Genomic DNA, 72,089 nt, shown 5'->3' with positions numbered 1-72,089 from the left:
TAATCTAGCCGACATTAGCAGTGTTTGGCATATTTCGTAGGATCTCTGGCTTGTCCCCTATGTTATCTCCAGTTTGTCCTGCCATTTGACAATGAATGTATTCATGTCATCCGGGAGTGCGGTGTTCAAGCTGTCGTAAATTTCCCCAATCTTAACCATCTTGTTTTTGTTGAATAATTCGATGGTCTGGATTCTCTGAAATTTAGATCGTCCGCCACCTTTTTTCATTAAGAATTCTCTGACTTGTAGGTATTTAAAGAAATCTCGGTGGTCTAACGTATATTCACTTTTTAAATCTTCAAATAATTTAAACCCTGTTGGAGAGTAGAAGCATCCACACCGGGTAATCCCTGCCCTTAGCCACTTATTTATGCATGTATCATTTAAAATCTCTGGGAGATTATTATTTCTAGATAGGACAGTATAGGAGGAAAACCTCCTGATACCCAGGAGTTTGCGCAAATGATTCCAGGCTATATGGATGCCTGCAAGCATTTTAAAGCACACTCTTTTAAAGTAGCAGTTGTATGTGAGTCGACTTAGAGGCTCGCTAGCCTCGTTACCCAAGATGAGTTCTTGTAGTGTTGGAACCTCTCCGTCTTTTCTATTACTCTCATTTGAGGAAAATAGTACAGTGCCATATTTCAATATCATAGCCCACCAATAGACTTTAAGATTAGGCTGGGCAAGACCGCCTCTATCTTTTGGGAGTGAGATGTATCTGAGTGCCCTAAGCGGTCTTCTGTATCCCCAGATGAATCGAGAAATTATATTATCTATATCTTTAAAAATCTGCAGGGTGAACTCTAAGCATATGGCCGTAAAAAAAGAAGAAAAATAGGGAAAAATATCACTTTTATTGCGTTGCATCTACCCACTATAGTTAGATGCAGATTGTGTAGTCTATTGAGGTCCTTTTCAGTTTGTTCCATGAGTGGTTCCAGGTTGACCTTGACCAGTTTGTCTGAATTGGCAGTTATGTTGACCCCAAGATATGTAGTGCTTTCCACTATCCGATCATTCCTGTAGGTAATTTTGTTGTTGATATCTATCTGTGTTTTATCATGATTCAGCTTATAACCAGAGATCTCCCCAAAGTTTTTAGCCTCCTCTTCCATTACTTTTACTGCTTCTCCGGGATCACTTGTGACCAGCGCAATGTCATCCGCATAGGCTAAAGTCTTGGTGTCGCCATTTTGAGTTTTAATTGGTGGGATAGCTCGATTGGTTTCTAATCTGAGGATAAAAGGGTAGATAAAAATTGCAAATATTAGGGGAGAGCAAGTGTTGTCCCTCTAGTTACGTTGACTTTCCCTGACATTGCCCCGTTAATCATTACAACTGCTTCGGGATTTGTGTATAGCTTACAAATGGCATTAATGAACTGTTCCCCAATTCCACTCTTTGACATCGCCGTCCGTAGGTACTGCCAGGAGACCCTGTCCAAGGCTTTCTCTGCGTCTAATAATATGAGTGCCATAGGGTCTCCCGCTACCTCTGGTATGTCAAAGAGTGTGATCACCCTCTGCACATGGTCAGTGGTGGATCTTCCCGGGATAAAACCATGCTGGCGAGGTGACACAATTTTATGTGTGATTGGTGCAAGTCAGATAGCTAATAGTTCCGAGTAAATTTTAGAGTCACAATTTATTAATGTGATGGGACGATAGGATCCCAATTCTATTGGATCTTTGTTTTTCTTTGGAAACACTACGAGTTTTGCCCAAGCCCACGATCCAGGCGGGTGCCCTCCTTGAAAGATATGTGTAATTAGATTGCTTAAGATTCCTTTTAGTGGTTTATCAAATTTGGCGTGGTATTCTGTCCAGCCCGGCTGCCTTCCCAGTGGTTAAGCTATTTATTAAAAGTAATATTTCTTCCCACTGAGGTGTTTCATCTAGACTATCTTGGTCTTCCTGTGGCAGCTGGGCTGTTATAGTCTGATCGAGGTATTTCAAAAATCTTGTCTTGTCTTTTATTGGTTTCTTTATATAGTTCTTGATAGTAGTTTTGGAATGCCACTCTTATCACTTTCTGGTCTTGTTTAAGGCTGCTTTTCAGGATCTTTAATCTCCTTAATCATGTTTGCTGTGCTTTACTGTCTTGTGCAAACTACCAGTTGATGCCCCACTTGCTCGCTCTCTTCATACGTGTTCTCCTTATTCATTGTGGCCTTGCACACTGCATTTTCTGTGCAGATGTCAGTAATTCTGTTTCTTGCAACAGCCACCCCGCCTAGCGCCTCTTCAATGTCCTGTCCATCTGATACTGCCCTTATGAGTCCCTCCTCTGCTCCCGCCAATTTCTCCTGCAGGATTTCTATTTTTAGTTTAGCTTCTCCATTGGATTTTTGCGAGAATCGTAAAGTTGCTCCCCTTATTCCTGCCTTAAGAGTATCCCATACTATTTCTATCGGTGCACTACCCACATTATCCTCCAGGAACTCAGGTATCCATTTATTTAAAAGTTGGCAATATTCTTCCTTTAGGAGTAAGGCCCTCGAAAATGTCCATATGTTTTGGTCGTGTCGTATCCTTTCACTGTCGATAGTCATATTTAGAGGGTTATGATCCGATAGGACCCGAGGTAGTCTATCAATTAGGCATTTTGAAATCATGGTGCTAGAAAAAAACACATAATCTAGCGTAGCGACTTTGGCATGCGGGTTAGGAAAAAACTTAAATACAGGGTTATTAGGGTGTTTTGACTGTCAGCAGTCCCATAACTCATGAGTGCTGCATTGTTCTTTGAGTATATACTTGGCAACAATGGTCCTGTACGTAAATAATTACGATTAAATTAATATAGACACAATGGAGCTATATTAATTAACGTGATTTGTCCAGCCGGACAGTGATCACCAAGAATTTTTACTATTTGAAAAGTTAACATAGATTGTCTTACATTCACAAAGAGTGAGACACAAGCCTGTGCCTTCACGCTTACAAATTGGCAAAGTAGAATGATAGAGAAAGGTAGAGAGAGAGATAGGTTGAGGCAGAAAGTGAGCGATTTCTGAGAGATGAGAGATAACAGAAATTCAGTTACACCATTAATCACAGTTTAAATATACATTTGCATATATGGTGTAAGAAGTCGATGACGTTTCGATTCCATAAACAAAATACAAGGAATCATCATCAGGACAACAAATTTTGTGCCTAAAATTTGCAAAACACAATAGCCAGCACTGTTACTGGGGGCCAGGACTAACTTGTTAAGTAGTCCATACGATTAATGATAATGTCGAGATGGAGCCGGTGCTTTGGAATGGCCTGATAAAGGAGCCGGAAGCCTGTGCGGGTGGACACTAAGTTTGGGATGATCGCTATAATGCTGCGGAGGGCGGGGAGGGGTAGCTCAGGCGTCAGGGTATAGGCGCAGGTGGATGAGCCCTCGCTTCACGGGAACTAGTACCCTTTAGAGACAGGGGCCAGCAAAGCTATTTACCGCAGTGGGTCAAGATGCACACGCCGGCAATAAGGCGTGAGGAGGCAAGCCTGTGGCTTCGTGAAAATGGAAATCCGTGATGTGGCAATCAGCAATGTATATATGTAAAACCAGACCCCAATGACCAGTCAGACGGTAAGTTCAGATTAATATCACCACAAACGATCAAGGGGAGTGACCAGTGAGCTAATTCATTCGTAATAAATCCTAATATGTCTGGATTATCGGTGACGCTCCCGTATATGGAGCATATAGTTTGTTTTTTTCTATTACTATACTGGCACTCCGTGATTGCCCACCGCCCAAATTTGTCAGCTGCTGATCTGGTGAATTGCAACCCTCCTACTATTTCCAGAATGGCCACCCCCGTGTCTTAGTTGCCTGTGTTGTGTCTACAATCAATCTATACCCAAGGGTTTTCAAAAGTTGCCGTTGGGACCCCTCCACATGCGTCTCTTGGAGACATATAATGTTAGCCCCTGTTGAACTTAATCCCACTGCTACTCTCTGTCTTTTTTTTGGGTCATTGAGGCCACAGATGGTAATAGATAAAACTCTTAGCCTAGCCATTAAAGATTTTGGGTATGCCCCCTCCTTAGTTTTACCATTTTTTCATGCTGTTTGTTCTCCCCTAGATAAGTGAGCCACTGGATGTGCCGTCTTTTATTAGACCTAACTGTGTACTCTTTACCGACAATATGCCTGTGTTCTTACTCCACTCCCCTTCACCCCTTCTTAAGGCAGTCATGTTCAATCCTGAGCATGTGTGATAGCTTCTGGATTGTCCCTGCTCACTCCCCCTCTCCCCCTCTGTGACCCGTCCTACCACCCTGTGCTCACCACTCTAACTGTATAAACCAAAAAGAGAAAAAAAATAGTAAAAAGAAGCAAGGCTAGCATCCTAATACACATAGAAAATGTTCATCCTCTTGCTACCTATAAACACATATGCGTTAATCATTTTACATTCACTTCTATCACCCCTTTAGGTCAGCCAGAGAGAACAGAGATAGAAAATATTCACAGTACCGTTTACTGCCACCAGATTTATAATCTCTTGGTCACTTGGCTTAGCTAACCTCGACAGGTCTCTTCCCCCAGCTATGATCCCATCTAGGTGTTTCTGGGCTTGTATTTTGGAAGTAAAATAAGAGTTCCGCCCTTGGTGGATAATTTTCAAGTCAAGTCAAGTCAAGTCAAATGATCTTTATTCGGATTGTGAAACATCCATAAAAGTACACATAAAATCCAGCAGAAGTAAAAACACAAAACACATCCCACTTAATTACAGATTCATAGCGATATACAACTTTATCATGTGCAAAAATGCAATCATTAGTGCAAAATATACAATGTGCAATAAGCAATGTGCAAATTGTGCATAGTGCAAGTATTTGAGTCGATTAACAGAGAAGCACGAGACCGTATAGTCACTCCCCCTCTCCCCCTCTGTGACCCGTCCTACCACCCTGTGCTCACCACTCTAACTGTATAAACCAAAAAGAGAAAAAAAATAGTAAAAAGAAGCAAGGCTAGCATCCTAATACACATAGAAAATGTTCATCCTCTTGCTACCTATAAACACATATGCGTTAATCATTTTACATTCACTTCTATCACCCCTTTAGGTCAGCCAGAGAGAACAGAGATAGAAAATATTCACAGTACCGTTTACTGCCACCAGATTTATAATCTCTTGGTCACTTGGCTTAGCTAACCTCGACAGGTCTCTTCCCCCAGCTATGATCCCATCTAGGTGTTTCTGGGCTTGTATTTCGGAAGTAAAATAAGAGTTCCGCCCTTGGTGGATAATTTTCAAGTCAAGTCAAGTCAAGTCAAATGATCTTTATTCGGATTGTGAAACATCCATAAAAGTACACATAAAATCCAGCAGAAGTAAAAACACAAAACACATCCCACTTAATTACAGATTCATAGCGATATACAACTTTATCATGTGCAAAAATGCAATCATTAGTGCAAAATATACAATGTGCAATAAGCAATGTGCAAATTGTGCATAGTGCAAGTATTTGAGTCGATTAACAGAGAAGCACGAGACCGTACAGCTGCTTTAAGAAAGCAGCTCACTCTGAAGATGGCCTCATCAATAACAAGTCTTTAAAAGCTAATTTAAAATCAATCAGAGCGTTTTTTCTACAGTACGGCATTAGAAAGTGCAAAGTGTGCATTCTATAAAAACCACAAAAGAAAATAAAATGAAGCAGACTTTGTTTACCGCCTAGGTTACAGGGACAGCTTAGATTTTCCACATGTTTGTTGAAGCCTAACGGGAAGCAGTGTACATTTATAATGCTTCCGTCCCTGAACCGAAATAGCAAACTCCTATTCCAACTGCCTAGCTTTAAGCGGAGATAGCCCTGGGGCAGGGCAAATGGTTTATCACTCGGCTCCATGAGGGAGATGTATCTAATTGTAGTAGGCTTTACAGAGTCACGCCTTAGCATCTCCTTACGGTATGAATCGTAGAGGGCCTTTTTTGTTAGGTTCTTGTGCGTGTGGTCAATCAGTTGAGGGGATGTAAAAAGATGACCCAGCCCCACACTCGATAAACTATTTTCCACAGCCTTAAACCAAGGAGTAAAGATCTTATGCACCAGGTTTCCTGCAGCATTAAAACATCAAAGCTGGTTACCAAGACTTTATATTCATTTTAGCATTGAGGCCAGCAATATTTCAACTCAGGATGGATAATTCATCGGAAGCTGTGGTAGAAGTATGGCCCTGGGCACCTTTTGTGGGGTCAGATGACAACCTGCACCTGCCAGGAGAGTTCAGCATTGTTATGCTAGGACAGATAGGTGAATTGCCTACGAGGACTTCCTTATTAGTATGACCGCTAGCTGAGGTGTCTAATGGTCAGTCCAAACTACATGCATCCGCTAATGCAGTATATCTATTAAAAAGTGGAAAAGGCGGTGGTGCTGGAAAAAGTGGGAAGGACGGTGGAGCTGAAAAAAGTGGAAAGGACGGTGGGGCTGAGAAGAGTTGCCTGGGTGGTGGCCTATAAAAGTAGCCCAAGGGCAAGGGAGTGACAACAGTAGATGGTCCCGGGTGGGTACTGTTATGATTAAGTATGTATTTAACAGTACCAGGGTACCTGAAATTCAGAATGATACAGTCCCCATTAAGGTCTTTACGTAGGGGGCCGACCCAACTCACACGACGGGCAGACAGAATTTCATTTGAGATGTCATGACCTACCCCCTTGTGCTTGGTCAGCCAATCAATATCCTTATTATTCAGCTGAACCCAGGATTCACCTTGTCCTTCCTTGAGGGGTGGGACGCCTGCCAATACTAGAACATAAGGGCAGGCATCTGGTTGTAAGTGGAGGGCAGGTTCTTGAGATTTTCTGGGTCTGCTGACTGCTGATTGTTCATTCCTAGCGTTATTACTGCTTTGGGCCACAGGTTTTACAGTGGTTGTGTTATGGCCCTCCTGTCGTGTGCCGTTGGATGTAATGGTAGTGTTGGAAGAACCGGCAACTACGAGAGGAGTGGGCTTGGCTTCAGTGGCAGGTTTAGTTTGCCATGTGTTAATATGCTTAGGTATATTAATGGCTGTTGGGGTACTGTTGGCAAGTTTAGGAACGCCCTTCGTGCTGCTGCTAGTAATGGGCGCACCACACACAATAGCCTTACTAGCAGACTCCAAGTCTTTCAGAAGGCGATCACCCCTGAGCTGATCAAGGCTGATCCCCCCTTTCCTTGTTACCTCTTCCTTTTTGACTAAATTTTCTAATATATCTAACCTTTTAAAAACAATATTAAATTGCTTGATCGTTTGACATTCCAGTTGTTTAAAAATAGTGTCTACAATTGTCTCAATGAAATTCCCATTGGGCTTGGGTTGAATGATACTTTCAGTCAAAAACTCAGTCTGTGTGCCCAAGGAATTGTGATCATTAATGGAGAGGAGGCCAGTTCAGCAGTTTGCGGCATTTCAATATTAACAGTTTTACCTTCAATTTGTTGCTGTTTCCCTCTGGTCCACATGCTCTGCGGAGTTGGTTGGTTCTTGTTGCGGGCAGGTTGCTTCCTTTTGTTGACAGTAGATTTCAGGGGACCCCTTTTCCTTTTGCCCTCACCGGTTTTATTGTTTGTAGACAGGGATGAGGTAACAGACTGTACAGCACAGTCAGGCTGAGAGGCAATGGTTATGACCGGACTGCTGTCCCCAGGCAGCGTTTCCAACGATGTTACCATGGTAGAGGGTTTCAGGATGGTGATTACAGGAGATAGCGGGAGATCGTTAGGAGGACTTGCTTGGGGTGATTGCAGGTCAATGGTACTGCAACCAAGTGACATCCTCCTTTCAGTGTTAGCTATTTCCTACTGAACCATTATTAGGGCATTTTCCAGTAAGCATTCGAAAGAGGGGGGTGGGGTGGGGGGACTGACGGGAGCAGGCATTGCAGGCATGTTGTTACGCTTCCCCATGATGAATTATCCCCAGCTCACCTCTTGTTGCAGATGTTGGGGCTATGGACCAGCCCAGCCTCTTCTGGCCTCTGAGGGCCTCAGAGGGCCCGCCCTATGCCCGGGATTTGCCCGGCGCGTCCCGCGCGCGTCCTTGCGGGATGAGGACGCACTTGTTGACTTATGCGCCTCCTAGTGCTGGCTGATGACGGGGGGCGGCGTCCCAGGTCCAAGGCTGCTAGGGGTTGAAGTCCTGACCGGCGGAGCCAAGCCCGGCCAGTCAGGAAGTGGATTGATGTCCTCCTCGCCGCTCGGCAGAGCAAAGCCCAGCTGCCACCCACAGACAATGGATTGCCGGTACGCCTCAGTGGAGCTCAGGTCAGGTCAGCTCAGCCGGCGTAGATTACTCTTGAAGTGAGCTATGGGGTCCTCGGGTGCACTCATTGATTTATGCGCCTCCTAGCGCTGGCTGATGACGGGGGGCGGCGTCCCAGGTCCAAGGCTGCTGGGGGTTGAAGTCCTGACTGGCAGAGCCAAACCCGGCCAGTCAGGAAGTAGATTGATGTCCTCCTCGCCGCTCGGCGGAGCAAAGCCCAGCCGCCACCCACAGACAATGGATTGCCGGTACGCCTCAGCGGAGCTCAGGTCAGGTCAGCTCGGCCAGCGTAGATTTGCTGGATTTTGTAGGAAAGCCTATGCCCCGGCTTTTTTAAAAGGGGTTACAAGCTGCCGGAGTGTCCATTTTCTCTATATGGTGGCGTGTGCGAAGTCTGGTTTTGCAAAGTATATAAAGTTTTCCCCTTTCCTTTTCATATTTGGTCTGGCCAGATCGTACACTGCCTGCTGGAGTAAGAAGTTCCTGAAATATATTAGGATCACCCACGGGGACCCTTGTGCACTCGCTGGTTGTTTGGGTATTGACAGGGGGAATCTATGAACGCGCTGGACCTCTTTTTCCCAGTTCCAATGTGCCAGCTCCGGTAGAGAGTTTTTCAACAGATTTATGGTTAATTCCCTTATATCTTTTCCTTCGACGTTTTCTGGGATTCCCAGCAGTCTTAGGTTGTTCCGGCATTGCCAATTTTCGGCCTTCTCGAGTTTCCTTTAGCATGCAATCTTGGGAGGATGCCTGTTCTTTTAGTGTATCCACTGTATTTTCTAGGTCCTCCATGCGTTTCTCCACCAGGCCCAGTCTGTCTGCTATTACTGTACATGTTTTCTCAATTTTGCGCATAGTGCCTTGGAGCTTTTTTGATGCAAGTCGTGCCTGCCGGTTCTCATTTTTTATTTCATCCTGGAAGGATCTTAGGGATTGAAAATCATTGACAGGGATGGCTCTGGGGTTTCATCATGAGGATTTGACTCTCCCTGGCCGGATTGTTGTCCTTAGGCATTCTTCCTGCCTCATTCGGGTTGCTAGGACCTATTAGTTGTGTAGCCGAGAAAAACCCATCTGAGCTCGTCTTCCTCGTCCACGTTTTTCTTGGATTTATTTTTCTTCTTCTCTGACCCCCGTTTCAATCTTTTCTGGGTTCTCTTTTTGTCTTGTTGGCTGCAGTTGTTTGTGGAGGTGTTTTCTCCCTCCATCTCTTCGCTGCTGCTAGAAAGCCCGGATAATGATTCGGACGATTTCTCATTCAGTGAGTAAAAATTTTCCATGGAGTCTGGGTGAGAGATACCCTGTATCGTGGGTCCTTTTTGGGATGGCTCCTTCATTTTTGGCTCCTTCATTTGGCTGCACAGTTACAGCCCTCTCTTTACCAGATGTTTCCGAAGTTGTAGGGGTACTCTCTTCTAGCCTGTTGTCCACGTCAGCATATCCCTTGTCTTCGGGGTCATCGTGTGATACGTCTAAGCTCCCGAGAATGGTATTCTCAGCACAAGATCCCCAGGAGGGCCTCCCTTCCACTGTGTGTTCAAAGGAATTAGCCAGGGAAGATCTCTGGGGGCTCTCTGTGGGTGCAGTTTCTTGGTTGGCCCCTAAATCTTCCATCTGCAATGGCCCCAGTACCCCCGGTTCTTTGTTGCCCTCCATAGGGGAAAACATGCTTGTGATCGCCATCTGCTTTTTCTTCTCCCCCTGTCCGCCCGGCAACATACCTTTTAATTCAGTTTTCTTGTTGCTTTTGGGAGCCTCCACTTTCTCCTTCCTCTTCTCTGATTTGGCCCCTTTGCTGTCGCGGTTGTCAGTTTTCTTGGTTTCAGCCTTGGTGTCTGCTTTGGTCTCTGACTCTGTTTTTGGGTCACTCTCCTTACGAGACCCGCAGAGTGTGGTTAGGCGCGTGCTGCCATGGCCTCCGTGTGCTTTGCTCTGAAGCTTCTCTCGCTCTCAGCGTTGCTAGGCAACCACTGCCTGCAGCCCAAGCAAATCCTTCTCCCAGCGGCTGCTAGGAGAAGAACAGTAATGGATTTCCAGCGCATGGGGCATGCTGCGCTGTGTCAATCCTAGCGGGGATCGGTCACTCTGTAGAGCCACCAGACCCAGGAGAGGGCTGCCGGCCCTCGCATCTCCCTTGGTGAGTTCTTGATGCAATCCTGGTTTCTTCCCAGTTTTTTATGTGCTTCGGACTGTCCACCTCGCAGAAATTTTCATGATACTGCAGAGAATGTCGCTACTCATCCGCGGATCTCCTCACCTCGGCAGCGTTTCTGTTTCAGGGTGGGTGAGTGCGGTGAGACGCGGAGCGGTGCGGAGGTGAGTGAATGTGACTCTAACTCATCCGCCATCTTGCCGATATCTAGGCCCTTCATTTAGAAAAGGATTTTAATTCTCTGAATTGCCATTACATGTTAAAGGTTCACAAAAATGTGACTTTGGAAGGATGTTGGTGCAAAAGATAAAATTGTTGTATATGAAGTCATCAGCAAAGGTGTGGACGAGCATCAACACTCTGTCTCATACTGCATGGGTATGGTATGGAACAGATTTGTCTTTCCCCTTACCCGCCACCCCTCATTGTTTGCCCTGGCATTGGAGTCATTTGCAATCAGATTGTGCCAGGAAGCTTGGAGGATCATGAGTGGGACATCACTTTGACAGATGGGATCCACTTAGCGTCATTTTATGCAGATGACATGTTGCTATTTGTAAATATGTGAGAGAAAGTTGGAGCTTAATTGCCGAAGCCCTAAAAGTATTTAATGAAGTGACCATATCAGAGATAAATAGGACAACATCTTGCTTGTTTCCCACAAAGCCTAATATGCTACTACATAGAGTAGACATGTGCATCGTGGGATTTCAGTGCGAACAAGCATCCTTCTGCTTCTTGGGGGTTAAGGTATATCATTTGGAATCAGATTTGCTAGAAGGAAACCTCAGCAAAGCTCTGGCGCTCTCAGGTCACAGTTGATATTCTGGAAAACATTCTCCTTTACAGAAATAGGTAGCATCTCATTTGCTAAAATGGTGATGCTACCTAACTTTCTCTACTAGTCTGCAAACCTTCAGCTGCTACTGCCCAAAACATTTTTCAAAGTACTAAACATGCTACTAGGCTACCTAGTTTGGAACTCTTGTAGGTGTGGGGAAGCATGGTGAAGCGAAATTCTTGAGAGTATTGGGTGGAATAGAAGCACTTGCTTTTTAGCTTGACTACTTGGTTGCTCATTACAATGGGCACTCTTGTGGTTCTATGAGCATCATCTCAAGGAAATGGTAAAGCAGCCATCACAAATTCAGTAGGGATTACAGAACAATATTTTCCATTCCCTTAATCAGGCTCTACCAGGACTTACTGTCCTGGTTTAAATAGCATTTGGCTGTTTTAGGAAGGATTCACAAATATCATAACATATCATGCCTTATGCTCCAGGACACTACTAGCCTATGACCCCAAACAAGGAGGGTGCTTTACAACAAGATAATTAACTCTTTGAGAGAGGGCAAGAATCTTAGCCCGAGGAATTTGTTCAGTAAGAGTATCTTTCGGAACATTGTTAGATAAAAGTGGATATCGAGAGAGGAATATCTAAAACAAGGATGTTGGCAAAGGCTATGCATAACAATGGGATATTACAGGCAGTGAGGCATAAACTTGTGCATGCCTGAACACTTTAAACACCGTAGGTGTTTGTCGTACCAGGCTGACACAGGAATAGTATGCTCGTTATTTATTCGTTACATGGATAGCAGAGCCAGAAGGACCAGCTCTGCCAACAGCTCCAATAGGAATGTCTTGGCTCAATACAGTTGCTAAGACACCAAACATTCCAGAGTCCAAACATCATTACAATATTAAAGGAGAACACACATAAGATACAGTACAACAGTGATTGTAGGAGACTGTTAGCTGGCTTGGAAAATGATGACTGAGGTGGAGAGTAAAAACAGAAGTGATGATAGGAATCATGCTCTGATCTACAAACAAAAAGTGTCCTGGAACATCACATTTTTAAATATTCACTTTAACTTCTAGATAGGTCATAGCTAACCCAAGGACACCTAATAAAATATACCCAGGGACATAATCTGAGTGTCCTACATGTAATGAATAAAAAGCTGGATGTATACACATGATGTGAGAGTGTCTGGAAATAGTAAGATACTAGTGGGATGTCAAGGATATATTATTCAATATAACAAAAAGCACAGCTTTATATGAGGGGGAGGGATGCAGTTTGGGACTCTTGTGATGTCCAACAGTGTGAATCAGAATAAAAATTCTTAGATCTAGCCTTTCACATATAATAACACTTTGGAAGGTTCCCTTATCTCTGTCTCTTGCTGTATGGTGGAAAACAGTAGAACACTGGGCTGAGGCAGAAAGCTCTACACTGAAGAAACATCATATTGTCCGGCAATAGGACATGTTTATATTATTCCTTTTAGGTTCAGTTTATCAAGCTATTAATGGTACACATGCTCTTGATTATATAATTTTTATGACATACTACATCCATATTCCACCGGATGCGCTCAGATACCATCATGCATAATAGGTGAGTATCCCAGTAACAGTTAACTGTATGTAAGCTAATGGGATTTCCTTCCACTACATACCCTGGCAAATTGGATACGATACGCTACATTGATGAGATACTTTCCCCAACATCTAATCAAACTACCTCATGTGCAATGTTTAATTAAATTATCTACAACTGTTAATGTCTAAGTTTAAATATTTGTTACATTACTGTACAACATGGAGACTCATTAGGTTAACTCCAAACAAATCAATGTTGTGGATGGATTTTAATGATTTTTTTAAACATAATGACTAGGAAATTCAATAAAAACTATTTAACAAATATGTATTTCCTGTAAAACCTCATGCATGTACACACTAAGGTGCATGTATGTTGCTCGCAATCCATGATCATTTGGTCAAATTCCAGGACTACATTTTACTTTGCAGGTTCAACCATTACTGCCTGGTTGTTATATGTTTTAGCCTTTGAGTATGCAACCACACCAATGCCTTTTAAAGTAAATCATCAGCTATGATGACAGTATGTGCTTCTGTCTGTGTTGTGTCTTTCAGTAAAAGCATGGCCCATGGTGGTCCCATCATTTTAACATGTCAAGAGTTTTTATGTGGTCAGCATCCTTTCGCTGGTTGACCCTCATCAGACATGCAAACCACAACTCGAAGACCAATGGTGATATAAACTTTATGACCAAGTGTGGCATTTAATTTTGGCTCCCATGAGAAGCCATAAAATTGCTGTATTTGTGAATAATGTATTTTTGACCTTCACTAATGTCCTTATTCTACACCAATTCCTTCCACTTCACTCCCTCCCTTTCCCCATCTTCCTTCCCTTTTGGGCACGAAATGAAAAAATGTAGCAATGAATAGTTTATATACAAATGTAGTACTGAATGGAAGGTGAAGTACTCTGTGATTAAACAACATTGTAATCTAAATGGTATTGATTTTCTTGTTGACTTTTTTGAACTTCTCTTTTATCTACTCTCCCGTTCTGGGACCCCTCCTAATATAAATATGAGACAAAGGGCAGCAAGAGATTTCTATCTCCCTGCACAATTCCCAAGTGTGCTGGGTGCAATTGATTGTACCCATGTGGCCCTTCATCCACCCTGCCACATTGCACACATCTCCTGCAACAGTCACCAATGGTATTCCATCAATGTCCAAGCTGTCTGTGATGCCAGTGGGAGTTTCATTAATGTGCATGCAGTGTTCCCAGGCAGTACCCATGACAGCTTCAAATTCGCATGTCACCTCTTGCCCGGCAGATGGCTGCAGGAGAATTTGGCAACATGTGGCTACTGGGTAAGTACCAAGCACTAAAAATGAGGGATATGTGTAATCGAAATGTCTAAATGCCCCCCAACATTAACCATTGTACAATAAGAATCATGACGAAACATACATGGCCCAACAGACACTGCATGTACTAAAGTATAGATCATGTCCTGTGCAAATCAAAGAGGGAAATGTAACCAACAGCCCTTTCTTCACTCCTCAGGTGATGCTGGGTATGAACTCTCCCCACATCTCCTCACCCATTACAGGCGTGCAAACACTGTACTTCAGCATAGGTACAATGGGGCACACATACAGACTTGAGTCATCATACAGCGCACTTTTGGTCTGTTGATGTCGGAATTCAGATGTCTCAACCATACAGCGGGTGTGCTGCTGTACTCCCCAGAAGTTGTGTGCAAGATCACATTAGCCTGTTGTGTTTTGCACAACATTGCTTTAATGCATGGCTTACACATACCTCTGGAACCGTGGCTAGCTCTGAATCTGGGAAACCGGACCACTGCACATAACCGAGGTCAGGGCATGCAAGTCCGTGATCAGCTCATTGCCAGGTTTTTCACATGAGCAACCTGTAGTGTCATGGACAAAACATGGTTTGCTGTCTGTTGTCAATGATGAAACTTGGATAGACACGAGGGTGCCAATAAATTCCATCCTGAGACGATTTTGCAAGCCACACTAACTGCATGTAAATCACAGCGGCTGACAGTAGTTAAAAGGTGGAGCGTGCCTTAGGTCATGTGCCCATGTCAGCGATCAGTGTGGTGGATGTCCCCAAAAACAACTGTCCATGCAGATGACAAACAATACATTTCCTGAGAGACCTACCTGACCCTCATGAGGATGGGTCACTTAATCACAAAAGGCCATAGCTATTGCATACTCAGGCCTGTGACCTCAACATATTTGACTACCCCACAAATGATGGGCCCGGAATGTGAGTGGTGAGGTCATGGGTGAATCAGGCACCTTGTGTCTGTGATATATCCACACTGCTCCACCCCAATGTTACGTAACACATCACACAACTCTAGTAATGACCACTCAATATGGACTACATGTACCATAATGCAAAGTAGGGGAAAATGAAACTGGGGTTTGATGTTGTGTCAGACCCCCACCCCGAGTCCATGCAGAAATGTCATTAAATGGTCTGTTCCCCCTTTTGTTACATATTCATGATTCTCACTTGCACTGTCATTTCAGTTTTTTTCCACACCAGAACAGCAAGATGGCAGGGGATTTGATTACTGATTGTGCATGGATCAGGATGAATTTAAAATGGCTGCCCACTATTTCCTGCGATGTATTTCCTTCCTCCCACTTCCTGTAAAACATTTCTTGTATGAAATATTGTGTTCCAGGTAATTTTTGGCGGTTATCCCCCGAAAACATAATTTCCGGTTTCGGAGTGTACTGTGCGTGCGTGGACCCGCTGCTCCGGAACCGGAAACTATGCTTTCGGGCGGCAATCTCCAAAAATAACCCGGAACACCTTAATTCATACAGGCAATGTTATACAGGAAGTGGGAGACAGGAAATACATCACAGAAAGTTATTGGCAGCCATTTTGTGTTCATTCTGAGTCATCCTTTATCACAGATCAGATCCTCTGACAACCTGCTGCTCTCATCTCACTTATTTCCTCCAAAATGGCTGAGAGTTATGAAGAGAAAGTTCCCTCTTTCACAGAAAGGAAATTAGACATCTTGGTACAGGGGTTGCTGGACAAATATCCTCAGCTATATGGGGACCCTGAGTACCAGCTGAGCACTGCAGCCCGGGCCAGGCTATGGGCCAACATCGATGAGTGCTGCAGTGCAGTGGGAGTCCACACCAGGTGTGCTAGGGCATGTGGCATGAGGGCATGAGGACCTAAAATGCTGGTCCCGGCACAAGGCTCAGGAGCTGGTGGGCCTGTCTTCCCAGCACCATGTGCATCATCCTCACCTATCCCCACTGTACAGGAGGGTTCTGCGAGCAGCTTGGCCGACCCTACATGCTCAGCTGGAGGAGCATGAGCAGCAGAGACCTGGTAAGTGCATCATTTGCAATATGTGTCTGGGAGTATGATGTGAGTAAAACAGTGCTGTACCATTGTGTGTCCCATGCCTCCATTCACTGATTCCGTGTCCATGCAGCAGTCTCCAAGATTAAAAAGGCACACTGTGGCATATGGACAGTACAGGGCGGAGTGCATTTTGGGAGTTGTAGTTTCTTCATGACAACTGGGTAAATGAGCCAGACTTGTGCATTCATATTGAAATCTGCTCTGCCAGCACCACTACCATTAAACCAAGGAAAGCATAACTGATGTGTGCATTGGATGAGCAATGGTACAGACACTGTCCAGTGTACGCATGGCAGGCCAAAGGGTATTGGATGCTGTGACTTACATTGCATTTGTAGAGTTTGGGTTCCAATTGAGACAGATCATCATGTGCAATGGAGTCAAGACAGACTTTGAGATCGTTGCATCATTCTTAACTGTTTCTAAATTTGAAAGGAGTGCCCACTGACAGACGTCTCCCCTCAGTGGCCTGTATGACATTTCACATGTACAGGTAGCTGTCACAATGACCCACCACTGTTCACAGGTGTACTGCACTACCTTATCAGTCACCAAAGCCAATATGTGGCACTGGATTGCCAGATTATGTGTGGGGACAGCAAAAGGCTATACTCACAATATAGCTAGAGAAATAGCCCAGACCCTATGTGGATGTGTGACCCACATTCGGCAGTTGTCTTGTTCCATACAATGCTACAAAGCAGATGACACTTGTCCACACGTTAAATAGTTGCGAGTCCATATCAATGGCCAAATTCAATTAAATCGTCATGTTCTCCTTTGGTGGACTGGTTTTGGAACCTGCACATGTAGCAGTGACAAGACGCACAGATCACAAGAATGCCAAGGTTGAGGGTTGGCCCACACTGTTGCATAAGCCACAAAAATTCACATGAGATGTCCATGTCAGACTCAATTCAGTAAATGACAGTGAACAACATACAAGTAATGTAAGTTCATAAATACTGACAACTGTAGAGTGTGATCAGAGGGAAACAAAGTCTGACCTTGGCTCTTCTATGTATGTGTCTCGTCCTGCATGAAACAACCACCACACCAGGATTTTGCTTACATTTCAGCAGTAACAGCTGGCGAAATGGAAGAACAACAGGACTAGTTCCGGAGCAGGAGGCCATCAGTGCGCCAGCGGCTACACCCTCTTTCTACAAGCGAGGAAGAATAGGATGAGAAGGGACCCTCAACATCAGGAGGCAAGGGGATTGCGCCCACCCGGACTGACAAGGAACACTACTCTGGTGCTACATCCCGGATGGAGGCTGTGCACATTTAAGGTGGGGGGGAAGAACCCGACACCTCTGCCCATGATGTGTTGGAGATCAACTCTCCCCCAGACTCTTCACCTGTGGGTCCTGAGGAGGTGTTCCCGGGGCAGGCCAATACCCAATCTGGGCCTGTCATCAGCCCCACCACCTACCTCTAGAGTCTCCCATGCCATCGGGGACTCAAGCTGCTTCCCCTGCAACCAGTCCCCCTCCTTATAGCTACCAGCTCGAACACAACATCGGCTCTGGACCTGAGGCACCACATCCCTCCTGTCCCCCCCAGGCCCCTCCCGATGTTGTTCCTTCTGTGGTTTTGCCAGGGGACTTGAGGTGGATGTGTGAGGTCAGCCAGACATGTCCGCTCGCATAATGCTACAAGTGTGTCTAGAGATACGTATGATGTGAGAGGACATTGTCCGATCTCTGGACACCCTCACCACAAACATCAATTCCATGGCCACAGACATGTCGTCTGTTGTCTCCCAAATCCCTCCCCATACCACCGTCAATGTCCCCCTGTCCTTTGCCCTACACTGTTTCCCCCTTACTCCTCGTGTGTCACGAATCCATGTGGTGACTGTTCCTGCACCAGCCAGCCTTGTGCCTGCATCGGACACTGAGGATCTGGACATTGTGGTACTAGAGGATGATCAGAAGGACACTTGACTTTTTGACTGAGACGTTGTTGTGGAAAAAGATTTCATTTTCCCCTTGTAAATAGACTGGTTTCCCTGATGCTCCCTGACGTGTTATATTTTTGTTGCCCTACCCCAATCCAAGTTTCCTTCTCCATCTGCATTAAGATTATCATTTTTTTCCTTTCTCCCTTCCAAACGGATGGTTGTTCTTCTGTTCATGCATAAATATCTTTGAGGAATTCTACTTACTTTAACATGTTTGACTTCCTTTTGAATGTCTGGTTCATAATATGGTCAAATAATTGGTGAGTCATCTACTGTGCACATAATAGCTTGTTGCAATGATGGGTTACACGTGTAACTGTGTTACACACACACATACCTCCTCACATCTCTAGGCCACCTACATCGTTATACAGGACATGATACACAATAGAATCGTACTTTCTTAGATCTTTTATTTTATCTATACACATATTCACGTGGTCAATTTGTCTTGGGGTTCTTGTCACTGACGATCATGCTTGCGACTTTGCAATTTTGTAGGTGATGATCGCTGTGAGGGGTCAGGTTGTTATTGTCGCCTACGTGTAGGTGGGTGTTGTCCATGTGCTTGTACAGGGTGATCTACATGTGCAGGGGCAGATGGTGTCTGCACATTTGGTGTTTGTGCTGGACAAGGGCTGGTTGTGCAAGTGGTGGGAGTTCTTGTACAGGGGTTGCTGGTGGTTGTGCAGGTGGTGGCAGTGCCTGTACAGGGGTTGGTGGTGGTTGTGCAGGTGGCGGGAGTGTCCGATCAAGGGTTGGTGGTGGTTATGGTGGGGTGCCTGTTCAGGGTGCCGGTGTGGATGTGTACCTTTGCTGTGGTGCTGTGCAGTTGGTGGTACAGGAGTGTGGATGTGCTGTCCTGCAGGCAGATATGGTGACTCCCCTCCCTGCGTTGACCGTGAAGGAAGACTTCGGATCACTTTCAGCATGCCCTCCATCACCTTCATGGCCAAGGCATGGTGTCTTGCACTCTCTTCCCTTTGGATGGATATCATGTCTCTCATATTCCTGGACATGTCCTGCCAAGTTCTATCCATCCTATCCAAAGCCTGGCTCAGCCTGTCCACCACCTGAGGTAATTGGACCATGTCCTGCAGGGACTCAGACATGTCTGACAGGGTAGCCCCTATGGCACTAATGTCCTGCCTCACATATGTCTGCTGCTGGAAGAAGTCCTGCTCCCACTGGCCCCCATAGCCAGGTGCAGGCCCCCTCTGCAGGTGTCTGCCATGGATGGGACGAGCAGGTCCAACAGCTGGGGAGGGGATAGCAGGTTGAAGCCTCTGGGCATGAGAATGGTGCCCAGGGGATGCCTGCACCACAACAGGGCTGTTACTTCCCAAAGATGGTGGAGAGGATGGCAGGGATACACTAAATAGGGAAGAGTGGGTAGGGGAACCACCATGTCGGTCCTGGACGTGAGGGCTGTGAGGGAGTGATGTTAGTGTTGGGATGCGTGGGAGCTGTGGCTGCTTTGCTCTATGCTGGGGACAGGCAATTGTTTGTTTGGGAGAAGGCTGACGAACGTTGCTTGGCTGAGGATGTGATGCCATGACTGATTTTGGAAATCTGGCATGATAGCTCTCATTGGCATCAGAATCGTCATCACCGGAGTGGATGGACATGTAGTCATCATCATCCACAAAGTCGACGTCCTCAGGAACTTCCTCCTCATCTTGAACAGTACTTACTGCCGACATAACTGCCTGGAGGATCAGGGGATTCTCCCCTCTGATTCCCCATCGGCCCACACTGGTCGTAGGTCTGTCATCCTCATCCTCAGCATCATCTGGAACACAGAGGTTGCAACCGTATTAGTGATTGACCTGGTATTACATGTGGTGCAACACAAGGGTTGTATTAACTGTACATTGCATCAAAAGATGACGATCATGTGGCCTGGTTGGGGTACCACCACAAATGATAGCTCATGCCATATCACTGAGGTGTCACACGGAGATGTACATAATACAAGCAGACTCACCATCTCCAGCCACTACTTTCTGTCCCTTCGCGTTCGCCCCTGGTGTCACCTGCTGAACCTGTCTCCTCATAGATGTTGTAGACATAGCTGTAGAGGGTAGTGACACCTTTCTCAAAGATCTGCATCACCAATTGACAGGCAGGCACATGTGACACTTCTGATTTGTATTTCACTTTGTAAACAACAACTGCTGATTCCATGCAGAAGGGGATCTTGATCTCTGTCATGGCTTAGTAATCTAAGCTTGTGACACAACTCAAGCCAGAATTACCTGAAGGACAGGTGCGCAAGGGTTTTACTGCTGCAGCCAGGATGTCATGCATTCACCGGGATGGTGTCCGCTGCAGTGGTATCATCCAGTCAGCATCTGTGATGAGACATACATGTCCATATTTTAGTACAACAGATGGTAGGTATGAGCCAACATGTCATTCTCAATAACCATTTACGGATAATCCAGGACAATGTGCAGCATGTTTACCTCATGGACTTTACATGTGGGCACCTGCTCACATGCAGAAATTGCCAGCTGTTACCTCCAAGCAGCACTGACATCAGTAAGATGACACATCAACAGACAAACTTGAATGAGAAGGTTACTTATATTTCAAGGAAGGAGATAAATGACCCAGACTCCTCCGCATTACACTGATTTCACCTTTGCCATTAAGACTAATATTTTTCATGAGTATAATGTTGTCTGTTGACAAGTCAGAAAGGAGTTCATGTGTGAGATGTGCAGTAGTCAGGGACATGATGTTGCTCATTTGTGCTTCCCTACCCATTAAGTCAAACAGTTAATTTTTGAATGAGAGAGCACAGATTTCTTATGTCCATCCTTTGAGTGTCCTCTGTTCCCATACTCTATTTCCAACATCATGGTACTGCTTAGCTGACAACAGATGGTGTCTTGTACAGCAGACATCCAAACCTCATATGTCAAACACTCACCTATACATGTGAATATGGTAGAAGAGGAGGCAAGCAGAAAACAACATTTGGTTATGATCACACATTATGGATAAGCTGAGAAGCTTTGATGCTTTCCGCCTGCACTGGATTATCGTGCTGCTCTTCAGCCAAGTTATTTTGCAGGTGTAACTGCATGAAGATTCACCTTATTTGCCCCTACACCCATCTCAAAGGTACACAGCTGAATTCAGTTTGGGCCTCAGCCATACCAATTTCATTATGATTTAACCATATATATTTTGTTAGGGATTTATCCTATCATTGAATTGCAAGCATGTTGTGTATTTGTCACTTTATATGACACATTGTACTATTGTATGTCCATTCTGCACTCACTTGGCATACATGTTGTGTCATCCTTTCATTAGCCACCAGGGTCTGATCTGGCATATAAACAACACATACACCATACAGTGGAGGTAAAAGGCACATTAAATGAGAATTCTGCCACAATTATTCTTGGGTTTACTTACCTTGGCCCAGCACCAGAACAGTGGGTGGTCCCTGAACAGATGTCACATCCAACCTTGTAGCAGAAGTCAATGTGTGTCTTTGATTCCGGGAGGACCTCATTGTACCTACAATGATAAGTGTGTTTTGCAACTTTACATTTCTGCTGCCACATGTGATGCACTCATTTTCTGGCACAAAGGACGAGCACAAGCAGTGTGGGCACCACCATTACAGAAGTGTGTTATACATAATATCATGAGTGATCCCACATATAACTCAGAATGGGCCCACTACCGAGATGCAACCTATATCACAATGACGTGACTACGAATCCTGAGGTAAGGTCCACTATCGTGTTTTGTTGATGCCCAACAAAAAATCCATCCAATGTAAGAAGTACATGACCAGCTGTGTGGACTGGGCAATTTAATGTATCTTGGAATGATTCGAAGTTGGACATTGGATGCATTGTCAATACTACTGAGACTGGTATCTCACTTCTTGTTCATCATTACCACATTTGTGCAAATTGGATTGCTTGATTAGGTCTACTGACACTATTACAATATAGTGGGGACACCCTTTTGACTAGTTGTGGCACTTAATTACAGGATTGGATTCCCAGGGCTGGGACTGTGGGTGAAATACATGTTATGTTCCACAATTACAAAGGTATGATTAGCCAAGACATGTTATATTTTGTCTTTCGCTGTTCACAAATGTCATATGCTAAAGGTGAATGTCCATTGACAACTCCAATAAGAATGAAGCTAGTTTTTCATCTCTGGTTGACTTTCATACATGGGCACTATATGTCCCTCTGTCGTCTCCTGACAATGTATGCATTTTGACCATCTCCTGGCCACTTTGACTTACAAGTTAGTGAGGGTGGTATGCCTTTCTCTGTACTTTTTTTGATTCCTCCCAGTAGATGCAGGGACCTCTGCTACTGCAGTTGTCTGTGCTCTGGCTGAATGTGTCAATTGGTGACAAGAGAGAAAAGTAACCAAGTGGGAAATGCGCTTGTGGAACTTTTCAGGGATTTCCCCCTATCTTCTGCATGCTAATAGTGTTGTGAAGTACTGCAGCAGATGGGGCAGGTAGGAGCAGTGGTGTGTTGGGGTCTGTAATGGCGTGGCAGGATGGGAAATGAACAACAGAATATGTGTATGACATATTTTGATCTGATGGTTCTCTCACCTTCTTCTTTGTGATTTAGGCTGGCAGAGGGTGATTTACTTCTTGGATAATTTGTGGCAGGTTTACAAGCCCCTTGAAAAAGATTTACACTGCAGTTGCATGACTTCTGTGACACAGCGGTGGTGGAAAACAGGCAACACATTTCAACTTATTCACAACGTGACACATCTATGGTGAAGCCTCACGTTGTGAAGCCCTGCTCAACATTGAACCTGAGTCAGCTTTGATGTAGGCAGGGTGGGCGTTCCTTTGGGATATGCATAGTAAAAGTGATGCAGTGAAATCTACAAGATTTCACGGAGTCACTTTTCAGAGGCTGCTGCGACGCAACCTTACGCCTGCTTGAAGCCGACATAAGGAATGGTGCAGCACGTTAGGTATGGGCGGTCCATGAACATTGTTGGAGTTGCGTCGAACTTGCTACACAACTCCAGCAAAGCACCCCCCTAATGCCATCAGATGCAACACACATCTGTCTATCCCTGTGCCACAGTGAACCACAATGTAAATGCGATGCATCGGTGGTGGCGCAAGTGTTGAATTGCGTGTCGCATTGGTACTGGCGCATCCCTGCTAATATTTGTCAATTGCTACTTAGCAGGGTTGTGTATGTACGGCAGCAGTACGTGCCCATGTTTTCAAAAGGGGGGAGGAATTTGCCATTTCCAATGCAAAGTATTCTGGGATTTGTGGTGCTACATACAGAGGGTGACACATGAGTCTCTGACTGACTATATTTTTATATACACTTTGGACAAGTTCCTTACTCACAATGACAGTGCAACACAGACAATCTTTTCATGCACTTTTTCTTTTTATCCCATTTACCTGCTACCACTAAGCGGACGTCACTGACAGGCAGCCCACGGACCAAGTAGAGGTGTATTGTGGTAAGGATATCCTCCTCCAGTGGGGTGAGACGGATGCTGGGTCCAGGGTATGCAGCAGGGAGGATCCTGTTTAATTTGATTCTGGAGTACTTTTCCTTCACCTTCTGCCTTTCATCCTGCCACTTCTTCTTGATGTCCTGGACTGTGAGCATCTCCGCCTCCAATGCTGTGACAGCAGTGGCAAATTGCTGCCATAGGGCTGCCTTCTGTGTGCCACTGGTGCAGTAGGGTGGGAGTCCATATAGGCGTTTGTGGTGCCTCACTATATACTCCAAAAGCATTGTGGTCTCCTCTGCAGTGAAGTTCTTCGTTCTCCTCATTAGTTCCATTTTTCTTTGGCATTGTCAGAAATGTGAACACAAATTCTCTGTGGCCAAACCTGTTCTTTCAATGTGTGCTGCTTTTATGTGTTTTGTGGTGCTGGTCAGTTAGTGTTAATTGGCTTCAGCTGGAGCGTGGTGGGGGATGGTAGGTTCTTGCAACATTCATCATGGCAGAATGAAGCTATTGGCTGGGATTGGCTGCAGTGTGTCAGCTGATTCACGGTGGGAGATGGTAGGTACCCTGACAGGTGTTTACCCTTGGCTAAAATGATCAACAGCCACAGTTTTTATCTTCCGGCCCGAAATCGGAGATTTCGGCCCGGAAGTGGAAATTCTGGCCAAGAAAGCGGAAATTCCAGCCCGAAAGTGGAAATTCCGGCCCTGGTGCAGACGTAAAGTTAGTAGTCAATACTCCTTTCTGTGAATACCAATAGTAGTAAGTTCGTTCTGTGAATGTCAAAAGTAGTAAGTGCATTCTGTGAATACCAGAAGTAGTAAGTGCATTCTGTGAATACCAAAATGGTAGTAACTTTAGGATTTGGTCTTAAGTGAGTTCTGTGAATCAGGCCCATTGTTCCTATGTGTTCCCACAACTTTATGGGATCAATTAAAATGAGCCTGGAATTGCTACTTTTAGGTTGAAATACAACCACAAATCTCTGGCGAAAAGACCATTTTGAATTTATGAGAACCAGTCAGGACCCTAATGAATTGCTTCAGTCATAAACAAATGTTTATTTGCTCTGGATATAGCTTGAAGTTGTATTAGCTTGCCGACCATCCTTTGTTCCATTACCAATGTCACTCATCACATTGATGAACTTTTTCTTTAGTTTTTTGTTCTGACTTACCTGCACTATGTGACCATTTATTAGAAAGGTCACTGAGGTTATTGTAGACCTGTTTATGTGTAATCCATTAATGGAACAACTACAGTTTACCTTTATGTATGTACACATAAACTAATGTTTCTTTCGAAAATAGGGCTCCATTAATTGATGTGCATTGGTATGTATAAACAGATAGGATTCATAACTATCTCACAATTAGTTTAACTGATTTTATAAAGTAAGCAACACTTTGAAGTATCCTAATTTTTCTATACATTGCTTACTGTGTCCTTCATAGGTCTATGGGTCACTCTTGTGGCCCTTACAAACAAGAAAGTCTTACTGCAGGACATCAGATTAACAATTTTCCAAGGTTGCACTTACTTCACAAACTCAGTATCATCAGTTGTTTTTTGTTCATGGATTTATTGTCAATTTTAGAGATACAAAACAAATTTTGATGTAACAGCACCTTTATGCTGGCGCTGACAAAAAGGATGCTCAACATTACCAACAGCCCTGTTTACTTCAAAGTCAATGAACATATAATGAGCCTTGAAATACTTTTTCTTGCTTTAAAACTGATACTTTAGTTCCTTTAAGGAACACCTTTATTTCCTGTTGAGATTTAGGGCCAGATGTAGGTCGCCAAATACCGGTCGGTAACGGCCGATTTCGGGCGTTACCGACCGGTATTTGGAGATTGAGATGTAGGGGCCTTAAATTTTTTCCGATTCGGTAAATTTACCGATTCAGTAAAATACCGAATCAGTAAATTTACTGAATCGGTAAATCTAGATGTAGGTGGCCCTGAAAACAATGCCACAGGCCCTTAAGAATTCGGTATTTACCACAAAATAATATTTTGTGGTAAATAACGAATTCCAGTGTACATGCACATCTGTGCATGCACATCTGTGCATGTACATCTGTGCCATGTGGCACACATACATGCCCTAAGGGCATGTATGTGTGCCACATGGCATACACGCCAGCATCAGGGGTGCAACAGGGTGTCAAAGTGACACCCTGTCCCCCTTGACAATTCGGTAATTTTACCGAATCGGTATTTACCGATTCGGTAATTGACATTGATTCCTATGGGCCTCAAGGCCCATGGGAATCAATGGCAATTATCGAATCTGTAAATACCGATTCTGTAATTACCGAATCATACCGATTCAGTATAAATTACCGAATTATTACCTACATCTCATTTACCGAATCTAGAATACCAAATCGGTAAAATTCGGTATTCTAGAGTCGGTAAATGAGATTTACCTATATCGGGCCCTAAGTTATTTTAACTGAGTAATGGCAAACTGCTTCAATTAACTTTCTGAGGTGTAGCTTGCCTCCTTGACTTCTCTTTGACTCTATTCCTGTGGCACCTAATGCAAGCTTCAGTAAGCTGCTAGATTCTGTAAGAAACCTTGGCTCTTGAGAATGTTCTCCCCTGTGTAATACTTCGCAATTCAGGCACATGTACAAGGAAATGATGGATGGTAGAGCTGCAGCAAATTTTGCAGCACCCCGCTCCGCCATTTCCAAAATGCAGGAATGCACTGTATTTGCAACAATACGGCACACCCATGTGTTTTGCCTTGCACAGGCACAAAAAATAGGTGCCTAGCGCCAACGCAGACCCCCTTGCGCCATAGTGCAAGGGTGCCTGCGTTGCAGGGAATGATTGTTTATGTGGAGGAATGTGCCCCTTCCTGCACATAAACAAACTGCGATTTGTTACTTCTTTGTGTGTGCATCACGCAGCACACATAGGAGTAGCAAATAGCCATTATTTAATAATTGTTTGTGTGTAGGAAGGTAAATCCATTATGAAGCGCTGGAAGTCCAGTGATCCGCCATCAATAACGACTTGGTCACACTCCATCCTCACCTGGGCTAGAGTGGAGGGTGTTTATCTTAGCAGGGAGGACACTTTAGAACTCCAAAAATACCCCATCTCATCTAATTGGGATGTGATCCTGACTGCTCTCCAGACTACACTAAGTCCTGAGGAAGATATCAGTACCACTGTTGTAGCTTGATTTGTACCCAAACAAGTATTCCTATGTAGGTTATGATAGCATGCACAATGAGTTTTCACTACACCCACAATGAGAGATGCACCACAAAACACAAGACTATTGCTGAGAAGATGGCAGCTTCAGTTAAGCGGTCTTGGAACCGCACGGAGAAGTAGTGAACGCACTTTGTCCCCCCCAGTTCCTACACCCATTACCACACTCCATTACCAAACTAATCCACCTCTATTCTTTTTTAACCAACTAGTTGCTTGTAAAGTAGTAGTTTAAACATGTGTGATGTCCTTACCATTGAAAATAGTGGCGCTGTGTATGCATACTGATTATTTACAATGGAGGGCACCGCTGGGACCTACTCTGTACTATGCTCTCGGGCCCATGATGACCCTACGGGGAAGCCTGGACTGTCCTAACAATGTAGGGTGTTCCCACATGTCTCCTGACCTAACAAGGTGTCAGATGTTAACACCCTTGTATCTCTACTGAATCTGCAATTTCACTGTAATTGTACTGTGGAAAGACTTGAAAACTTAATAAACAGAATAAACAAAAATAATGTAATTCATGCCTGGCCCACCACCAAACGGCATGTCTAGCAGAAACTGAGAGGACATGTGCACTCTGAACAGGAAAAAATAACCCAAAACATGCAACAGCCTCATCAGTGAGTATTTGTCTATATTCCCATGATCCACTACATCTACAGGACCACATTTGGGCATATCTGTGTAAATTAGAGGAGATTCCCTTGGAAAAACAAATAGCGATTAATGAAAATATATATTTAACCAAAATCATAGATTACTATCATGGACCACATTGCATTCCACTGCTCATTTTGTCATTCCAGACAGGAACTACATTTATCCAAAGCAAACTTGGCCTCACACCAAATAAGAATAGTCAACTCCACTGCTAGGCTCTAAGAACATTAGCACAAGCAGTTCTAGATTAATTACAAGTAGCTGAGCTTTCTCACATTATCCATCTATCACTTTTTGTTGTCCTAGGTGAATTGCCCTAAGCGGCATATGTATGTTGGTATTTGTAATGAAAGCATTAAATCCCTTTAATCCTAAAATCTTATGTATAATTCAAAGCGATATAGATTGTAGTATTTACATTAGTTTGATAATATCAAGGCGCCTGATATATTATCTCGCTTCCAATACAGATAAGTTAGTACTACTTCCTTTACTTCCTTTTCATTCTTTTTTGGCTACGTACACATTTCATCTCTCTTCATCAGTTCATCTTTCTCATTTGCTTATATTCACATGTAATCTCAACCTTTTATAGCAGTCACAAGTGGTATTGTCTTATGTACAACTTGCAACCTTAACGTCAATAAACCCTACCAAAACTCCATTTCCATTTTGTCAGCTTGTTAACAACATAACATCATTGAAAATGTTATGTTTGATATGTATAGGAGAGGTAGGGATGAGAGGAAAATTCTGCTCAGCTAGCGGAGTTCGCAGAGTTTTGCCCACTCCACATTCTGCTTGGAACGTGGAGTTCCAGTAAAACTCCTCCAACCACAGCATGGTGGAGTTTTTTCTCATGTACGGCTCACCAAAGTTAAGTTGACAAGCACAAACGAAAAACTGCATCCACTTGCGTGATTTTCGGGTGCTATAACACCTCCTAGGGAGATTTCTCAACGTCCGTTTGCATTGAGAAAGCTGCCAATCGAGAAGAAAAATCAACATGAGAGACAGAAAGAAGCAATGCCCTCTGACACTCCGCGTGTTGCTACCGTGCAGAACAAGCTTCTGACGCTAAATATCAGCATGAGCAAAGCAACAGGCCGCATTCCGCCAAGTAGCAAAACTTTGAGGTATCTCGTGGAGTTTTCATGTAACTCTGCAGAATTCCATGGAGTGAAACTCCACGAGTTCTGCCCATCTCTAAGAGGTAGCCTGCAGTCCTTTGTTATTTAAATTTCGCACCCCATCTCCCTACCTTTCTTGGTTTTGCATGGTTTTCCGTAGTTTTAATTTTGTTATCTTAATGTTCGTCATACTTTTGAAAGTTTAAGACATGTACGCACATACATGTGCAGCACCCTTGTCCTATTTATTTGGTCGATGTTACTTATCCCTCCAAGGCTCAATAGCCTGATCCATGAAAGGATTTAAAGAAGCAGACTAAGTACCATGGTCCATATATATTATGGTTTTGCAATCGCTAATCAATCACAAACTGGCTAGCGCATACAAAAACACCACTTTGGTGTGTGTCAAGGCCTAACACTAGACAGGTGACAACATCTGCACAGCTATGGAACTAAATAATGCATGCTATAAAATAGCGATGACCAAACTGCAATTATCTAATTTCTATTTCATATGTGAAGTAGAAAACGTTCACAATTTGCAAATAGTTAACAAATTGGGCTTTCACAATTAATACCAAGTTGAAGCAGGTGGAAGCCAAGTGAAAACTCAAAATGGTGGGCTAGAAAGTTAATCTTTTTCTCTGAAATTGATTAGCTTCACTCAAAGGCATGGTATGCCAGGACCTTTGCAAAACAGCACTGGAGGAGGGGCCAGGAATTCATTTCCAGGGTCAGGGTAATAATTATTGATGAAATTGAAGGTACATAGAGCAAGTATATGTTAATCAATCTGGTGATATATCAGCTGGTAGCCAATTTGAACCCTGAACTTGGTATGAAAGGAAACACAGAAGTGATGCCATTCCTATAAATGTGCAGCTCCTTTGTTCGCAGCATCTAGTAGCCTCATGCTGTTTCCAAACAATAATAGTCAGGTGGTGCGACACAATATGTATGATTCAGGTTTTTTATAGATTCCTTAATGCATTGTTGCTGCAAATCAATACCCACAATGCATTTTCCAACACAGCTCAGGAACTGAACAACACAAAGGCAGTATTTTAAAGGATTACAGAATTTGCTATGTGAGGTTGTATAAGTCAATCTTGATCTGTCAGCCCCAGGCACTGAATATCTGTATTGCAACCACCAGAAAATCCTACATGTTCAGACACTATGGCCTGTACAATCATCTTTAGGAGAGAGTCTGGGCATCGCATTATATTGAGTATGTCATTTTGTATGTGCCATAATTTAATTACAAATGCAAAAAGAAACATTGATTGACAGAATGCAGAACAATGTCATACATTCACCTCAGTCCAGAGATCGGGCCTAAATCCATTGTATTTTTGCTCTCCATGCCATTCAGGTTTGGAGCCGGCCATATGCAAATCAGTCTTGCTCCTATACCCAATGGGAACAGTCCATCCCCGATCTGCCAGGCCAGGTCCTCCCTGAACTGGAACCAAGCATCCTAGGACCGGTTTCAGGCTTTCAGCACTCATCAGCCAGGATAGCCTGACTCCAGTGGCATGGAGAGCACAGGACCCAAGTCTGGGCATACCCGTCCATCTCGGGGTGACAAATTCAAAATGAACAATTGATGGACAGAATGCAGAACAATGTCATACATTCACCCCAGTCCAGAGATCTAGGCATAAATCCATTGTTTTTTTGCTCACCATGCTATTCCAGTTTAGACCCAGACATATGCAAATCAGTTTGACCCTGCGCCCAATGGGAACAGTCCAGCTCAAACTGCCAGACCAGGTCTTCCCTGGACTGGAAACAAGCCTCTTAGGACCAGTTTCGGGCTTTCATCCCTCATCAACCAGGATAGCTTGACTCCAGTGGCATGGAGAGCATGGGACCCATGTCTGGGCATACCCGTCCCACTCCAGTTGACAAATGCAAAAATAACAATTGATGGACAAAATGCAGAACAATGTCATACATTCACCCCAGTCTAGAGATCCCGGCCTAAATCCATTGTTTCTTTGCTCACCATGCCATTCCAGTTTGGACCCAGCCATAAGCAAATTAGTCTTGACCCTGCGCCCAATGGGAAGAGTGCAGCCGAAGCAGGTCTTCCATGGACTGGAAACAAGCATCTAAGGGCCAGTTTCTAGGTATTACCCTTCATCAGCCAGGCACAGTGAACAAGGGACCCAGGTCTGGGTAAACGATGGGTCTAAACTGGGGTGTCATGCTGAGCAAAAGAACAATGGATTTAACCCAGATCTCTTGACTGGGTGTGAATGTATGATTTATTCAACATTCTGTCTATCATTTGTTTGAGTAGCACATCATTTAAATACAGCCATGCCTGTGTACACAACAATGAGCACAGTCTATCATTCTTGTAAGTGGCAGTGAATATTCCATATGACCCTGGCTCCTCATGTCATTTCTGAATGCCAATACACCCAAAAGAGCTACAACATTGCATATGGTTATTGGTTAATTGAGGTTGTGGTAGAACATACATATGGGATTTGGAAGAGCAAATCCAGGTCCTTATACAAGAGAGGGGAGCCTTGCACTAGGCACCTGACACACCATGACAATTCATCACCTGTTGTGTGAAGCTGTATAATATTCTTGTCCAAAATGTCTGCTCTTTGATCCAGGTGACAACTACTCATGTCCCTCATGTCCCTCCCCAGACAAGATATAGAAAGGATATCAGAAGGAAGTGTGTGCAGGGCATACATCGCTACCAGCAGCTCGCAACCAAATTCATTAAATTAACATAAACATGAGGCCAGTGTACTTTTCTTCTGTTCATTCACAGGTAAGATAATTCAAACTAGAAATAACTGCTGTAAGTGACAGCCTCTCAATGGTGAGACAATCTAAGAGTGTACAAAAGACTAGGATGTTGCTACCCAGAGTAGAGCTTTGGCAATATCCTGGCCACAAGGGGCCATCTCATTTTATGTGTTTTACCGTCATTTGAGATAGAATGCTGCTAACTTTGGCTATTTACTAACTGGCCGTAGATGGCAGTCTATCCTATCTTGTATGTGTTGATAATGCAACATTTGAGCCTCATTCATAGATCGAAGGTTATGGATTCAAAACCGTAGGAGAGAGATTGGAATCCATGCTGAACATATGATCCTAACATATCGATGTAACCCTTTCCTCCTGCCCATTTCCCTGCCTGGTTGAAAATTGCTTCTGCTTTACTGAGAGCTTTGCTCCTTCCATGTCCTTGCAGTAAGGACACTCCACCAACCTCAAGAGCAATAAACAGCCTAAATCTCACACTAAATCTCCATGTTACTCTCTCTCTCTGTCACAGTTAATGAGTCATTTCTGTATGATTGGTTGCCTTTGTACTGGGGTGCTGGTATGGAATGTGACACTGCCTGCAGTATCTCAAACCTGGGCAACTTCCTCCTCATCTCCAGGAATGTCTATCTTTTTTCTGTAAATGTATGGGGTAAATGTAAGTGATACTGATATATGTGTGTTGTATGTTGAAGGTGAGACGGTACATGTTACACTGCATTCATGGTTAAAGGTGTGTAGCTTGTTACATGTGGATAGATGCATGAGTGTGGGTCCTGAGAGTTTACCATGTGTTTACCGAATGTGTAAAGAATTGCACCCCTGTCCCAATAAACATTTCACTGTTAATGATGGTATATAGTATGGATGTGTATGCTCAAGCGCTGATGGTTTTTCATGTGTGGTTGTAGGCTATTTTGCCACTCTTCTATTCTTTTTTTGTTAGGATCTCCTATTCTATGGCCTCATCCTCCTGGCTGGGTGGTGGCTCAGTCGAAGAATTCCCTCCAGTCCCACATGTTTTCTTGATTCTCCTATCCTCTTTTATTTTCTTCAGTGGTGTAGGTTGTACCAGCTTTTTCAAAATCCTTCTTGCTGCAAAACACACAAGATGATGAACGGAATGTTGCACAATGGCAAAACATTCACCCCCAGTCACAGATCTGGGTTTAATCCATTGTTATGTGTCTCACCAAGCCACCCCAGTTCAGACATGGGCATATGCAAATCAGTCTTGGCCCTGTGCCCCATGGGAACAGTCCAGCCCGAACTGCCAAGCCATGTCTTCCCTGGAGTGGAATCAAGCATCCTAGGACCGGTTTCTGGCTATCAGCAGTGTTCAGTCAGGATAGCTTGACTCCAGTGGCTTAGTGAGCACGGGACCCATGTCTGGGCATACCCTTCCCACATAGCTTTTGAAGGTGACATCCATAGCACTGACATGTTCCTGGATTTTAATCCATAATTGGACATGAGTAGTATCTGGCACTGTGAATGAGAACATTCCAAAAAGCTGATTGTTGTGTGCCACACACCTCTTCATTATTATAGCTAGTTCCTACTCACTTAACTTGTGCTTGTTTTTTTCTGACCCCTTCTTTAAGTTCTGGCTCTGGGGTTCCCATTTCTGGTACTCTAAAAAACGCATTCAGCTTCTCTCCTTATCTCAGTGGCTAATGTAAAATGGCGGGGTGTCCTACAGAGTGCGAAGAATGGCCCCTGAGTACCCCATATCTCAGAGATGTTCATTAGTTCTGGGTGGAATGTGGCCCCTACGAAGCAGTGTGGGGGCCTGAAGAGTTAGAGGCTTTCTGATTTTGAGGGGCTGCAGAGGCCTGTGCTACACCACTGCCTGACCTTCTTTCTAGCGTCTGAAATAGAAAGTATGCCTCACTTCCTAACTGTGCAACCATTGGTCACAGCCATAGAAACAGTCACAACCCATTCACAATTTGGTAAGAAAAAAGACATTTCTATTTGTGATTATTATGCAATCACTAATTGGGGTAAAATAAAATCACATTTCAATTGCTTGTGAATTTCTCTATTTATTTTGTGAAACTTTGAACATAGTGATTTGTGATTTAGAATCACAAATAACGATGTTAGTACAGCCTTCACCTAATTTTCAAATCACATCGCATTACTTTAGCTGACATGACTGTATATATATATATATATATATATATATATATATATATATATCAGATTTGAAAAAGTAAGAATCATAGCAATGTTAAAGACCAACCCCTTCATTTGAACAATACTAAAACACTCTGTGAGCGTGCAAACCACCCAAATATGCTTCTGAAATTAAGCAGTGCTAGCGTTTTGGAATAATTACAATTCAGCTGCCGAACAGAGTTCTAATGCAAGGATGCCTAACTGTTATAACTGGTCTAAAATTATCTAATTAAAATATATAAATAATAATAAAGGCACCTCCTCCTGATTATAATTCACCTGATATTTTCAGTAGCAAATCTCTGTAATTAGCATAAATCATAAACTGTCATGCAGAATAAAATCTGATCATTCTTTACATGACATAAAAATCTAATGTGTATGGTGTACACGTTTATAAAAATAACATAGAAACTACGAAAAGCTGAAGTACCAGCACTGTAAAAGTGTGCTGGGATTTATAGAAATAAAAGATTTTTAGAATAATCAATTTAACATTTATTAACTGATTACCTTATTACTTTAACAAAGTCGCTATGAAAGATTATTGATGAAAAAGTTTTCTATGATGCAAAGTAATACAAATTAGAATGAGTCTTACACACGATTGTGCAAATATTAATGATGAAACTTAGCATTTCTATTGCCTTCATTTTAATGCACCATACTAAACGAAAAACTGGTTCAAATTAAAATTGTTACATTGTATATGACTGAAACATTCGGCATAAATGCTTGAAATCAATAGTCTTACATTTCTTATAATAATTTTATTCTAATGATTTTTCAGAAAAGTTTGCATTTGTACTTTTAATATGTTAGTACTAGACCATATTTAGAGTTGAACATTTCTGTGCAATAATCACTGAGAAACATCACATTTAAAAAAAAGAATAACCTTAATTTATTTCATTATTGTTAACTTAATTATGAGTTTATTTTACTAAATAAGAAATGCTGACTTTAAACTGCATTATATTGCCTTTTTCATCAGGCTGCATTATTTCATAGCCTGGTATCGACTTACATGCCCTTAACTGCTCATTTTACGCAACATTCTAAAATCAATAGACACTTTTTCGGTTCTTCGTTATCAGTGAATTGATGGAAACTTGACCCCATTCGACTCAATACATAAAGAGCAACAAAGTAAATAGACGCTTTGTCAACTAACCTGTAAGGACTGAATAGACAGTTGTTTCTCAAGAGCAACAAGGGAAAATATGTTGGAGAATTGATTTTGTACCTGATGACTGAACTGCTTAAAATGTTACGTATATGCATTGATTTTGGATCTTTAGTACAATAACAAATGTATCAAAAATGTGTGTGAGTCTTTAAATATATGAATCTTAATGTTCTTGCCATAGAAACTGTGCTTACAATTATCTGATTTCTAATTCATGAGGGAGAGAGTCATGAATCATTTTCAGAGCATCAATGTATTTTGTTTTTAATCTGTGCAACCACAGCAGAGCTTCTGGTATGTATGATTCTACTTAGATTGAACTTCTTTAGGAGGTTTGGTCTTCCAGCTTCAATACTAACAGCGGTATAATCACAAGAACGTGTAATAACTTCCGTAAGAGTAGCCTAAAGCAACTTTCAACATCGCAGCCGTGGGAAAATAACCCGGTGTCAATGTGGAATTCACAACGCGGCGGTAGCATGCAATACTCTGCCGAAACCGTGGCCATTGTCTGCGATACAACAACCTCGATGGAGACAAAAACACAAACCACAACACCAAAAAACCTGCGTTGGGCCAAAGTATGATGAGGAAATCAGCAATAAGCAGCACCAGGCCTGCAACACACACCTGGCAGGCGGGAAAAATCACCATAAAAGTAGAAAAAGCACCCAAGCACAAACTCACAAACACCCAAGCACGTGGAGGCATCCGGAGCAGGCGCAGTGGACATGCCCAACCCCACAAGCACACCGGACTACCAGCCCAGGACCTCGGGGACAGGGAAGGGCAAGGTCAAGAAGAAAAGGAAGACAAAGTTCAGTCTGCAGGCCAACAGAATCATAGTCACCGAGGTGATAGAACACCACCAACAGCTGTTTGTCACCTCCAACGTGTCATTGGGCACCAAAAATGGAATATGGCAGGACATCATGGACTAGGTGAATGCTGTCAGAGAGCACAAGAGGACAATGAACGAGGTCAAGAGGCGATGGAATGACTTCAAGCGGAGGACCAAGGAGAAACTCTCCTCTAACCAGAAGGTAGCAACACAGACTGGAGGTGGGTTCTCAGGGCCACAACTCGAGCTGGATGACGTGGAGGTGCTGGTGTTGACAGTCATCAGTGTGGAGACTGTGGCCGTAGTCGTGGGATTGGAAACTGCTCAACAGGACATAACACAACCGCAACAGGGTGAATGACCACCAGGTACTGTTGAGATGGGTGGAGAAGGGCACAATGGCACACATGCACAATCAATCAGAGCACAGTGCACACCCATAATCACTCTGGGTCCTCGCCCAGATCTACAGACTGTCACAATGTACAATGCCATGCTGTCTGAATGTCAACATGTACCATGCGGCTACATACATCTGTACACATTGTAATACACAATCTCCCCTTCACATCGCAGGGGCACCGTCAACATCTCCTGCAGAGCAGTCCCAGCCACTCTTCACTAATGACAAGGAGGACAACACAACGTTTGACACCCAAACCATCCAAGACATAATTGACCTCATGCGCCTCTCACCTACAGGATCAGGGGAGCCCAGCTACATCGAGGAGACCCCACCCACTACCCAAAGAACCCATCCAGAGGCACACACAGCCCCAGCACTCTCCCAAGACCCCCGGAAACAACACATGGCCTTCCAACGCCATGTGTTCCAGTTGCAATACTCTCAGAGGTATATTCACAAGAACGTGTAATAACTACCACAAGAGTAGCATAAAGCAACTCTCAACATCGCAGCCTATCGTGGGAAAATAACCCGGTGTCAAGGTGGAATTCACAACGCGGCGGTAGCATGCGATCGTCTGATGAAACCGTGGCCAATGTCCGTGATACAACAACCTCGATGGAGACAAAAACACAAACCACAACACCCAAAAACCTGTGTTGGGCCCAAGCATGATGAGGAAATCAGCAATAAGCAGCGCCAGGCCTGCAACACACACCTGGCAGGCGGGAAAAATCCCCCTAAAAGTAGAAAAAGCACCCAAACACAAACTCACACACATCCAAGCACCGTGGAGGCAGCCGGAGCAGGCGCAGTGGACATGCCCAACTCCACAAGCAAATCAGACGACCAGCCCAGGACCATGGGGACAGGGAATGGCAAGGTCAAGAAGAAGAGGAAGACGAAGTTCAGTCTGCATGCGAACAGGATCATAGTCACGGAGGTGATAGAACACCATCAACAACATGTCATTGGGCACCAAAAATGGAATATGACAGGACATCATGGACAAGGTGAATGCTGTCGGAGAGCACAAGAGAACAATGGACGAGGTCAAGAGGCGATGGAATGACATTAGGCGGAGGACCAAGGAGAAACTCTCCGCTAACCAGAAGGCAGCAATACAGACTGGAGGTAGGGGCCCAGGGCCACAACTCGAGCTGGACGACGTGGAGGTGCTGGTGTTGACAGTCATCAGTGTGGAGACTGTGGCCATAGTCGTGGGATTGGAAACTGCTTAATAGGACATAACACAACCTCAACAGGGTGAATGACCACCAGGTACTGTGGATATGGGTGGAGAAGGGCACAATGGCACACATGCACAAACAATCAGAGCATAAAGCACACCCACAATCCCTCTGGGTCTCGCCCAGATTTACAGACTGTCACAATGTACAATGCCATGCTGTCTGAATGTCAACATGTACCATGCGGCTACATACATCTGGCCACATTGTAATACACCATCTCCCCTTCACATCGCAGGGGCACCATCAACACCTCCTGCAGAGTAGTCCCAGCCACTCTTCACTGATGACGAGGAGGACAACACAAGCTTTGACACCCAAACCATGCAAGACATATTTGACCTCATCCGTCACTCACCTACAGGATATAGCAGCCCAGCTACATCTGTGAGACCCCACCCACTACCCAAAGCACCCATCCAGAGACACACACAGCCCCAGCACTCTCCCAAGACACCCTGAAACAACACATGGCCTTCCAACACCATGTGTTGGAGGGCCAGAGGGAGACTGCAGAGCAGTTGCGGTTGGGCTTTCAATCTTGACGCCATCCTTGGGTGTGTAGGTCTGCTCCATGGTCTCCAGCGGGACCTGACTGACATCACTGGAGTCATGACCCGGAGAGACACCTGTCCACTCAGAGTGGCTCCAGCGATACCAGTCATGAGCTGGCACACATGCAGAGGCTCATGGAGGACAGGGTGTGCATGGTGGAGGAAGTATGGCAGCCATTGCTGTACATCAGGGAAATCTAGATGGGACCTACCATACCCTGCAGATCCTTATCATGGCATTGCTGTCACAAGGCGTGGTGATGATGAAAGCTGCTCCCCCCACACCATCCACATCTCAGCCCCCTGGTATGTCTCAGCCTCCCAGTGCGGCAGGCCTAGCCACTTCCGCACCTGATGTGTCAGTGGGACACAGTGTGGCTGACAATCCACCTCCAGCCTATGATGTGTCAGTGGGACACAGTACGGACGACAATCCACCTTCTGCCCCTGATGTGTCAATGGGACACAATGCCACAGCCGGTACAGCAACAACCACAAGGGGGGCAGAGTACTCATCCGGTGACGAGGATGTGGATGTGTCTGTGATCAGAAGGACTCAGTAGCATTCATTTCCACCACCTGGCCTGTTTCTGCTTGGTCCTGCACATGGCCTCATGACCTTCCACTGACCACTTATTCACTCAGATGCACTCACCTTGGACAAAGACATGGACTGCACATCCTGTTTGATGACCAATGACATGGCCACAAGACTGCGGACTGTACCCTTCCTCTTCCGCAGTACTTGTCATCCCCTGATGAACTTTGACTGGCCCTCCATGCACCAATATTGTGTAGTCTGCTCGGCATTGCCCTGTACCACTCCAGCTGCAGAACTGCACTGGATGTGCAATAAACATCCAGTGACACATTGCTGTGTCATGTCTTTCATCATTCATGCTTGTATGTGTGGATTAATGTAGGGTCAGTGAATTCCCTTGCATCAATGATGCTCATCCTATGGGATGCCAGTCATAGCAATTGGTGTAACGGGTCCCGTGGACACCACAATAGGGACACACACATCAGTCACTTCCTTGTGCGGACATGGATTGAACCACACCCCAATTCCCATGAGTCATTTTTGCCAGCCCTGTGCTGTTCCAGTGTATGGCAGGGCAGACCACTCCACTAACACTCCAAGGGGGGGCCTCATTGCTACCCATCGCAGGCAAACTCGCTGGTGGTGTGCAGGTCACTGGTCTAGTTGTTAGCAGGTCACAGCCACTCCTTGAGGGCAGGTTTGTACGCACACCACACCCATCTGGCACAGGCATCACAGGCCATGTGACCCCGCAAATATAAGAGGCCGACAATGTCCATACCCCTCTGCCGGTGGTGACTGGATGACGGACCTGAGGCCTTGAGGCTAGTACGGGCCTACCACCAAGTGGCGCTGACTGGGGTTGAACAGGGCTTGTGGCACACGGTGCATTGCAGCTGGCACAGGCACCCCGCCACGGGATGCTGACTTCGGGTGCACTGAGTCATTGGCACCTTAAGCTGCTGAGCGGGTGTGCAGCCTGTGATGATGCCCCTTCCCGGTGGTCCGGACTGCTCAGGATTTGTGTGCTCTGCTGGACGGCAGTGTAGGCCAAGCCAGCAGACAGCGCGGGCCTACCGCCACGTGGCCTTGCTTCCGGGATCACAGAGTTAGTGGCACCCATTGGGCAGAGTGGGTGTACAGCCTGCGATGGTGCCGGGTGCCCTGGTATGTCCTATGCCAATGAGAAATCAAGACCCAGCACCAGACGTGAGACCTGGTGGCCTGCGCAGCATGGCTGCATTGTGTGGAGGTTTCATGTCCGCAGGCCCCGGGCTTGTAGCTTGCAGCGGCACATGGTGGGACCTCCTGTCTACACGCCGGTGATGGAAGGTGAGTAGTGAGGCCCGGATGTGCATGGGCCGGCATGCTCCTTTGGGCAGCGGGAGGGGTTGGGGTGCCTTTGCCTGGGTGTGCATGGGCGGGCTGGCGATGTTGTCTTGAGCAAGTGTGTGTACTGTGCCAGTCATGTATCTGGACTCTGTTTCAGATGACAGCTCTGACTCTGATGTGTGACCTGGTGTACTGCTATACTTACCAACAAGTGGTTGGAGGCACACCAGTGGCAGCAGGTGAGCAGTGATGCCTGGGTGCACAGGAGCGGCACTCTCTCTCACTCTCCCTCTTTCTTCTTCTCTCTCTCTATCTCTCCCCTCTCTTCTTCTCTCTCTCTTTCCCCCTCTCTTCTTCTCTCCCTCTCTCTCCCCCTCTCTTCTTCTCTCTCTCTCCTTCGCTCTCTTTGTCCTTTGATGTGCACAGGACACACCTTCTCATCATGTTTTTTGTCTTGCAGGCTGTGACCTAGAGATTGTCCCGAGGGGAGCCGCCATGTTTCTTCATTTCATTTCAGTGTTCATTTCAATAAAGTTTCATTGGTTGCTTCCAAAGTGAATGTATGATGCTCATTTCTGTGACGACACATACATGTCACCTCACCAGTTGTGATTGTGATTGTGCAACATCAGGAAGATTATTTCTATAATGTTTAGGTGTAGCTGATGTGGCATGTCTTTGGTCGGGGTGCCATGGAGGGGTGGTCCTGGGTGTGGTCTCGGTGGGTGTTGTGGCCCTTTTGGGTGCCCGTGCTGTTTGTTCAGTTGCTCCAGACATCTGTTTGTCTTCAGGTCTGGCTCTGGGCTGTGCTCCCTTTTGTGGTTCAGGCTGTGGTGCGACTTTACACCAGGTCAGAGCAGGTGTCAATTTCCTGCTGCCAGCACGCCTTATTGCGTGTTTTGTGTTCTTACCACCTTTCTGGCTGGTTGTTGAGAATGTTGAGGTGTCATGTTGTAGTGGCTTTTTGCACGGAACGCCTACTCTGCATCTCATTAGTGATAGTTTCAGTGTTTTTTGCAGCTGATATCGTGGATAAACTGGTGCGGTGGACTGGTAACACCAGCTTGTGAATGGGGAGGTAAATTTATCATGTCTTTGGCTGCGTTAAATATTTTTGGTCCTCATTGGGTGGCCAACAGTTTGACACCCTGATTTCTCACCCTTCACTGAGACAAGGCAAGGTCCATCGTAGGACCAATGCCTCTGGGGATAAAGTACAGAATCTGAGTAAAGTGACCAAGTTGTAAATGCATTGCTAGGCCCAGAAACAAGAAAGGGGGGAAAAAGCTTCTGCTGCTACACCTGCCATGCAAAAAAAAAATACATATGGGTTAAAAGTAATTTATGTTCTTACAAAGGCAAAAAATGTACCGATTGTCAGCAAATATTATCCTTCATTATGTTACTGCATAATGGATACTAGGGGCGGAATTTTCAAACATGAATCTACTTGTGGATTTTCTAGCAGTATATTTGCTCTTACATTTATAAGTAACTTTACTACTTTGGGATATTCATAAAAATATGAGTGTAAAGTTAGTCAATAGTGTACAATTAAATGCAGATACTCCCTGATTTGGGGTGAAGCCAAATTAATGAGTGTAAAGTTACTCCTGCCAAAAGGGGGCAATAGTCAGGCAAGCACCACCCATGTCTAACAACTGATTCTGCAACAGCCTCAATTAGAAAATAATTGAAATCAGGACTTAAAATAAAAACCCCATAGTAGTTTTCCAAGGGTAAAGTACAGGGAAAGGCAAAAACATTTATAAAACTTGAAAAAAATGTGTAGAAATATGTTTATGTTAAAAATTATTGTACATTTATTTTATATATTTATATCAAATATAGAAAAAAACATTCTAGAACATGAATACCTTATTTTAAATTTATAATGTAATTATGTTGTATATATTAAATTGAGATACCCTTTTTTTAAAGTTTACATATTTTAAAATTCCCACCATGAAGCAAACATCACTGAAAAAGGCAAAGGTTACAAGCACGTTAGAGTTAGGGTCAGATTTCACTCATACAGAATCAGCAGTTATAGTTAGCTGAGCTTACTATAACTTGCTTCCTGCAATGCACTGTTTATGACCTCACATATGGCATTGTCAGTGACATCACTTATGACATCGCTGAAAACATCATTGATGACATCATTCAGTGACAGTGAGTTTAAAAAAAATGTTTATCAGTGTTAAATATATATACCAAGGTGTATTGGCGAATCAGTGGGTGTATGAGTGCTTGTATGGAGGTTTTCGGTGGCCACAGCCCCTTCTCCGCCACTCTGCAAACACGCCTCCTGGTGCACTACCAGTTCGGGGATGAAGTCCCCTTGGCTCTTGAGGGTCCTTTGGGCAAACGACCCCTCCTGTTACCTGCAGTAAGTCCCACACAGTGAGTTTGCTTAGAGATTTTCAGTGGCCATGCCCCCTTTCCCACCACTATACAAATGAACCTCCTGGCACACTATTGGTTGGGGGAAGAAGTCCACTTCAGTTCTGAGGCCTTCAGGAGTAAAGTAGAACTCATTCCCCAAACAGCCACATACTAGTAGGTGCGTTTTCAAAGTGGTGGAGAAAGGGGGCATGGCCTCCAAATCATCTCAGCAATCCCGCTGTCTGGGAATTACTGGCAGTAACAGAAGGGGTCCCTGGTCCCCAAAGACCCCTAGCACCCAAGGGGAATTCATCTCCCAACCACCACTGTGTCAAGATGCATGTGTGCAGGGCCCAGCCTTTGTTTGTTTCTTTTTATTACTTTTTATTAAGGGGCCGAACAGCCCCTTCCAGGGCTGATTCTGGCCCGGGGTCCCCTTATTACGGGGCCCAGACTTTTTTTTATGTAATGGGGGGAGGGCACGTGGCCCCCTTCCCAAGCTGACTTCGTCCCTGGGGATTCCATCTCCCGGGGCACGTCCTGTAGTGTGGTTACCCTGGTCCCACCAAGGGCAACCACTGCCATTGATGGGGACCTCAGGAGGAGCTTGAAGGCCCCGCGGTCCCTGCTAGTTCCACACGTCCTGCGGAAGCCAGCATGGCTTTTACACATAGGGAGCTGCTAACGTGCAGCTCACCGTGTGTAAAATCACATTGTGCTCTGCTTTAAGCAAGTGAGAGCAAAAAACTCTCACTTGCTCAAAGCAGAGCAGTGTTTGCTGTGGCATGGCGGGAGCAAACTGCAATGTCTGGGGTTGGACATCCCCGGACATTACTGGAGAATGCCCTGGGGGTGACAGTTGCCAAGACCATCTATGGCTACAAGAGGGGGGCTGGCAGGCCTCCTCCCTTGCTGAACACAGTCCCAGGAAGGTTGTGGCCCTAGGGGCTGTGCGGGGGCTGTGCAGCACCCACATTATTTCTAGTTAAAGCACCGGGGAGGTGGTGGTCCCTGGGGCAGCAGGGGAGGCCATACAGCCCTTCCCAGCATTTATTTTATAAAGAAGCCCCGAGTAGGTGGGGGCCCCAGGGCATTAGTATGCCACAGGAGGGGAGGCTCGTGTGCCCCTCCTACTATATGTGCAAAGTGCCCCGAGACTTGGCCCACCTGGAAGCCTATAATTAACAAAGTGCTTGATTTCATTTTTTAAGTTTTCATCCTGCTGAATGTTGTTTTTATTGCTTTTTGAGCACAGGATCTATCTACCGTGTCCCATTATCTTTTTTTTTAAAATATGTTTTCTGAGACTCAGGTCAACCTAGTCACAAGATTACTGCCAGCACTTACTGGTCTGAAGTGTTAGCAGACAATCAGATCTCAGCATGAGATTGGGAGGGGATGCGGCTCCATCATGTCCCCATATATACAACTGGAAATTTCTTTAAATAACTCCAAAACTACTGAACAGATTTACACCATTTTAAAAAAAGGTCATTTTCTGGACCAACAGCTACCTTTCTGCCAAGTTTTGGGAAATTTCATTCAGCAGTTCGGGTTGAAGCCTTGTCTAGAATTTCCAATTGAAATTAACATGGGGAATATGCATTTTGGGACCCTCCCCCCCCTTTTTCTCTGCCTCCGCTTGACAGTGCTTTCTGTTGATCTGCCTGTAAATGTTAATTAAATGACATCAGCTCTCATCAATGGAAAATCCATGATTTAAGTGGGGGAAATTTTGAGTTATATGCTTGAACGTGACACCCCAAGCGCGGAAATAGTCGACTCCTTGTGCAACGTTTGTATATGATATTTTCCAATGTTTTACTAACAAAATTTACTTTTCGAACATATTTCAAATATCATATTCGAGATCACCGAGATTATGTAAAAAACACAGAATTTTATCAGGAAATATATGATAGTTAATGTTAGTATGTGGCATTCACTGTGGTCGAATTGGAGCTTCTGACGTACAGAGCTTCTGACGTACAACAAACATCAAACTTACACCTTTTTTTAAACATAAAAGACTGCGTTTTTGATCCAAAAGAACATCTGTGGTACTTTGCTGCAGACCAGTGATATAACATGAGCTTCTAGAAATGGCCGTTTTCCATTTAAAAGTCACTTCATCTTAACCAACCTGAGAGCACAGCGTTGATGTTGAAACATTTTGAAAGAAAATTAAAATTCAAAGGTAGTGGGCTGCCTGCAGTGAAATATAACTTGAACTTCTGAAACACAATATTTAGAATTCAGCATTCCCAGCACGAGATGACTTGGTTTATGTGGAAACCTCGCCTTTAGATTTCGAAAGAAAATGAAAAGTTCATGCTACTGTATGGCATACTGTGTTGTAAAACGTGTGCTTCTAAATCAAAATGAAAGCATAACTTTCTACAATAAAGCGTGAAAAAATAAATACTCTGAATTTAAAGGTCTGGCATCGATGTTACTAATTTAACATTGAAGTTACTTGGTGGGAGTAAATACGTAGGGCCATCAAAAAGGGGCAAGGCAGATAAGGCAGATTGGCCATACAAATGAATGGTGTCAGGTGCAATGTTTTATCATTCTAAAGAGTAAAAAAATTTGATATTTAGGGGGGGAAGAGTGTGCCCCAATCGACAGAGCTGCCAACTTTGGAGCTAGGGTCCTCGTTGTCAGTTTAACTTCCTCTGATTCTGGGCAAACCACATAAACTACACATGCCTAGAATTTTTTTTTTTTAATCCGAATTTAAACAATCTGGTCTTTTGTGAAGCGTTCAACTGTCCTTGGGCCATGTTTGTTCTATGTAAAACTGCAGAAAAAACATAAATGCGTATCTAGGCCGGACTGGGGTACAAAAATATTCAAAGGTCTGCTGCAAATGACCCAAACATTGGGGAGGGTTTGAGAGTGACAGAGGCACCTGGAGCGGTCCTGGGCTTTCAAACCCGACCGACAAGGGCTCCACCCACTCGGGAAATGCCCAGTGGAATGAAAAACCTTTTTGGCCCTGCACCACTTGGTAAAAAAGTAAATCCAACCAAGAAAAAGCATTTGTAATGGAATAGGTCTCGCATTTACTAGAGTTTGAGCTATTGGCATGGTAAGTGACAATTCCTTTTTTATGGGTTTTTTAAAACAGATAAATAAAAGGCATCGTCATTTACAATGCCAATAGCTTGAACTCTCGCAAATGCGAGACCTATTTCATTGCAAATGTGTTGGAAGAGAGCGTATCCTGTCTTTTCCTGCTGGCAGGAATAGGCAGGACAAAACTCTTTGAGAAAGTAATGCTCAGAGGCTTGAATTAAAGCCTGCCGAGAAACAATACGCGTAAAAGGGGGTGTCCTCATGGGCATTCTACCCCCCAGTGAGCCTGCATCTCAATATCGACCCCCTCTTGCTCCGGATCACAGATGATTTTTCTCTGTGCACCACACTACTAAAATAATCTCAAAACCGTTGTAACTAATTCATGTTAAGGGGCAGGCTCTCCTTTAACCCGTTCGCTGCGGCGGCTATTCCGCCGCAGCGCTAAGGGGAGGCAGGGCCGCGTGGCGCTCCCGTGCTCGTGACGGAACCGCTCGTCACGAGCCTCGGGTGAGCTGTGCTTGGGACGGAACGGTTCCGTCACGGCCCCGCCCGCTCTTTAGAACGCCCAGCGCAGGCACGGAATTCGCGACACGCAGTCACGGCGAGCGGACCGTGACGGAACCGTTCCGTCACCAGCACAGCCCACCCGAGGCTCGTGACGGAACCGTTCCGTCACGAGCATGGGAGGGGTTAAAGGATACTGGCCCCTCTGAGCAACATTGCCATATCTTTTTCTTGCTCAACGACGTTAATGATATATCCCTTGGATGTTTTCCTTGATTTCTTTCCTTTTTATTTTTTCAATCCCACACATGAGCACTATCTCCCCTTCTTTATCTGCCTTGGAGTAACCTATATGACATTTTACCTTGAACATTGTGATCCTGTCTATATCTGTCGTCAATTGAGTAAGATGTAGTAGTAAATACATTACTCTTTACAATGCAATTAAATTTGGGTGCCTTCTGTTTAGTGTTATATTGTGGAATGCGCTTATATTCTCGTCAGGGGTGAAATGATATATGCCTCAAATGTACGTATGCTAAAAAGAGTCCAATTTTTTATATACATTCTGTTGATCACCAAACTATCTACAAATTAACTGTGAGCAATTTTGTGTATAGGACCATTTGTTTGCTTTATCGATCGATACCAGGGCCAGACTGGGAACCAAAACAGGCCCTTGCAAAGTGCTCTGCACCCCCCCTCACCCCAAGGGGGGTTGTGGGTGCCACCGAGCTCTTTGCCAGGGCCGATTTTCGGCCAATTTTGTTACAGGGCCTGTAACATAAACGACCCCCAGGGGCCCCAAATCGGCCTCCCACCATTGCGGCACACCGGGGGATTGCCCGGTTCCCGCTACGGCCAGTCCGGCCATGATCGATACCCAGGTCCTTTGACAACCTACTGGGTCACCCCATTTATTATAATGCTCGCAATAATAGGCAGGGCAAAACTAATTGAGAAAATACTGTTCGGATGCTTGAATTAAAGCCTGCCCAGCAACAATACATAAAAGGGGGTGTCCTCATGGGAGGTTACAAAATGGGAAAAGTTGGTACTAAGGAGGGACTACTAAGCCTATTGACTAATGAAAAGCAACAGTTTACAATGGACAATAATAACACAAGGCAATGAAAAAACTGGGCAGAGAGTGGGCGGAGCTTCACTACCATACCTTAATTTAGCATGCCTTGCAGAGCAGCGCATGCGCTACCCAGCTCGACCTAAAACTATAAGGCACAGCCAATAGAGCATTTCGTTTTCGCTCCAGGCTTTGGAAAATTGTGTATGTAAGTGCTTAAAATGCCATGACAGTTAATGCCCTGCAATACGTAATGTAATGTTGAAAAATACTTATACAAACCTGGCTTTGAAATAAAATGTTGCCATAGGGCTCATCAGCAAATGAGTGTCAGAGATAGAAAGGCACACAGACATGCTGGCACTGCTCGAAATTTCGGGCTCATGGGAGATTAAATTGCAAAGGTTGCTCCACTGGGGTGCGACTGCCAAGCTATACATGAAGGAGTGTGTTTGGACGGCACTGATAGTGACCATTGATAGTTGAGGTCTGGTGACCCCATGATTTCCATTGCAGTATTTTGCACTCAATAGAACAACAATATGACAGTCATTGATATGGGTCCTCTTGCCAACTGTGGCTACGACCAGAGCCGGCCCTTGCTCAGACAGTGCACTGGGCAGACAGATATGTGGCGCCCTCGCTGCTGAATAAAATGATGCAGCAGGGGGGCCTTTTGTGCGGGAAATACAGCAGCAATAGGCCCCTGAACACAAACTCCTTCACTTCACCGCCCCCAGCTTTCCTGAATCAACCAAAAGATTACCTCCATCATGCGGAAGGCACATTGTTTGTTGGGGGGGGGGGGTTGTTGATGTGTGACAGGAGGAGGTGAGAAGGACATGGGAGGGCAACAATGAGGCTGAGAGTGTTAAAGGAGTCAATGTGCCATGTTAAAAATGATTAAAAGTGCTTTATATTGAATAACTGGAGCCATATGTGGGGAAGCTGCTGTTTGCATGACACTTATGCAGACAGCTATATGTGCCAGCCGCGGCCGGTGGCGGGAGTACCTGCCAGGCGGTGATGTGGGGCGGGGGAGGGGCAGAGTGGGGGGTAGTAATGTATGGATTACGGAGTTTAACAGGTAAGTAAACATATAAATAAATAAAACAAATTTTGTTGCGTGCACTGCATCGCATTTGGTGATGCAGTGCACACAACGAAATGCTTTTTTTAAATGTATATGTTTACTTACCTGTTAAACTCCGTAATCCATACATTACTAGCCCCCACCCTGCCCCTCCCCCTCCCCACGTCACCGCCCGGCAGGTACTCCCACCACCGGCCGCAGCTGATGTGCGCCCCTCTGAAGATCATCGCCCTGGGCCCAACTCGTTGATGCCAAAAGCTGGTCCTGACTACGGCCAAGAGGTGCACCTCACTGAGGCACAGAAAGCACACCCGGAAGAAACAGAGAAAAGGGATTCATATCCTGATGTGTCTGGCCAGAGTTGTCGTGAAAAGGAATCTCGGTGTCCTCTTGCCAATTCTTCATAGTATTTCATGCTTGATAGTATTTATTGAGTTAAATGTTCACACTTTCGATTTATGGTGGTTATTTCACTATTTTGTTATATCGCAGTACTATCGAAAATAAGATCAAACATGTTTTCATGTGAAATCTTTTACAGAACTGTGAATTAATTGTTCACTTCCATTCTTTGGAAGTGTGCTCTCCATCATCTCCCATGCAAACCTTGCTATCAGAACCTCCAAAGTTCTACACTCCAGAATTATAAAACCAGACAAATAGATGTCTTACTGCAGTCAGACGTGAAACTGAATAATAGACTTTTGAATACATTTAGATGTTACTCTTAGGTAATCCAAAACTCAAAATAGATGGTGAGCCTAGCAATGACTATGTTGAGTCAGGGGCGGCTCTAGGCTCATGGCCTTGGGCAGGGAGCGTAGGTAGGGGGCCCCGGAAGAGGGGGTCCGGGCGGGATGGAGCGCAGAGGCAGTGAAGAGGGGGGTCAGGGTGTTTGGAAGCGGAATAGAACCGGAGGCCGCCAAATCCCTGCCAGGGGGTGCCACGCAAATATGTATCCATACTCACAGAATTATTATATTAAGGATATATATTGGCGTGGTGGCCCTTGGGTTTGGTGGCCCCGTGCAGGTGCACAGCTTGCACATGCCTAAGGCCGCCCCTGGTTGAGTAGAAGGAAACTTCTACCCAGAGATTCAAATGGCCGCTGCTAATTGCAAACAATATGAGAGCTCAAGTGTTCATAGGAAATGTAGTTTTGTTGTCGGGTGCAATCATTTAGTGCAGTTTTGCACAATCTTTCACCAAGCACCACCAACATTCTGTGATCTCCACCAGCTATTCCTTCCTTGAAATGAGCTTAGCACGAGTCTGTTTGGAGCGTTGCGCCCAGGTTTTCCCTGAGCAATGAAAGGTGAGCTATGAACCTTCACAGTTAGACTGGTCCTTTCTTCCATACATGAGAGTAAAATGCATATCAGTTTATCCTCATGAAAGAGTTTTTATCTTAACATAATGGATGATTGTAAGCACTAATCGCTCTGGAAATACTACAGTATTGGTTAATAGCCCTGTTTGTTACTATTGTATTTGCCCCCCTTATGCCATTATGTATCATTGTCTAGCCAACCCTACGTTACCCCTGGTTTATATAGGATCTGTTATGCATGCTGTAGTGAAGAGTCGCACTCCAAAATCGTGAGTAGAGTAGATTTATTGAAAGTAAGTACAGGAGAACAAGTAAAATCTATCCTGCCTCAGCAACCGCCAGGATCAGAATAGAGAACATAGAATTAACACAGGCTAACACTCTACAGACACTAACAGTGATGATGTTAGTAGAACGACAAGCACAACATATCTCCTCTCCTTGAAACAAAGAAAATAACGAAAAAGCAAAACAAAACAAAGAAGTAGAATGTGATACAAACTCAAAGAAAAACAAAGGCAACTGAGAAAGAAATCAAAGTAAAAACATTAATATCGAACAAAATCATTGTATTTCTTAGGAACACGATGAATCCTACCAGAAGATACCCGTCCCAAGTTCAGAGTAACTCCTCTTGAGAGTAACTCCTCTTGAAGACCCAGGTACAATAGAAGACTCTTTGGAAGAATTCGGTGTCAAAAGAGTAGAGTTAGGTGACACAAGAGTATCCTGGGAAGGATTAGGTGCCACATGAGTTTCCTGGGAAAAGAAACCCTCCTTAGAAGACACATCCTTAGAAGACCGCTCATTCAAACTTTCATTCACAACACTTTTTTTAGAATAAAAGGCAATCCTACGGAAGTTCCAACTCTGCCCATTCTCTAAAACCACATGCCATTTATGAACCTCCTTAAATTTCATAGGATCAGAAAACTTATTCATACCAAACTCTCTACGACCCAACTTAACTTTAATCAAATCACCCACTTCAACTCTACCAACCTTTCCAGGAACAACCTTAGAAACAACAGCACCTTCCCACAACCACTGTGGAACCAACTTAGTTTTAGGAAGTCTACCACGCATACGCTCAAAAGGAACTTGGTCAGTAACACCATGAGCAGTGGTATTATAAGACCAAACCATATCCTCCACAGCTCTACGCACATCTCTCTGTCCTTGCAACAACAACTGTATAGTCCCTTTGACCAAACAATTCATCCGCTCAACCATGCCATTACCCTGAGGTTTGTACAGAGAAGTGCACACACGCTTGATCCCATGATTGGCTAGAAAGGAATGCATTGCCAAAGATGTAAGTTGAGTCCCAATATCTGTGATTAAAACTTTCGGGAAGCTTTCCTTTAAAAATATTGACCTCAACTGTTTAATAACAGAATCAGTGGTAATATTTTTCATAAACTCCACACACAACCACCGAGAACACACATCTACTAGAACCAAGGCAAACCTACAATCACAAGGCAAAGAATCCATTGGACCAATAAAATCCAAGCAGATTTTATCCCAAGGTAAATCACTCAAACTAACAATAGAACCCTGCAAAGGAGAAATAATTTTCAACCTCTTCTCACTCTCTTTACATAACAGACAAGACTCAACCCATCTTCGAACATCTTCGTCAATACCAGGCCACCAAAAGTTTTTTTAAGACGTTTAAGAGTCATATTTTGCCCAAGATGTCCTTCATGAGCTAGACAGAAGACGAGAGAGGCAGAGAGAGACAGTTGGTCATGGGTTGAGCAGCTGACAGGCAGCTCCTGGTGGGGCTCTGATATACCATCTGATCTACCACTTATCAACATGATGTCCTGTACTTTACAACATGTTATCTTCATAAAATAAATCATCTTGAATTACTACCTTCCTGAGTGGACCTCCTTCACTACATATTTTGGCGACGAGGATGGGATGAAGAACCTACAGCTACAAGCAAATCTCAGGAACCTGACTTACAAGTGATTCTGATTTAAAAGTGGACCAGGAGAGGGCGCAAAAAAAAAATGAAACTACAGTGGCATCTACCACAATTTACAGAAGAAGAGGTAACCACAAGAAGGAATTAACTACGAAGAAAAAAAAAGCGTTTTCTACACAGTACTAAATGATTCAATGCCTATTAGATTCCCCATTTTAGTCTTCTTGTGTTCTGCTTCCTTCCTCTCCCTCAAATTGTAAAGCGCTCTGATGTCCCTCGGTATCAAGTTTGCGCTATATAAAACTTTATAAATTACTAAATGAAATAAAATATGTTGTTTGGGAAGAGTGGGCTACAAAAAGAATCTCTATTATGGGATATCTAGGAGATCTGGGGAGTCACACTCATCCCAAAGTGCTGTAAAATTAACAGACAAATGTAACCATTCAAACATAGACTTCTAAAACTTCCCACAGTTGAAGACATTAAGTTCAAAGACAGACTATTTAACCAATCCAAATCGATGCACTAATATTAATACCCCGCTTAGCTCGGGCCACGTAGCATCCAGAGTCTACAATAGAACAAAACGTATCCCCACTACTCAGAATGGATGGGATTGCACATGTTCAGAGACAAACTCGGCCCCCCTGTTCCAGGAGAAATAGGGTGGTATTTGGAACTTTTCTTGATCACCTAAAACTACCCCTGCCTTGGCACAATGCATGTCTGGGTAATTCCATGGAGCATATTGGCCTTCAAGCAGATTGTTTAATTACACCCAATCCCATTATGTGGCTGCTACAATTTCAAATAATCTAACCGTGACCCACACTATTTGATGTACTGATATATGTGTGTATTTCCCCCTGTGGACTGAAATCTGATTTTAGATACAGGGTATAATGTATGTTCAACTAAACCTTGATTATACCACAGTTATATTTGGTATTTTCAAAGCATACCCTTTTACGGATTTGTAGATGACGGTTCCTATATGGCTGAGATACCCGCCACCCCCTCTCAACACAATCCCCAAGGATGGGAAACCGGAAACAGTTCTGAAGTTTTTGGAAGACGGGAGGGAGTGACCCCCCCGGCCGTATTTATTAAAATATGAAACAAAATTAAAACATTAAATCAACAGTTTCATATTATGTACAATTTCATTACCACATTGCAATGTTTGGCTAACCTTAACATATTCTCTAATACAAAGGTTCTCCTAGCCGAACTAACATCCTACAAAACATTTACTTGAAATTTTGAAATTGTACATCCTAACGTTTAAGGGCCAACGGCAAGGTCGTAACCGGTGTCAAGATCCCTAACCCAGAAATATCCCCCTCACTTGTGAGGGGCGACCGCACAGAGGCGTACCTCAAGTGCAACTACCAATTTCCCTTGACTTGACGGGGGCCCCAAAAAACTCGATGCCACTTAAAGGTCGTACGAGGACTCGTGTGAGGTATCTAGAAGGTAGCGTAGACCCCCCCCCAAACCCCACACAACTTACCACATCTGCCGTCGCAGACGTCCTGGCCCCGGGAAATTCCCCAGGAGGGGGCTGTAACCCCTCCTACCCAGGAAGGGGCCTTGACCGCCTTACCTTTCCTTTCGGCGACCCATCCTTAGAAGGGACCGCCTCCCCGTTGAGGGGCCAATGGCCACCTCCCCCGAGCGCTTCCATCCGTAATGGGTGACACCCACTCATAGGGATCTTCCAATTAGTGCTCACCGATCATGACCTTACCGCCCGACCAAAATAAATACGACAATGCTAACTAAATTACTAAATAACTAAATTATGAAAAAGACAGTAGAAACACAACTTTATTAACAGCATGCTTTACTGATGAACACTAAAGCAGAATTACTTTATTTCACAAAACATAACACAAATTTACCATTCTTTATTGCATACTCAAAATCATCACGATAATAACCACAACCTGTAAACGAAAATCAGAGTTATCCATCAAACTTTATTCAAAACAACTTGCTGTCCTCAGGGGCTGGTGGGTGGGTCAAAATTGGCTCTTCGTTCCGTCTCGAGCTCACGTGCAGCGAGGAGGTGCAGCTTCAGAGCACAGGAACAAGAGGATGCTTTCTTGGCTTGTTGCTCCTTTTATCCGTCTTCAGGGCGGGCGTAAACCCGCCCCTGACAGCCCCCAGGGCGTGGCCGGCCACGTCAGTGTCTAGGCCAACCCACTCTAGGGCGGGAAAAGGCGCGCCCCGGCTACGCCGCTTCGGGCATACCAGCCGAGACTCGCCCTTCGCCCAAGATGGCTTCCCGGGGGGATCGTGGTACTCCGCCATACGTTCGGGGGGACCGAAAGGTCGCCCCTTTCCATATGGCTGAGATACCCGCCACCCCCTCTCAACACAATCCCCAAGGATGGGAAACCGGAAACAGTTCTGAAGTTTTTGGAAGACGGGAGGGAGTGACCCTCCCGGCCGTATTTATTAAAATATGAAACAAAATTAAAACATTAAATCAACAGTTTCATATTATGTACAATTTCATTACCACATTGCGATGTTTGGCTAACCTTAACATATTCTCTAATACAAAGGTTCTCCTAGCCGAACTAACATCCTACAAAACATTTACTTGAAATTTTGAAATTGTACATCCTAACGTTTAAGGGCCAATGGCAAGGTCGTAACCGGTGTCAAGATCCCTAACCCAGAAATATCCCCCTCACTTGTGAGGGGCGACCGCACAGAGGCGTACCTCAAGTGCAACTACCAATTTCCCTTGACTTGACGGGGGCCCCAAAAAACTCGATGCCACTTAAAGGTCGTACGAGGACTCGTGTGAGGTATCTAGAAGGTAGCGTAGACCCCCCCCAAACCTCACACAACTTACCACATCTGCCGTCGCAGACGTCCTGGCCCCGGGAAATTCCCCAGGAGGGGGCTGTAACCCCTCCTACCCAGGAAGGGGCCTTGACCGCCTTACCTTTCCTTTCGGCGACCCATCCTTAGAAGGGACCGCCTCCCCGTTGAGGGGCCAATGGCCACCTCCCCCGAGCGCTCCCATCCGTAATGGGTGACGCCCACTCATAGGGATCTTCCAATTAGTGCTCACCGATCATGACCTTACCGCCACAGGCCGGATAGTTGACCGGCTATCCGGATCCCCCACAACACTCCTACCTAAAGGTCATGTTTTAACGTCTTCAGCCAAGCTATGAAGTCTCCTATGAGTAACTCATTCCCCACCCGAGACAAATGAACACCATCCCTCAGATACATACCGTCATCATTAATACAACCATGCGAAATAGAATGCAGTGTATTGGAACGGAACAACCTACTCACTTTGTTATTAATTTTTCTTACAGAATGATTCAAAGCAGAAACAGAAAAGGCCCCCCGCCACACTTTTCGTGGGATCATATGGGACCACGCAATTGTGCACCCTGGAACTCTCCTCGCTAACCAACTTACAGTGGAAAGCATCGCCTCAAGAAGAAGTCGTCTACCAGTGGTGACCAAATCATTGCCCCCAAGATGTACTATGACTACAGACGGCGGTGACCTCGTCCGCCCTAGCAAACCCTCGAAAAAAGATTGAAACTGGTCAATACAGAGACCGCCTCTTCCGTAGAAGGACACACTGTACCCGTATTCCCCAGCCACGTGAATCATGTCACCTGCCTTGAATACGTCCGCGGCACGCCTCACGTATGAGTGGCCCACGACCCACACCTCCTTTTTCACAGCCAGTGATGTCTGACCGCTGGCCCGGTGTTGGGTCGGCTTCATAGTCCGCCCCGCCTCGTAGGCTTGCGCAACTGAAAACCAAACAAAAACAAGAAGCGTGAGTACATCATTACAGCTTCACAACATGTGCAACCGCACATACCTTTTATAACAACTGGAGGACCAACGCCCCACACGTTTAACTTGTTCAACACTCAGACCCCTGGCTGTAGCCTCTGTAGCAGCCCCTATCCGAAAGGAATGGGTCCCAAAGTCGCCCGGGTTCAGGCCCGCAGCGGTAATCGACATCGCAAGCACCCGCTGAAACTGAAACCTTGTCAGTGGGGTGGCGTCAGCGTGTCTCAACAAGGTCCCCCCCCATGATGCCACCCTTCGTGCTAAATAATCCTCTAAACACTTCACCGGGCACATGGAGGACCCGGGAATCCTGTGTATGATTACGCAATCACCCATCCCACTTTGATCGGTCTTGGACCTGACAAACGAGACAGTCAATGTCTCCCCTCTGATCTGAACGTGCTCTTCGCACAGTCCTCCCGTCACATCCTGCTTGTTCCTCGCCACTAGTTCGCTTACCCGCATAGCCCCATGAAATGCCAGCATAAAAGCGGCTCGGAATAACACTGTCTCGAACTGAGATGAACATGTTGCAGGGAGTCTGGATAATAACAGGGCCAACCTATCCAAACCTATCGGGCGCCTCTCATCTACTCTGCGACCCTCAAGGCGTTGCCACCCCCGTAGCGCTTTTTGTACAACGAAAGACGCTGTCGGGTCCTGGATCCCATGAGCCCTAGCAACAAAGGAAATGGCAGCCCGATGCCTCTGGGCCGTAGCCACCGATTTCCCCGCCAGATGTAAAGACATCAGAAAATTCACTACCCATTCCTCCTGGCCCCAAAGCTCCCCTCTAACAGTCCCCAAAAAGGCCAAATAGGAACGGAACGCCCCTTCATATGCCTTCCTCGTCCTGGGTGCTAAACTCTCTCCCACGAGGTTACGAAGTTCGGGGCACCGAGAGACCAGAGAGCTTCGGGAAAGGGTGCCGGCTCCGGGTCCGCTGTGGGCAGAAAACCCCAGAAGGCCTGTATACGAAAACGAGAAAGGGCATCAGCCGCCTGGTTCATCACCCCCGGGACATGTCTTGCTTTAAATAGCACATTCAATTGCATACACAGTAATACTATTTCCTTGAGTAGTCTCAAAATCCATTTGCATCGTGCTGCCTGGCTATTGATACACTCAACCACGGTCATATTATCAGACCAGAATACCACAGAGTGATCTCTGAAACCTTCGGGCCACGTTCTCAGGGCCACCAGAATGGGGAAAAGTTCCAGGAAAGCAATGTTACTTGTCAGTCCACTGTCATGCCACCATGCCGGCCATTTTTGAGCAGACCATCGAGTGCCGAAAATGGCACCAAAACCTACGCTCCCTGCCGAATCTGTCCACAGCTCTAGCTCCTCAGAGGACACAGCCGGTTTGTTCCAGACAACACGACCATTGAAATCCGCCAGAAATGCCAACCAAATGCGCATGTCCTGGCGAACCTCAGCCGAGAGCCTTGTGCGATGATGACCCTCTTTCAGGCCGACCATGGCTTGAGCGATCGAACGGGAAAAAGGGCGGGCCATTGGTATAACTCTTAGGGCAAAATTCAACTGTCCCACCAACTGCTGCAATTGATGCAGCTTAACCTTAGACTCAGTGATACACATTTGCAGGGATGCCCTGAACCTTGACACTTTGTCACCCGGTAACGAAAACAACCTTCCCCGGAGTCTAACTCGATCCCCAGAAACTCGAGGCAAGTCGAGGGACCCACAGTCTTACCTGGTGCCAATGGCACGCCAAACTGGTTCATTAAGACACAAAATGCAGCCAAAGCCTGCCCACATTCCGGATCCCCGGCTGCCCCCAGGAACAAAAAGTCATCGAGATAATGCATCACATGTTGAAAACCCGTCTTCTTTGTGAAGACCCATTGTAGGAAACTACTGAATTTTTCGAAATAGGCACAAGATATAGAGCACCCCATCGGCATACACCTATCCATGTAGTAATGGCCCTGAAACATGAAACCCAGGAGACGCTGATCGTCTGGATGTACCGGGAGCAACCGGAATGCTGACTCGATATCAGATTTTGCCATCAGCGCACCGGGCCCCAGGCGATTCAAAATGGCTACGGCCTCATCGAAGGATGCGTACCGCACCGAACACACTTCCGGGTCTATCGCTTCGTTTACGGAAAGACCACGTGGGGCTGACAAATTATGTATCAGCCTAAACTCGCCCGGGTCCTTCTTGGGTACCACCCCTAAAGGGGAACAAACAAAGTTAGCAACTGGCGGTACACTAAACGGACCCGCGACTCGACCTCGAGTAACCTCCTTCCGGATCTTTTCCTGTACTACGGTCGTATGCTGTAAGACCGATATCTGGTTTTTACATTTTGCTACACCCTGAAAGTCCCCCACTGGGATGTGGAAACCATATGAAAACCCGTTCCGCAACACCCCAGCGGAAGTACGATCCGGGTATTCGCTGAGCCAGGGAATCATTGCCAGGGTATCAATCGGGGTAGGTAAAGGCGCCCCTCGGACTATATTAGACCTGTTTGGCGCCTCCTCTACCCCCGTTATCACCCGTTTTGGCTCTGCACGTGGACTCAGGATGGGATGATTGCCCACACCCACTACATTCGTGTCTAAATTTGCACGACCCCTGGGGCCTAGTACATTTACCCCTGTTAAAGTTCCAACACACCCCCCTTTTACCTGCGTTGCCGGCAGGCCTCGAGTGATTGTCGGTACTTGTACCTGATCGAAAGGGCGTCCCCGCATATTGGCGGGAGGATTCGCCAACATTACTCCCTATTAATGGCAATTTCAACATACCAGTATCCTCCATTTTGGACCAGGACACAGAATCATAACAATCCCAAGTTAAGCTTTTATCATGTTCTTTTGCTTTTCTGAAAATATTATCATAGCAGAACCAATGATTGCCCTCGTGTGATACGGAGTACCCCATGATCCGTGACTGATAAATCGGCAATTCGGGTAGCAATTCGGGCTTACGATCACCCAAGATAGATGTAAAAACCCCCCACGCTTTGCCCCAATTGCCAATGTTTTCATTTACCTTAAAGGCGGCCATCTTTGCGCGCCAAACACTCGGCTGCATGAGGTCCTTCTGGCCCTTAACATGCTCCATCTCATAATGATCAGTAAGCAACGAGAAGATGTTTATATACTCTCCTGCCCAAATCTTCTCCTTAATAGCTAGAGGGACATGCTGACCTAACTTTTCCCTTCGAGAGGGTGCCGACTCATCCCTCGCAATCGGCAATGGCCGCTTACCTGAACCGGACGCTGTCCCTGCGACTGAACCGGTCCCCTGTGGATTCTCCACTGGCGTAGCCGGCGTGGATGCCCTCGCTGCTTCCCGTGTTTCACGCAGTTGCTTCACCAACACCTGCGCGTCGACAGCCGTGGCGCCCTCGCTACCTTTACCCAACCACTCTGCTAATTGTGCCGCCAGCTCGGGCGGCATATCTTCCCCGGACACGGGGGTGACCACAACGGGAATAGGATTCCCTTCCTCCGGCACGGGAGTGGGTGCTTCGAGCGGGGTACTGGGATCCGGGATGCCTCCCCCAGCTGCTCCCCTCCTGGGCCTCTTGCCTTTTCCTCCCGGGGCTTCTCCTGCCAAAGGACGTTTCGGCCTCCCTTCCTCATCCTTGTCCGCCATTCGCCTCTTTAGGTCGGTCACCTCCTTCATGAGAACGCGCAGCATCTGGTCGGTAGTCATTCGCTTTCCCGCCTTCTTCGGCATTCCCCAACAGAGTATCTGTAAAACAAACAAGAACGATTATAACGCTCAAAATTGGCTCTTCTTTCCGTCTCGAGCTCACGTGCAGCGAGGAGGTGCAGCTTCAGAGCACAGGAACAAGAGGATGCTTTCTTGGCTTGTTGCTCCTTTTATCCGTCTTCAGGGCGGGCGTAAACCCGCCCCTGCCAGCCCCCAGGGCGTGGCCGGCCGCGTCAGTGTCTAGGCCAACCCACTCTAGGGCGGGAAAAGGCGCGCCCCGGCTACGCCGCTTCGGGCATACCAGCCGAGACTCGCCTCCCGCCCAAGATGGCTTCCCGGGGGGATCGTGGTACTCCGCCATACGTTCGGGGGGACCGAAAGGTCGCCCCTTTCCATTTGATCTGTTATTCGCTGTTATCTACCATTGGCATTAGGATTATTTTAGACTAATGTAAATTAGCCAAGCCCATCCCCATCTGTGCACTTGGCTCTGCTTTGCTCACAGTGCAGACAACACAATGCTTCATCAACTATGCTTGTAAAACCACTCTAGAATAAATAAAATGAATTTCTAGAAAAAATAAACCGCCATGAAAAATTAATACCACTCCCACATTAACACTAACTTATTCAAGGTACCTACTCTCTTTACCTCCAATGATGCGCTTATTATGTTCAGATATGTCTTACATAATCTTACTTCTTACCTTGTTATACAAAGATTTAAAGTATTTAATTACCCTTTTACATCAGATGCTGGATTCATATGAACATTAAGATTACAGTAATTACCATGTAGAGATTATTATGTTAATTCCATGATTTCATCTTTATATGATTGCTCCAGATATCAAATCTTGATCGAAATGCTAACTTTCCATAAATGAGACTTTACAAAACGTTTATAATACCATGTTTAGCATGATCACGGCGTTATTATTATGCCTCCAAATTGGTACCTTTTATGTTTTTGTTTCTTTTGAAAATGCAATACAATTATTTTAATTTCAAGAAAGAGAGATTTTCTCACAGAGAGTCAAGAAACACCGCAGCAGCATTCTAGTCACGTGCCAGTAGAATCTTGTGAAGGAGTGCTTGAATGATTCCTGTTTATTAATAGACTGGAGGGTTTATGGAAGTATGATTATAACCAGATATGTGATCACAAATGTATCCACTGGTTCTCAGATGTGAATGTTGTTTTCTATTTGTTTGAAGCTTCCCACGGAATTTAATTGCTAATCTTACACGGCCTTACCTGGCCCAGTAGCCATTTTTTCCATGTTGTACATTGCTCATTTTCCAATAGCGTAACCTTGTGTTTTTTAAACCTGGCAACGGTGCAGGATTTTGTGAGAACGATGAAGCTAGTATTCTGTATATGCATTATATCTTCAATCCAATTCTGCCCTGTTTACTTGAGGGAAGATTCTAACACCTGCACATTAGATGCGCTCTGCTGAGATCAACAAGTTTCTGTCACATGGTCATATCACGCTGACTTGTAGTGAGATACATTCTTTATACAATAGTTTCGTTTTCATGCTGTTTAGCTCTTAGCTCCATCTGATCACTTTCTATGGAGAGACCTGGTCAGTTAAAATGGCATCTGTCTTTTGACCTTTGCTTTACTGCCTGCTGTTTTTCATTACACGCTAGTTGGACTTTAGGATCCCAATGTGTTGTGTTTTATTTTTAACTTCTTGGTATAACAGGATGAATAAAGCCCAATGTTGAAAGACTACTTTCCAATAAAAGTGATGTCAATATCCAGGGAGATTGTACAACAGTTTCCCACTGTGGTATGGATGAATAGTTTTCCGTTAGACCTCAAGCGTTGGAAGAGTTACTGCCTGAACTCGGGAAGGCCTTTTGTTGTGCAACAGCTTGTCACTCTACTGGGCATGGATGGATATGGTGAGCAGGGGGTGTGAGGTACAGTCCTTTTGGTTATTATAATTATTTACAGCAACCGTGAACTTACTTGTCTCTTGAATCCAAAAGACAGACTAAAAGATACACAGTACCTTCGACAACAATTCACACAAAAACAGGACAAACTCCTGAAAAAGAAAATGTTGTCTCTCCTCGCACTTAACAGGTCGCTTCGTGGATGTCAAGGCCCAACCAAAACTGGAATTATATTGGGATATTATTGGGAAACAGCAGGATCGCAAGCTTTACTTCCAGCTTAGAGTAGGCGCCCTTCCAGTAAGGTCTTTTACAGCTAAATGGGCAGGCGAAATTGGTAACGACAGATATCCTAAGTGTGGGGAGGAACAAGAGTCATTAAGTCATTTCCTCTTCTTCTGTCCCTTGTATACTGCCCCTAGATCGATATGGATCAAGCCTATATGTAAACTGCTTGGGATACATAGGCATGGAGAGGCTTTAAGAATCCTATGTACAGACCCGACGCCTATAATTGCTGTTGCTAAGTTCTTGAAATGGGCTTGGGTAATCCGCACAAAACAAATAGCGGCAGATATGTGAAGACTAAGCTGTTTATACCCGTAAACATTAGGGGTTGCTTTTATGAGCCTTTGTGCAATTCTCCCTTGGAACAAACGTATATTGAGATTGATTTTATGATCTTCGAAATAATGTAAGATGTTATTCGGCAATAGTCTGTTGTAGTTTAATAACTTTTTAATATTTATTGTATACATTTTAATGGATTTTTTTAACCAATAATTATGTATTTTATGTATACTTTTATGACTTAATTTGTCGAATAAAGTTTGTGAATTGGAATTGGATAATTTTGTCTTTGAAGCCTTACTGAACTGCAGAAACCAAGGCACCTTCTCCTGTGCTTGCAAATGAGTGTTTGCCAGGATTTCTGAAGTGAGGAACAACAGTGCCCTCTCCATTCAAAGCAAACAAAGGAGATGATGGACAGAACGCTGAAACCTTTCAGGCACTCACCCCAGTCACAAATCTGGGTGGAATCCATCATTGTTCTTTAACTCACTTAGGCAGCTCAGTTCAGACCCAGCTATATGCAAATGAGTCTTGACCTGGTTACTCATACGAACAGTCAAACCTGAACTGCCAAGCCAGGTCTTCCCTGAACCAGAACAAGCATCCTGAGAACGATTTCGGGGTAACACCTCTCATCAGCCAGGCTAGCTTGAGTCCAGTGGCAAAGTGAGCAAGGGACCCACGTCTGGGCATACCCTGGCAACTTACAGCAAACAAAGCAAACACAAGGAGATGATGGACGGAGTGCTGAAACCTATCAGACACTCACCCCAAGTCACAGATCTGGGTTGAATCCATCATTGTTCTTTAGCTCACTTTACTAAAGGAGAGATTTGGTTATGGTTCATCATGGTTTGGATGGAGTGCCACTGCCCGACTGTCCCAGGGGTTCTTTTGTGCTTTGTTCTTGTTGGCCACTCACTGTGGTGTTTTTTGTTGGGGTTTTTCTGCTTGGTGTGCATTTATTTGATGACCAACCTATATGGTTCTGGGTACTATGCTGGGGTAGGCTTGGTCGACTATGTCAAGCTGTATCTCACTTCCTATGACCAGCGATGCTTCTATTTTGAGGGTGATTACCTGGAACATGAAATGCCTTAATTCTCTGAGCAACAGGCACAGAGTGCAAATGTTTATAAAAAGGCATAGAGTCCAGGCCGCTTTTCTTCAAGAAACACATTAATAATACGAAAGGGCTGGCTCTGCAGAAGCATTGGTGAGGGGAAATTTGTGATAATACCTATTTGTCATTTGCTAGGAGGGTAATAATCTGGATACTACCTGGGACACTATTATTATCCCAATTTAAGGTCAGTCCATAGTACTAGGGGACAGGGTTGATGGTAAAGATATGTCTTTCAATAATGTTTATGCCTGAACACTGATCAGTCTTGGCACCTCACTGCGTTATGGTGCTACATTATCCACTGGTTGTGAGTGAGAACTTCAATTGTATTGCTAACTTCCTCCTGGATAGATCATACGCCCCTACCCTCCTCCTCGATTGATAAGCATGCTTTCTATTGTGTACAAAGTGGAGATTCACTGACTCCTGGAGGTCCAATAATCCTGGTGGCAATGTCTATTTGTACTATTGTGTTATGCATGGCTTGTATGTCTGACTTAATACACTCTTATGCACGGCAAATATACACAAACTGGTGACACAGACTGAACATCTTGCAAAAACCCAATCCGATCACAATCTGTTATTGCTGTCATTTACCTGGGATATTGCTAGACCATGCACCCCACCCTGGAAACTTCAGGTTGCAGCCCTGGATGACCTAGTCTTCAAATCCACCCTGGCAATTTGCAATTATTTCAGCATGAAGGAGGGCAGGGCTTCCTCCCCGTTTGTGGAGTGGGAGGAGTTCCAGCTGGTTATGCACGGTCATAGCGGCAAGGTGGCAGGGCTTTGTGCCTAATTGCAGCCATATCTTCTGAGGACAGAAAGGGAAACACTCTTTGACATGATAAAGCGGCTAAGAATGACTGCCATGTTTACATCGTCACAGCTCATGATGAGCCTGACAAAGATGGGAGATTTTAGCTTGGATTGGTAACCATGACAAACAGAGCTCCCTGATACTCCCCAAGCATGGCACAGACCGCCGCCTAATTGATACACAACCTGACATATATGCAACTTTTTTAGCTTACTGTATTCCGCTTTACCCGCACCAGGGGGCAGCTAATATGCAGGTCCTCCTCAATCCTGTCACAGCTGCTGGGTTGAATAGGTTGCCTGCGCATGGATGATAGCAGCCCAAGTTTTGAGGGGAGCTATTTAGGTACTGCCCAGGTGCCTGATTCAGAGGGTTTGCCTATCTTATTCTGTGCAACGTTTGTCAATGTCCTTTCTCCTATAAAGACCAAATGTTATAATGTTGCTGGGGCCTCTGGTTGTCTACGATTGAGATGAGGGAGGCCTGGCTTGTCCCTTTTTTGAAGTTGGACATGACCGGCGACCGAGTTCCATCCTATAAAACCCCATCTATCCTTAATGTGGATTATAAAGTACTAAGTAACATTTGGGTCAACACATTGCTTCCCAATGATCACTAGGGTTTTAAACCTAAGCATAGCATGGTACCTAATGTCCGGATACTAGTGCAGATACTACATGCCCCCCTGGTTGATGATAGTCTAAAGCCCTCGAGTGATCTTCATAGACCTCAAAGAGGTCTTTGGCTCTTCGAGATGGTACCTCCTATCTTTCACCTATGGCCAGCATGGGGATAGGCAGCTGGATCCTCCATTGGACGCACCTACTATACTTGGCCCTGTGGGCTCATGGCAAGACCAGTTGTGTAATCTCAGAACCTTGTTGGATAGAAAGGGGTACAAAGCAGGATTGTCCTCTCTCAATGGTACTCTATGCTGTGACTATAGAACAATTGGCTTTCATGCTCCGCCATGAAAGCCAACATTACAGGTTGACGCCCCTCCTGTATGTTTCCCTTCATTCAGACAACCTCTTGGGTGAACGTTCAGATGTGAAGGGTACCTTTTGGGCACTTTAATTGTCACTCCGGCCTGCACTTAAACTGGGACAAATGCAATGCATTCCAAATACGCAGCCGGGTGACACAAGCACCACCCTCTGAAATAGGTCAAGATCTTCATTCTGAGGCGAACACCTGCAGATACATGGGAATAAACATTTGCCACACTGAAACCGAATTACTGAGGAACATCAGAGCGGTGCTAGCTCTCCTTGTGCCAATCCGTGTATTTCTGTCTGACTCCCCTGTTGTCTGTGATAAGCAGGGTTGCACTGTCGAAAGTGTATTTTGTTCCACGGCTCCTGTCCTATTTTTCTACCCTTCAGATTCGCCTTCCTAAATCCATCTTTCCCGAGAGAGATAGTTTGTTTGTTCACCACGCCTGGGGGGCAGATCGCCACAAGATTGCTCTGACTAAGTTGTAGCTTCCTGGTGGTAATGGTGGGATGCCAGTTCCAGATATGGAGGTCCATTACCTACCTGCACAGTTGTAGTGGGTGGCCTACTGGAGGGATAGACACTGGAGAGGAACGACTGTCACTACATTTATTTTATTTATTTATTTATTTAATGCATTTTTATAAAGTGCAGACTTTACCCGAAGGTGTCAGAGCACTGTACAATAGAACCAGTTATGGTACATGAGTGAACTGTTGCAGGAATGGAACAAACAAAAATAGCATGCCATAGAATTGAAGCGAGGCAGGCAAAAGGCACACAATCTCAAGTACAGTATGAACAGACTGTACAAGCAAAAATAAGAATAAATATGACAAATTTTACAATGACTAAAAAACTTCCTGGCGAAAAAATAGCAGGCCTTAGAATCAAAACAACACAGGCAAAAGGAACACAATATCAAACACAGCAAGCACAGGATGTACAAACAAAAATATAAATATATGTGACACATTAACAATGACTAAAGAACTTCCTGGCGGGGACTGAGAAGGAGGGAATTAGTTCTGAAAGTGTCTTTGGAATAAAAGAGATTTGAGCTCCGCTTTGAAGATCTGGATGGAGGTGATGGCACGGAGCGAAGTAGGAAGCGAGCATTACCTGAGAACGATTGTGCCAACAATTTTTCCCTTTTGAAGAAGGGGGGTTCAAGAAGGAACTTTTCCGCATTCCGAGAAGGTCTTGAGCCTCCAGACAACTTCAGTTTCTTTGTGTGTGAGCAAAAACCCTAGGCAGTCGATCACAGTGGCAAAACAAGTAATATCAGTTGACAGTTGAAACTTAAGGAAAGAATTTTTTTTTTTTTAAATGAATCAACGCTTTAATATAGGCAGTTAAAAATCATATCATAACCACACAATATTAACATAGGACTTAAAAAAACATACATTTCATTGCTATTCAAGCATACATGTAAAAATTAATGTCACTATAAAAGTCAAATGTGGCGAGTGAGACTTACGCGCCACATTTGACTTTTATAGTTGATTAATTAAAAAAAAAATTCTTACCTTAAGTTTCTACTGTCAACTGATATTACTTGTTTTGCCACTGTGATCGACTGCCTAGGGTTTTTGCTCACACATTACTGTCCCTGCCCTAGGAGCTCACTGATATCAGTATCCAGGGGGTCCTTGTTTTTCGCAATCCCAACTTCAGTTTCTTTGCCAGATAGTGAGAGGAGGAAGAGTGCAAAGCATTGTGGGTGATGCACGCTGTTTTATAGATAGCTCTAGCCTCGATGGGAAGACATCGGAGAGAAGACAGGATAGGAGTCATGTGGTTACTTCGTTTGGACCCTGAATGAGGTGAGATGCTGAATGGAGGACGGATTTGAGGGGGGAGAGGTGAGGTTTGGGAAGGCCAGTCAGAAGAGAAATACAATAATCCAGTCTAGAGAGAACCAGCGATTCGACCAAGGTTTTTAGGTCATTCTCCGTGAAGAACCGACGAATCCCCCATAAAAGGCGCAGCTGATAACGTGCGCTCTTGGCCATGGATTGATGTGTGAGATTAGGTTGAGTCTTTTGTCAAGTATAACACCTAAGGATTTAGCGCAGTCCACAATGATGGGTTTACTGTTGAGTAGATTTGATTGATCCATCCAGGATTGAACAGGAGGCGGAGAGAGAGAGATAGATAAGAGGAGGAATTCCGTTTTGGAGTGATTGAGAATGAGTTGGTGAGCTAACATCCAGTTGTGAATAGCGTTGAGAGTAGAGCTGAGAAGTGAGAGATCATGAGGGGAAGACACCTTGAGGTAGATTTGGGTGTCATCCGCATAGAGATGGTAGAGGATTCCAGATTTGCTTAGAAGGTTCCCTAATGGTTCCAAATAGAGATTGAACAAAGTGGGAGCAAGTATAGAACCTTGAGGGACGCCTTGACAACCACCAGTGGAGACGAGAGACTGTCCGCAATCTTGATTATTTGGGATCTATCAGAGAGGAAAGAGGCAAACCATTTGAGTACTGTGCCTTCCACGCCCATTCTCTGTTGAAGAATGTTAAGGAGGGTGTTGTGATTAACAGTGTCAAAAGCTGCAGAGAGGTCAAGAAGAATCAGAAGGCACGATTCCCCTGAATCGAGAATATGCAGCGCATCATCGATCATTTGCAGCAGGGTTGTTTCAGTGCTGCAGTTTTGAATAAAGCCTGACTGGAACATGTCGGGGAGATTATTGTCCATAATGTGTTGAGAGAGTTGGTTTGCAACACATTTTTCTGTGATATTTGAAAGAAAAGGGAGATTGGTGATGGGGCAGAAGTTATTGAGGTCATTTGCATCTGCAGAGGTTTTTTTTAGAAGGGGGGTAACCTGTCCTGTTTTGAGGACAATTGGGAGGGATCCTTGACTGAGGAAGAGATTGACTAGCCTGGTCCACTATTAGAGAGTGTTAGTATAGAAATCAATGGCGATGCCACTGGGTATGGGGTCAGAAGAATGGTTGAAGGGTTTGGTTTCGCGGATGCATTTGAGGAGATCAAACCTCTGAGATGTCGGCAAAGTTTTGCCAAGTGACTAAGGATTTTCGCTCCTCGATGGGGGTGGGGTGGGTGACCTGTTCCACCAGAGATTTTACCTTTTGATCGAAGAATATAGCGAACTCAGTTGCTTTCTCTGATGCATCTTCAGACTTGATGGTTTGGGGAGAACAATTTGGGTTTTTGATGAGTTCGAAAAGTTTTTTGGGTCTGTTTTTAGCTGAATCGAGGAGGGATCTGAAATGTGATGTTTTTTCCTGGAAGATGTGCTTGTGGTATATGGATCTTGCTGAATGTAAAAGAGAGAGGTTGTGGGTGGATGGAGATTGTCTCCAGTGCTTCTCCAAGATTCGAAGGTTTTTTCCTTTCGTCATAGTGAGCTTTGTTGAACCAAGGAGCTGATGGGGTGGGTCTTTTCCTTTTGCTTTGGAGTGGAGCAACCTTGTCAATTTTGACTGCAAGGATTGAGAGGCAAAGGGGAGTGAGATCGTTGACATCCGTATTGGGGTCTAGACTAGGTAGTGACTGCATAGCAGAATCACATAGAGTCTCAAGATCAATATTTTTTGTGTTGCGGAACCACATAGAGGCTCTTTTAGGTTGGCCGAGAGTTAAAATGTGAGAGAGGTGAAAACAGAAGGGAATGAGGAAATGGTCAGACCAGTCAACACGGATGGGTGAAGCAGTGGTAATCTGGTCTGATTTGGATATCACAAGGTCCAGAATTGAGCCCTTGGCATGTGTAATTTCAGAGCAGTGTTGGGCAAGATCATTAGCTGAGAGAAAGGTTGCAAGCTTGTTTGCAGCCGAGTCTTCCACGGAGCCCCAGTGGAGATTGAAATCACCTAGAAAGATCTGCTTGTCGCACTGTGAATATTGGTCACTAATGAAATCGATGAATTCCTCCCTGAAGGAAGAGCAATTACCAGGTGGGTGGTATGGAACCTGAAGGGTGACCCATGATGAACTTGGAATTCTAGGGAAAGGCATTCAAAGGTGCGAAAGAGGACGGTGGGAAAGCCTTTGATTTGGAGGGTGTTTCTGAAGATAGTCGTAACACCTCCCCCGATCTTGCCTGGTCTGTCGTTTCTATGGATAGAGTGGTCAGTAGGTAACAAAAGATCACATGAGGTGTGAGAGGAGTCATTAAACTAGGTCTCAGTGAGAAAGAGCATGTCGAGATTGTGGTGAGTGAAAGTGTCAGAGATTTCCAGTTTGTGTTTGGTTGCAGATCTGACGTTATGGAGCATACAGTGTAGCTCTGACGCAACTGTTTTGGTGATGTGAGCGTCTGGACTGATGAGGGGGATAGGGATTAGATTCTTGAATGAGGTTTCCCCTTTAGGGGGAGGCTGGTAGGTTCTGACGTGAGAGATGGTCTGAATAGCAAATTGAGTAGAGTTGTTAGGAGAGGCGAGTGTAGGGGAATTGACATTGATGGTCTTGTAGGTAGCGAATAGGTTGGTATTGTCTGTGGAGGACAGATTGTTATTGGCTCTATTGGGCCGCGGGAGCAAGGAACTCCTCTGGAGGGTTTTCGGGGAGGGGTATATTTTAGCACATAGGAGTGAAATGGACGTTTCAAGCTGGGAAATGGATGAGATGAGAGAATCAAGTTTAGTTTCCAGAGAGGGGTGTGCTGAGCACGGAGTGAAGGGTGGCTCAATGGTTAAGGGAGAGAGTGGCCTAGGCGAAGGAGGACAGGAGGAAGAGGGGGACCGGGGAGAGTGTTGGGGTGCGAGGGTCGAAGGTGGGGGAGGAAGTGAAGTAGGCAAAGGAGGGCAGTGGGCTGTAGGGGCTGGGGAGAGAGATGTGATGTGAGGGTCTGAGGGGGGAAAGAAGGTGGTAGAAAGGAGTGAATGTAGTTACTGAGATATTTTTACTGGTGTTGAGCAGAGGTGAAGAATAGACATCATACCTAGGAGGAGAAAGTTGAGAAGTAGAAATGGATGGCTGGAGGAGGAGGGGGGAAGGAGTGGAGTTATGGGAATACCATGGATATGGTGAGATGAGAGGAGAAGGAGCTGAACAGGTAGAGGAGGGAGGAAGGTCAAAGGGAGCCACATGAGTGGGGAGAAGAGAGAGGGTGCAGGTCCGGTACCATGGGTAATGAAATGAAAGGTGAATGTAGGGGTAAAGGCACCAGGCAGAGTGGGGGGTCGAAAATGAAAGTTGTTGGAGGAGTGAGGGACTGAGCAGTCAAAGGGAGGGAAGAGGGAGGAATTACCAAGAGAGGAAACAGGGTTGTGAAGCATAGGGGGGAATATGAGGAGAGATGGGGGGTGTGAGATCAGTGGGAGGGAAGATGATGGGATTACCAATAGGGGAGGCAGGGATGTGAGGCATTGGAGAGAAAGTTGCAGAGAGATTGGGATGTAGGAACAGAATTGAGGGTATGAGGAAAGAGGAAAAGCGGAGAGGGGTGGGGAGCAGAGGGGAGGGGGGTAAGGTGAGTTGATCAGTACTTCAGATTGTAAGAAAGGTGGATTAAAAAGGGGGAAATGGGAAGGAATAGGGGAGTTATGGGGTGGGAGAAGGCAGTGGAATAGTGGGGAGACGCAGGATGTAGAGGTGAAGTGGGGTGTAAAGCAGATGAGGTAGGGGGGAAGTCCAGTTGGGAAGGTGGCAGAATGGGAGGGGAGGGAACGAGAAAAGGGGGGGAAAGGGTCAACCTGTGACTCCCGGGAGAGCGGTCTGAAGGAAATGCGTGGGGATCAAGGGGGGAGAAAGGGAGAAGGAAGACAAGCTAGAGGAAGAAGAATCGGAAGAATCTAGAGAGATAGTAGTTCCAGGGGTGGGACGAAGGGAGTGGAAGATGTGGTCAAAGAGAGAGAGACAGGAGTCAGAAGCTTTGATCATGACAGTGCCATTGTTATAAAGTGTAATGGTGAGAAAGCCATTAAAGCGAGCGGATGGAGACATTTTTAACTGCTTCCCATGCGGGAAAGAAGAGGAGGAGGATACGTTGAGGAGAAGCTGGAGGACCAGGAAGAGATGTCATTAGTGAAGAAAAGGGAGTCATTTTTAATCTTCCCTAGGCGCCCATTATGGATTTGGTCAACAAAGAGGGAATCTGGAAATTGTTCAATGATGTTATGTTTGAACCATTTAGCTCAGGGGTCTCCAAACCGGTCCTGGAGGGCCGGATCCATGACAGATTTTTAAAATAACTACATGTATCTCAATGGGGATATGCACAAAATCTGGCATGGATCCGGCCCTCCAGGACCGGTTTGGGGACCCCTGGTTTAGCTACTGCTTTGGACATATGAAGGGGATAGATTACTTTGAAGCAGTTGATTCCAGACTTAATTCGACTGGAAGCCATGCTAAGGAGATGAGGTGAAGACGTGGTGTGGTGGACAGAAAAAGAGGGGCCACTAGCGTAGTGATGGTGCAAAGAGGTAAAATAGGAAGGGGGGGAGCAAATTCCGGAAGTCAGTGAGAATAAAATCAATAGGAGTGAGGTCAAAACAGGACCAAAGGTAGATACCCGACAAGACTAGAAACAGTTAGAAATGTACAGGGGAGAAGCACCATTGAATCATGAGTGCATACCTCTTCAGTTTCTAAAAGAGGGAGAGGAAGCACCAATCCAAGATGGCCATCAAAGATTTGAAGGAGCATTCCCCTTTCTGTTCAATGCACTGCCTGGTGGCAAAGGCCACCATCTTAGGGTCAGGCATCCAGGTTCTGGGCATGGGGGGCCTGGGTGGGGGAAATAACATGGATGGTTGGGGTGTGGAAGCAACGCAGCTGCAACTACAAGCTCAAATCCTGTTTCTATTGTTGTGGAAGCCTGGATCAGTCAGCTTTGGCTTGCTGAGAATGGGGCAAGTGAGCTTTTAGTTCAGTAATGAAGTTGGAGAGGCTGTTGGACAAATTCATATGCCAAGATGTCGACTGTGGAGGTACTCTTTCTATTTCTGTAGGTAGTTCAAGCTCAGTCCGTTTTCTATTGTTGTGGAATCAAGGACTAGTCCTCTGTCACTTGCTATGAAGGGGCATGTGAGGAAAAGCCCACTTTCGCTTGCTATGACTAGGGCAAGTGAGGACAACTTCTGTTGTGCATACAAGCAGCCTCAAAATGGCTGCACCAATACAAATGCTTGCGCGGCCCTGCATTCCTTGCGGTTCAATCTGCATTCCCCATCTAGGGCTCACCCAGCTGGGATCCTGCTTAGTAATGTCCAGTTTACACGGACCCCTGCTCTCCAGCACACACAGATGAAGCTCCCTTATGGATAAGACCCCCCTTTCAGAACACCAATGCATCTTCCCCATGAGGGCAATCGGTCTGGACTATATGGACTTCCATTACTTGGTGTCGGATTCTGATATTGTAATTCATCTTTAGTCTCTAAACTGTGAGAGTTGGACCAGAGGGAGGGATGAAGGATGAGAGTCCTACCACACCCCTTAGAGTTCATTGTGGAAACCGAAGTACTTGATGGTACCAAAGAGCACCAAAAGGAATGGAGGAAAGGGACAAAGTAAGAAAGCCTGGCCAACCGCTGACCTCGAGTCTTCTCACCTGTACTCCCATTGTGGTGTCTCTTTGATGTGGACTGAGTGATTTCTGTGTATCTATCGAATTTATGTGTAAGAACACACATTAGTATCCACAGTTGCACAGTGTTAGTACATTCTCTCTCAACAGTCATTCACCTCTCTAATCTCACACACGCGTTTTTCTCTTGCTCTCTCCCTGGTTGTCTGTGCTAGGGTTCATGGTATTGTACATTGGAGCGCAAATTTAGCTAAATGTTCTAGATCTAGATGCCTTTGACTGCCTCTTATGGCAGTTTGGACGATTATTAATGCAAGGCCTGCTTTTTCATTATATGGTCTTCCCTTCCTGCACCAAGTGTGTTTGCAGAAT

Source organism: Lissotriton vulgaris, chromosome 1_1 (genome assembly GCF_964263255.1).
Source record: "Lissotriton vulgaris chromosome 1_1, aLisVul1.2, whole genome shotgun sequence".
NCBI classification, from domain to species: domain Eukaryota; kingdom Metazoa; phylum Chordata; class Amphibia; order Caudata; family Salamandridae; genus Lissotriton; species Lissotriton vulgaris.
Note: the sequence above shows the minus strand (reverse complement) of the source record.